The sequence below is a fragment of the Leuresthes tenuis genome, unplaced genomic scaffold, assembly GCF_036924035.1.
Source record: "Leuresthes tenuis unplaced genomic scaffold, fLeuTen1.0.hap1 SCAF_7, whole genome shotgun sequence".
In the NCBI taxonomy this organism is placed as follows: Eukaryota; Metazoa; Chordata; class Actinopteri; order Atheriniformes; family Atherinopsidae; genus Leuresthes; species Leuresthes tenuis.
In genome coordinates this window covers 18,729,094-18,790,041 of record NW_027325361.1, presented here as the reverse complement: position 1 = coordinate 18,790,041, position 60,948 = coordinate 18,729,094, and the positions used below count along the sequence as shown (strand labels likewise).

Genomic DNA, 60,948 nt, shown 5'->3' with positions numbered 1-60,948 from the left:
TTTCAAACCTCTGAAATCTCTCTCTGATTTAAAGTAACCGGGGTTAGATGTCATGTTACGAAAAAAAAAAAAGAATAAATAGATGACAAAGCACGTAACGTCTTGATTGTCCGTATTTATATCTGCATTTTTCATGAGGGTAAAAGAAATAGAAAATTCAGAAAAGTATAATTTTTTCCAACCCATTTCTGAATGAATTTAGCAGAAATAAAGAGATATTCACAGAATATTTCCATCCTTGTTTGTAATCCAGTACTTGTAGTGATCGCAAAGTGATTTATTTATTTATTTTTAACATGTAAAAGTGACCTGATCCCACCCTCAGCACCTCTCAGGGTGGATCACTCTCACTGCTGGGTCCAAAATACTTGAGCAGCTCAGGTCCGGCAGTGATTGGTGAGTTGGTGGGGCACTCCTCAGCAAGATGGCTGCATTGCTGCGCGCAATAGTGGCATCCTGGTGAAATGACGCAAGCCACAGTTTACGTTCAGTCCTCGCGGCTCTGAGCTCTCCAGTCTCCATAGCTCAGATCCCGCCCGGCGCACAGTCCGGAAGACCGACCGGCTATCCTTCAGTGGACCGAGCGGAACCGGCTCATCTGAGTAAGTGTTCGCGTTAATTACTTTCCTATTGTCTCCCAAAGGTGTCGTTTATCCTCCAGCGAGAGCCACGCTCCTGTTTGTGTGTTCTTTCTCGCTTTCGTCGGTGTTTCCTCAGTGGTTACCCGGCGATCTGCTTCCTGCACACTGTGCTTCTCATCTGTCGGTGGTTTGTTGTAGTCGCCGAGACCCGAAACGCATCTTTTCATAGACGGGCTTTTAAGCACGGGAGCAGTAGAAAGTGAGACCGTGTTCGCGTCTGCTTTTGGACTGTGTCTCGCCGTGTGTGTGAGTGTGTGTGTGTGTGTATGTATGTGTGTATGGGTGCTCGCTCGGCTCGTCTAGTCTCGGACAGCTTTGGCACAGCGAATTTCAATTTTTTTTCCACACATCCTGGTTGGCTGTGCCTCTCTGTCCCGCTGCTCCTTCTCCTATCTGAGGCCGCTTTTTTTTTTTGTTTTGGCGAAACACCCCGCAGAGGGAGAACAGACCGTTAACCTTTGTGGAAATCAAACTATATGTCCACACACGGAGACCGTTTGCGGTCCCACTGATCTACCTTCCCCCCTGTGGGGAACAAAGCGCCCAGTGTCTCCTTGTAGCGCAGCTGGACACAGCTGTTGGGCGGTGGTGCGGTTCGAGACCCTGGACAGGACAGAGCTCTGTGGCCGGGCCGGTGGGCTTCTTGCTGCTGCTGAACGCACAGACTGCGTGTCTACAACTTCTCTGCAGGCTTTTTGGCGTGTTGTTAGAAACTAGTGCCTGTCTTTGTGGCTGCTGTTGCATATGTCTGCCTCAGAGGGAAGACGGGAGCTGCTGGATGATATTAACAGAGTCACAGCAGCCAGAATTAGATTTGATGTACAGGCTCATTTACAGGTCATTAGCAAAATGTCTAATCCAGACATATCCTTCTCCTCTTCCTGTTGTACACTACACGACTCCGTGAGTTCTGCAACTGCCTTCCCAGCAGCTGCCTTTGAATGTGCAATATGCTCATTAACTACTCTAGATTTCGGCATGTGATGAACTTTGCCCGACTGCTGCATTAATTTGTTGTTTGTGCAGCACTGTGGTGTGAAACGAGGCTGGTATGGACAGCGCCTTAGGTTGCAAAGCCTCCTGTCACCGGCTGCTTACATTAGGTTTAGAAAGGTTTGCAGCAATGCTGTGAGTGGATGTTGCAAGCCCTCGACTCTCCTCTTGATTTAGCCCTCATCCATCTGCCGTCCTCTCCCAGCCGACATCACCAGGCTATAATGCAGAGTGGTGTGTGTTTTCATTGCTCACACTTTGCTGAAAAGAGTGACACACAAGTCTCAGTCGTCCTCACTCCTTCCCCTCTGTTTCCGAGGCAGGGCTGTCTATTCTTAGTCCTCCTCCCTCTTCATCATCCCCTCAATCATCCCCATCATCTGCCCTGTGGCCTCCTAACCCTCAGCTGATGAAGCACAGTTTAGATGAGCATGCGGTCTCTGTCAGGATCATCACGCAGCACCTGTGATGTCACTGTGTGAAGAGGTGGAGGGGTTTCCATGGTTACCAGAATCTCTTCTCCGTCTGTGCTCGTGGGAAGGAGTTCCCAGGGCTGTCTCATACATCCAGTTTGTGTTTGCTTTGCAGGCATTGTGCTCTCTGCAAGGCAGAGCTCAGTGCTGTCAGGTGGGATGAGGTAGTCTGTGTTGCAGTGCAGAGAGCAACACGATCCCTCCGGCTTCTGTTTGTCTCTCCGTTTGACTGAGGGCATCGCTGGGCGATGGGGTCGTCTGGCAGGCCGAACAACAAACGAAGCTCTAGCAGCAGAGGCTGTAGCATCAAACGTGAAAAGTGTTTTTGTGTTGCAAAGTGTCTGTGTGCAGTGCAGTCGACGTGCTGATCAGTGGATGTGGGGGCTGTTTCTGTGCTGGCTCTGAATTCTGACTGCTCGCCTTTCGTGTCAGCAGGGACTGGCTGTGAAGCCCTGCTCTGCTTGTGTCCATCACATGATGAAGCAGCGTCTCTGTGTCCCTGGCTGTGTTTACAGCTCAGTTCATGGTCAGAGTCCAGTTGGAACGAGACCTGGAGACTGAGTGCAGCACTGATATGACTTTTTTTTTCCTTATGGCTTATGCTTATTCCTCATTCCTGCTCTGCCCGTGACGAGACATATTGCATCTGTTTTCCACCTCCACTAAAGATAAAATGGTTTCTGATAGGATCACTGCGGGCCTTTGCCTTGATAGCGACAGCGCTGTGGGAGAGTTCAGCCTTCAGTGAAAGCTTTTCGCATTTATTCCAAAGACATGTGACCTCATAGGTGTGTTACGTGTGTGAAACTAGGATGACTAAAACGCTCGACTTCGCTTGTATCTTTATGAGTAAAGCGTCAGCTCGGTAAGGGGGTGGTTTCAGCTTTCAACTTGTTCCTGCTTCCCACACCTTAGTCTGCTGTTAGTGTGCACAACAGGAACATAATTAATGTCATGTGAAGATGAACGATTTCTCTCATAACAATTGATCAAATACAGCAATATTTCCTCTACCATAAAGCATGATATGACATTTCAGGAGATAATTTGTGTCATTATGTATTTTTTTGTTTTTTCCACATTAAATTTTGTTACCATAAAGGGGTGGGAAATCAGTTTTATTGACCTGCACTGAATCATTTAAGGGCAATTATCTCTTTTAGGGCTGCAATGATATTTACTTGGATGAATGATTAATCGGTTGATTTTGTTTCCTTCTAACTTGTTAAGAATATTGATGCGCTGTTGTCCAATCGCGCGCTTTGGCTCCTCTTATGATGGAAAAGCATCGAATTCTCAGATTGAAGAAGATGGAACCGGCTAACGTTGTAACGCTTCGGCCTTAAAATACAGACGTCCGGCGTGTGCTCCTCATGTGCAGTGAGACTGTTCTCTTATAGGAAGAAATGTTTGGGTCCATGTTTGTGAAATCAAGAGAAAGTCCAGAAGGACGAATCCATGACGGCTTCATATCCTGCCACAAAACTGTTTTATATCAACATGGATATTAAGAGGGACCCAAATGCTGTATACTCTGTTTATTCTGTGTTGTCAGTACAATTCATCTAAAAAATAATAATAATAATAGATGTGTATTGATCTTTGTGGGAGGTGATTTTTAAAAAAACAGAAAAATAAAGTTTTTTCCCTTCTTCTTCTTCTTGCATACGCATGCCTTACTGAGGATCAGCTTCTATCCATAGCCCCCAAAGAATATTAGAAATGCTTTGTGGTCCGAGAAGGATTTCAACCACGTCTCTTTGCCGTTCACGAGCAACAACGGCTTCGCGTTCGGTGCCGTTTGGACCTTTTGTTTGTTTGCTAATTTACGTGGAAGCTCTCCAGTTTGCATGTGAAAAGAATTACAATGTGGACATCACACCAGCCGTGTTCAGATGTGAGAGGTTGGCTCATTCGCAGCTGCTTGGTGAAGGGCCAGATCAGGCAAACATTTCAGTGTGTTTCCCTTCACACACAGACTCTCATCTGAAATGCCTTTGCCAATTATCATGCTGCATGATGCTTGTCCGTTACGCATAAACTGATATTTATTTGCTTCAGTTGTGGTAATTACTAATGAATATTAATGGGGGTGTTCTCCTTTTTTCTTTCCTTTTTTTTTGCAGCGTGTGGGTTGGTTTGATAGCAATTCAGATGGATCTGGACGGGAAAACGTAAACAAGTCTGACCTTGCGTGGCTGCTGTGTTGGAGCGGGGCCACACTGTCGGCCGTGCAGCCATCTCATGATGTGCAGGCGCACTCGCGCAAAAGTTAAATATTTATAAAAGCTGCGATAGTAAAAAGATCAACCACAGATCTGAACACTCGGACATGGACTTCCTGCTTTACAGTGAATGCTGACCTCAGCGACTCACCTGATACAACTTTTATGTTGCGTGTTTTTTTGTTTTTTTCCAACCTTCTTCTTAATCCTGCTATTCACCCTGACATCACCCCGTTCAACCACCTCTCGCTCCGACCTTTTTCTTTTCTTTTTTTTTTTTTACTTCTGTCACAAGTGTAATCAGCAGAACAAAATGCTAGCAGAAGGAGTAAAAACAGCCATGACTGCATGCCTTTTTGCGCTTTTAGGGAGCCTGTCTCGCTCTTGAGGACTCGGTGGTGGAAATGGCAGCCATTAATCGGCCTCTGAGGACACATTTTATCCTCCTAGTCTTGCCTGCATTAGTTGGAACAATCCATTTTTGTATGGCTCGGTTCTACCTGCACCAAGACGTGGCCCATTACAGCTCAGGTTACAATTGGGCTGCTGTACTGGCCTCTGGGGGTTAGGCTGCTAATGATGATCTAGGAAGGTCTGTCTCCCCACTTTCTGCGTTCATTCTCGTTTTGTACGCCTCTCACTTTTTGTCTCTTCAAGCTGTCTTTAAGCTGCAGTCGTGTAAGGATACGGTAACCGCCACGCAGACCTCGCAAATTCAGCTGATCTGGCTTTTACGTCCCTGGAGTAAAAAGCACTGGCCCATTACTAAACTATGCAACAGCTTGTCTAAAGTCTGCTGCTGTTTCTTTACCAGAACCCACGGTAGCTATGTGCAGCGTGTCTCTCATTGTCAGTCGCAAGGCCAGGCTGAGGTTTCACACAGCAGAACAGAGGCGCTCCTGTACAAGATCTGTTCCCTGTCTTTCGCCTCTGTTTTCACATTACAGTGTCCCTCCATGACCACTAATCATCTCATTACAACGTTGGGAAAGTGGAAAGAGACGCTTAACACCAAAAGCGAGACTGGAGATGCACTCTTTAAGGAACTGCGCACTATTCAAGGAAAAGATCTTAGCTGTCCACCGGTCCTGTGTGTGTTGGCGTGGCTTCTCTGGCTTGTCAAGCTGATGGAGTGGTTAAACTGGGATAAGGGTAGAGGTGAAGCGTTTGCTGCCTGGCTAGAGTAAATATTATGTTGAGCTGGTCCAGGAGTTCGCCTGCAACTCTTCGGTCAGAGAGAGCGACAAAATGACACGCAGCAGCACGCAGCCATACTTCTCCATCAGAGGGTGTTCAGGTATATTTGCTGTTGCAACAGGGCTGTGCAACACGACACACCGTGTATGTGCAGAGCACGAACGCCATGGGATCATATGAACTTGTCAGACGTCAGAGATTCGACAGTGTAGTTTCTCATGTGGCTACAGCAGGGAGAGTGGCAGAGTTTCCTCAATCATTTTTCTCGAATCTAAAGCCTACGCACAGACTCATTCGAACAATTAATTTTCTTTTTTTTTAAGTAAACAAGTATAGAGGAATGCTGTCTACACGAAGCAATACGGAGAAGATTTATTACGCCTCTTTACTAATTCATAATGTTACTTTAGGGGTCAACTAGAATATGTTTTACATGCTTCAATGTTAACACTACTTTTATCATACTCTATGTCTGCAGGTTGTACATCTGGTTGTACAACACGTCTTGAGTGACCACTTGTGATATGTCCTTTTCCTACTTCCTGTAAGAACGTCCCTTTGTGCATCCCAGAGCATTTCAAAACGTGGTCCAAAGCACATTTTTATCTGTCTGCTCGTGATCAGATCTGTCAGGATGCATGTTGACACCAATCTCGTTAAGCAAATATTAATGTAGACAAGTTAAAGTCTACAATCGAGAGATTTCGTGCTGCTCAGGAGCGATGTCTTTGGAGGAAGAGAATAACTTCCTCCTTAAAAGACCATCATGAAGCATATGCATCAGGGTATGGCTTGTTAATGACTTTTCTCCACCTTGAAACATCTTTCTGGGGTAGACTTTGCGCGTTGTGAGGATTTGGCAAAATTCCCTCGCTGTGCTCAGCAAGCCACCAGTCCATTGTAATGCACTGACCCACTCGGTGCACTTCAGTTTATTACAGAGCAGTGCAGACGGAGCATGGCTCAGCGCTCTTATTTTGCAGCATGATGAAGCAGAGACTTAATCTGTGCTCTGTCACAGGTCGGATCGCTGAGGCACGAATCTCCCTCACGGCTGAAGTCACCACTTCCCCGTCACAGTGAGGCCCTGCTCTTAAAGGAGCCTTGACGGGAAATCAAATGAGAAGAAAGGAGAAAAAAAAAAAAGAAGCTATTTCGCAGAACTTCCATCGATGACTCTTCGCTCTTTCACTTCTGTTGAGCCAGTTTTTCAGGCTCTGTGGTCGCTCGCTCTGCCTCTGGCACAAGCCAGTGTTTGAGAAACCTTCACACTGCTCCGCCTGTGAGCTCAGTGCATGTTTATGCAAGCATGTGCACACACATATCTCCCTACACAGTGATTTTTTTTTTTTTTTCCTTCAAGTTCCTCCTTTGACAAACTGACTTGTAAAGACGGCTTATTCACAGAAACGAGAGCAGGTCATGTTCCACCTCTTAGTACGCAGGCATGGACAAGCATCTGTGTATGCCAAGTCGTGTTCATTTTAGGAGTTTGGGTATTGGCTATGTGTTAAGGATGTCACTAGGGCTTAATGTGTATTTTAGAAGTTGGAGTACCTTGTGTTTAAGAGTCCTGAGTTAATGTCCTGACATGCTCAAGATCACTTGCAGTACAAGGTGAAACACAGACAAGTGACTCTGTGCCAATTCTGGTCAAGTTTAGCCAGAAATGATGCAAGTCTGCAGTCTGACATCACAGTATACGAATATGATCGCGATGAATGCGAAGCATCTGGATGCATGGATCCTGACATGGTCGTGTGCCAGTTAAGACCCTCTATTTCTGTCACGTATTGCCCGTGTATCAGACCATATGGGCTCAGCTTGTGCATTTGAGGAGCCTGGGAGTGTGCTTCTGTGAGCGTCTTCACCGATATGCCAACCTAAGCGTTTCCCAGTCGACATACTTTGGCTCAAAAGAGTAGGTGAGCTCTGAGCGGCACAGTCCAGCTGTCCTGTGGGTTAAATCAACACCGAGCAACGCCCCACTGTGGTCTCGCTTGTGGCAAAGAGTCGCTTGTTTGGTGGAGTGCAGACTGATTCCAACTGGAGTCGCCAAGTCTAAAAGTGTTTGCACTGAACTCATTGTGCAGTGAAACGCATGCAAGACGAGTAGGAAGATGCAAACAAGTGTTCAGCACTCCTGATCCTTTTAATCTCTTTATTTTTTTTGCAGTTTTTCCTCTACACCTTTTTTTATCCTTTGACATCAAACTATCTGCTTGTTTTATGGCTTTGAACATGCAAACTTGCTCCTCCTTTTGGAGCCTGAAGCCGTAACATCAGGCTGAGTTTGACGGTTGGAACAAGCCAAGAGAAGTTTGTTTTTTACTGGAAGAAAACTGTGATTATTAAAGCCAGATGTACTTGTTTTTGTGGACATGATTTGTTGGTCTTGAAAACTCAACAGTTCACCAAATCAGATAGAAATGCCTCACAAAAAAAAGTAACTCAACAAAAGCAGTTGAGCTAACGGAGTTGAAATCATAACAAGAGTTATTTCAGGGCACTGCATTGCTGTGGCAATGGAAATGACAGAAAAGGGAGCCAAAAAAAGGAAAGACTAACAGTGATGCAGCTCAAAGAGATGGCCAGTTAGGGGGGGAAAGGGAGAGAACGAATTACTTCATTGTATATAGTTGAGAGAAAGCGTGAAGTTGGAGGAAAGCAGTCAATAATCTAAGGTGAGTGGGTGAGGGGGGAGAATCCCACCATTTCTGAAAAATGATTTTCAGGCCTCGCTCCATGACCTGGTGCCTTTTTTTTTATTTTTTTTATACAGGCTTCACTGGTGTGTATCTGGCTTTGTAATAGTCCACCTAGTAGCTGTAACCCAAGTAATAGCAGCCTACAGATCCACATAGCCTAGCATTATCCCTGCACACAACAACAGCTCTGGGTCTGCTGGGTCTATCTTTATCTCACTCCTATTCATGATTTGATGTTTCAATACACCCGGATCAGAGCTTGTCAAACAGATGTTGCCCACACACTGGAGACCCTTTTGAAACTTCAAATCTGTCAAAGCTGTGAGCAGCCTTTCTCAGCCAGCCTCCTCCAGTGGTTTACAGGAGGGAGTTTCTTTGCTTTATTTAATCTAATATTCACTTCGGTGCTACACTTAAAGCTGCTCCCTCACTTCAGCCCCCCTCTCTCTCTCTCTCTCTTGTTGGGTGTATTTACTTTCTATCCAATCCTCCTTTTTCTGCCGCTGTAGTTCAGTCTGGCTTTCGACTCTGCTTCACTACACTGAAGTTGTCTGACGGGTTAAATGCACCAATGGGTGACTGGGCGTTAATGGGAGCACACGGGGTGCTTGGCACAGGATTCTCATTTGTGTGACTTGTTCAAGAGAGGCAGATTATACTTGATGAGATTTCTTTCTGTCTTCACGGGCCTCAGACTGCAGTAAGATCCTGCAGCTGTGTGTGTGGTTTACAAGTGTGAGCGTGAGACGTAATTGAGCGGTTCCAGAGTTGTAGTCATAGTAAGAGGTGTCCCAGGCTGCCTGGAATAGGCTGATAGGCTGCTCTCCAGACTAGGACTCGCCCTCATTGCTACAGGTGACACCACACACAGCTACTGTATCAGCTTGTGTGTGTGTGTGTGAGTGTCTTGATTCTTGCTCCCTCGGTACAGCTCTGACAGATTTGCAGACCCCGTAAGAAATTCATGTGTAAGCTCTGTTCAGGCTCCAGGGATTAACGTCTTTTCACCAGGAGACCTCTGAAAGATCCATGTACGAATTCCCTCATCTGCACATAAACACCTCACAGACCTACAGCTGCCTTAAAAAAGATAATGAATTCAAACTTGCCTCTTTATCAAAACAAATTCGGGCTCATTTTATTGTGTGGTGTTGATGTGTTCGGCACTCCCTGCACCATGTACACCTGGTGCTTTGTGCCGTGTCCAGAGAGATGGAGGCCGGTTGGCCACAATCTCAACACAAGGGAAAACACCGGCCTCCTGTCAACTTCAAACACTCTGAAGGGGGGAGGGAGGGGCAGGCGGCGCTCTTTTGAAGACCTGCACTCATCTGTCTCTGTTGCTTCTCTCTGTCCCACCTATTGTCCATTCTTTCTTGACCCCTGTCTCCCCCTTTGTCTCAGGCTACCTTCAAAAAGCCCTCGTCCTCCTCCCCCTCTCACTTATCTTCCAGCACCACAGATTTAATTTAGGTGATGGTTAATCATCATCTGCCACTGTGCGTCTGTGTGTGCGGGTACTTTTTTTATATCTGGCAGCAGTCAGATGGGCTCTGTCAATGACAGCATAATGGCATGTGTCACCGACATGGGGACCATCTATGATGTAATGTGTCTGACTGTGTGTGTAAGTGTGAGATTGTCTGACAGTGATGTTCACAGCTTTGTGTCAGTTGTCCTGCTGGTTGGGAGGGTTTTACCGTCGTCCTCTCTGAATGATAATGATGTGTTGAGTTTTTTTTTTTTTATAGGGGATCAAGAGTTTTCAATTCAATTCTGCAGTTCCCCTCATCTTTGTATCTTTGTTTTTCAGCTTTACTCTTTAGGTTCTCGCTTTGGTTTTCAGCTGTTTTGTCTCTCGAGTGTGGACGTTAAAAGAAATGATAAATGGAAACATTTGGAGTCTTCTTTTGTTGTTTATTGCTGTATTTCATGCTGAACATTTACCCACTCGGACCCCTGCTACTCCTTCTCACCATATACAGTCAAGTTTAGCTCCGAAAGAAACCCATTTAAGGCTGAAGTGATAATCTGCAACATTCTCTATAAATGTTAACCTCCACTTCCTTTTAAACCACTGTGTGGCTGTTAGCATCTGGTGGAAAGTGACAGTTTTGTGAAATGAAATATTTTGCTCAGGTGTCCTGCTCCAAGGCCTGGCTTAAGCGTCCTGCAGTGCATTTTATCATTTTAGCCGAATGCCATCAAACACTGTGCTGCTGAGGGTCAGTTCCACTAGATCTGCATGTGTGGGAGTCCACTTTGTAGGAAAAGCAGTTGTGAAGTTGTGAGAAAATACCTCACTCTACTTTCTTGTTTCTACATTTAATTCTGGAGTTAAGTTTTGCACTCGTGAACCTCTATCTTATTTTAAGAAATCTGGATGAGTAACCTGGTATACTCGCATAAGAGGCTTTGTCCAGGTTACAGAAAGTTCACTGCTCGTAAAGATTATCAACTCAAATACTGAGAGATAAGACACGATCGTACAGATTGATACGCCCCGCTTAAACGTGACATCCAGAACATGAGTAAAACCAGAATACGGAAACTAACGTGCGCACTAATGGATTACTTTGGAGTCAGCGGTGCGTGTTTTATTGTGTTTGTCCTGAATGTAAAAGGTCTCCTCTGTCCCTGCCCAGGTGCGAGTGCGATGAGGAGAAGCTTCAGAGTGTGAGGCCATGGGCTGCACCTCGGCCAAGCAGGTGTCGGCCGTGCCCAACGATGAGGAGGGACGCGGCAAGGCCTACAGCAACGGAGACCTCTTCACCGGTCAGTTCACACACGGCTGTCGATAACCTGCTCCATTACACACAGTTAACTGCAATGCCATGGCCCCCGTCTGCCCCCACGGTATTTTCTCCTCATTAAAACTCTCGAGTCCTCTGGCTGAGTGTTAAGTTCTCCATTTCTCCAATAAAACAACTGTCAATAATTGCGGTTTTATTGGAGTCATCTGTTTTTACAGTTCACATAAGTGAGGAAGTCACCTGTTGGTCATAACAGGGATGCTGGGGGTATTAATATTTTAGTTTAATGTGAGATGAAGAGAAACAAAAGACTGGAAACATTAAGGATGATGGGTAAAGAAGGCATGGACGATGAGGCACAATAAACAAGAGCATTATATTTTTTACTGTGAGTTATTTTAAATTCTGAAAGTAAAAGCGTATGTTTGGTCTCTATGATATCGTTCTGCTGAGATAAACAAGGACTAATACATTCCCAAACCATAAACTGTGCTGACAATAAGCATCGTCCATTATTCCCAGAAAGAATCTCAAATATTGATGTCTTAGACCACAGGAGAGTTTTCCTTTTAACCTCAGTTCACCTTAAACCACCAAAATCCCATGAAAAATATGAACTCATCGTCTTCTCACGCAGCATTTGTCTGTTCTGACACATAAAGCCTGATGCACTGTGAGCGTCACATCAGGTCACAGTACGTCTGAAGCTCGCGTTTTTCCTATCTTTGTTTCGGATAGTTTTAACTTGCACCTTTCTTGAGTTCACGAGTGATCTCCACCACAGAACCGTCTGCTTTAAACACAGTGCTGCTCAGGGTCATGTTGATCACTGCCACTTCTTCTTGGTTTTTGGCCTCCATGTGGCATCGGTTTCTCCTCGGTCTTTCATTTTCATGAGTTTACGTGATGCAGATGATGAAATCCCCCAAATTCTTTGCAGCAAGAAGCATTATTCTTAAAGAGTTGAGTCATTTGCCTGCTGAGTGCTGAATTCCTCTCCATCTTGAGCTCTTACAGTCTCAACATATTCTGGATTCTGTCTATATATCCAATCATGTAACTGCTTTTTTCCCCCCTTTTTTCTTTTCTTTATTTGTCCAGTTAAACATTGTTTTTGTTGGGCTTTTAAAATAAATAAATTCTCATTTGTCATCGTTTCCCCATTGGCAATTTAGAAAAAGAAGTATATTAGAGAAATATAGCTTTTAAATGATTTGCAAACCATTGTATGTCATTTTAAGCCGGTTATCAAACAAACCAATAATTTACCTCCCTTTTCAGTTTTATAGTGTAATGTAAATGTGTGCATGTGTCTATCAAGAGCTAAGAAAGTGAATCCCCATTTGCTACTGTAAATGTGAAAACCTTGGCATGAGCGAAGTTGCTGGCTGAACAGTACTTAATTTTATAGATTTAGCTAAAGGATAAAACAGCCAACAGATTAATTGGTGATTCATATAATCGTTGGTTGCAGCCCTAGTTTTAATTGTATGTAGCAGGCTGCTCTATAATGTGGGACAGGAGTGAAAGCCAGAGAAAGAGAGATGATGATGGCTAAGGGATTAACAGCGATTAAGAATTAGGAGCAACACTCTGCTGTAACAACACATGGCTGGGTGGGTGGATGTGGCAGATGACGAACCACAGGAGGTCCCCCCCTCTCCACTTCCATGCTCTCTCCATCCGAACCCTTTTCCCTCTCTTCAGCCTCACACCTTTTTTTCTGCCACCTCCCTTTGACTTTCTGCTCTTTTCTCACCCCTTCTGCCCCTCTCTCTGATGCGCTCTCCTCCTCTTCCTCCACCCTGCCCTACCTCAGCTTTTAAGGAGCAACAGAACGAGGCAGCGGATGAGGGGGAGAGACATTGGGAGGAGTGCAGCGTTTTCCTTGAGAGAGGCAGAGTGACGTCCGTTGACACTGCTGCTCATCTCTTCCTTTTTTCCTCTCATCTCAACTTCTCCGTCTCGCTTGGGTCGCCTCTTCCCTTCCCCTGCTTGAGGCCTCGTTGTTCCCTTCCTCTTTCTCTCTGTCACTCTATTTTGGGTCTCAACACCCCCCTTCATCCCTCCCTCCCACTCTTCCTGCCTTCATCTCCCTGTGTTACTTCTCTTCAGCTCTTTTCCTCTAGTCTCTTGCACAACATTAGGTCAAAACCTTGTGTCCTTTCACATCCATTCCTCCACTTACTCCCAGCCTGTCCCATCCTCTTGCAGTCTGTTGATTAAAGTGGGATCCAGAGTGGCTGTGGATGGGATAGACTATATATTTATTTTTTTGTTTGTAGGGAGGTAGAAGATGGAAGTGACCTGGATTTTGTGGATTAGGGCTTTCCAAAGCTGCAACCCCTGTGACGTGTCTTTTCTTAAGCTCCTTCTTTTCTTTTCTTTTCATCTTATCTTTTCTTTGGTTTGTCTTTCACATTTTACTGTGACTGTACAGTGTTTCTGTTTTTGTCTCTTACTGTGTTCTGTTTTACCATTCAATGTGCTGCCCTTTGCAGCTCCAGTTCAGCTCGCTCTCTGCATCCGGTTTACTTCTCATGACTGATGTGGAAAAGATTGGTTGCCTCTGGTCCGTCAACCTCGCGTACGCACATAAATTCACCCCCAGTAGACTCTCTGTGTGTGTGTGTGTGTGTGTGTGTGTGTTGTATGTATGTGTATTTAGTTACACTGAGTGCCCTCACTCTGATCCGCCTCCATTAGATTTCAGCATCCGCGCTTTATACACATGTATCTGTTTATGTATGTCCCAGATATTTGGGCTGCCCATTCTGTCGATCTCTGACCACTAACCTTAACCCCCCCCCACACACACTCCCATCCCCAACCCTCTTTGAGTCGCTCTCACACAATAACCGGAAAAGGCTGAGCTCCATTACACAAACACTGAGGGACGACAAGGAAAAATAGCAACACTCATTCTCCACAACACCATGTCTGTAATAATCACAGTAAGAGGAGATTGGAGGGGAGATAGCATACGAGTTGCTGCATGTGTTTGTGATTTCACGAAATGGCCCGACAAATCGTACAAAGCAAAGGTGTCGTACAGGTTTCACTGTTATTTTAAGCATGTTTGTTGTGTCGAGGGGGAGAAGGAGCTGAGCCGTCTGTCCTTCTGATTTCTGAGAGTTTTTTTTTTTTTTTTACCCTCTGCATCAGAACCAGGGTTAGTTGTAACAGGAAGCAGACATTTAGTTTGGCTTGATGAGTTCCCTTTCATTTAAACTGAGCTTCCAGAGAACTTTCAGGAGTGGAAGAGGATTGCTGAAAAATAGTGTATCGCTTCAGTTATATTGCACTCTCTTTATACGACTGGAATACAAAGTCAGACCCTGATGATATTATCATATACTGTCATCACTCAAGAAAGCAGTTGCATCCTTGGATGAACCTTTTTCTGTGCCATTGCATTTTAGATCTGTCCCTTCTCAACTGAGGAATAGGTAACAAAGACGTGACATCTCACAGTCACGAAACATCCAGTCTATATGTACATTCTTAGTCCAATGACAATCATTTCTCTGTAGGCAGTGCTCAGAAGTAGAAAAGAGCACAGGTGACCTGAAGGTCAGCGGTTCAATCCCTGCTCTGGCAGGATAAATATGGCACCATAAGATGAGGGCAGCACTTGCACATCCCTCATTATCACTGCTGAAATGCCCTTTCACAAGGTGGCTCAGCTTAGTGCTTAACTGAGGTGGCCTGTGGTTGTGATGGGAAGCTGTCTGGTGTGACGACGGAGCGGGACATTCCTTGAAAGGAATACTCAGATACAGAATACTGACACAGTGTCCACAGAAGCAGCAGCAGGCGTGATGGGTAATGAGCAAACATGCACTCACCCTGCTACTGATAAAGTGTGACATATTTTTATGCCACAAGAGTAAAACCACAAACACACAAAGTATTTACATTTATCCTCCTCACTCTGCATGTTCAAGGCAGTGCTGTTCTGTTTCTAAAGTGTGGCGCTTGAACAGGGCGCCAAAATAGATGTGCAGCAGTCACGCATCTGCATTGACGTGTGTGTCGGGGAGAGTTGAACAAGCTATTCAAAAGCAAACAGCTCTGTTCTGCCTCTATTTGGTTACAGCAACAAAACGAGGGTGCTTTGCGGGGTTCTTTGCACCCTACCTGTCAAAGGGTGGAAGATTTTAGTCGGCTTTTGAGCAGTTGTTTTTGCTGGAAGCAGAAAAAAAATCAGCATGTGGATCACTTTGACAAGGGCCAAATTGTGAGGGCTGGACAGCTGGGGTCAGAGAATCTTCAAAACACTAGTCTTGGGAGTTGCTCACAGTGAGCATTGGATGGTCCTGCACAAGGACCATGGACGAAGCTCTCAGATTAATTTTTGGAGCAAAGGTTGGCTGTTGTGATCCAGGCCCAGGAGCTTAACATGATCCGATCTGCTGTATGCTCTGACCCTGCAATGCCAGTTCACTGGTCTCTGATAAATTCAATTCAAGGTCCTCCTTCTCATTTTTGAGACCTTATTATCACCTTATATCGCAGCTGGCTGAGGTAGACTCGCTAATTACGCCTCCCTCAAGACTGAGAACATATGGGGACTATTTGTTTGCTGCCTAAGGTTCCAGACTGGAACAATCTCCCCCTTGAGAGTCGGGTCAGCAAACTCTCTTAGGTATTTTAAGTCAAAGCTTAAGATATTTTATTTTTTTTCAAGGACACCTTTTTCTCGGGTTGTTGGCTAATGCATTGCTTTTTGTAACGTGTCTTTTTACTATGCCGGTGCTGATTTTGTAATGCTGTTTTTCCTCCTCTTTTTCTTCTTTACGGTCTCGTAAAGCACTTTGTAATCTTAGTTTTAAAGTGTGATTTGAATAGGATTTTACTCAAGTTTCCTCATTTGCTTCACAGACATTGGTCATTAAGAAAATGTCCCCGTGTCTGCGTTAGATATTTTTAAGAAACCATTCCAGCAGGCCCCAAATGTCTTAATGTTCCCGTCCATTTCTTTTTCATTTTGTTGTGACAGTCTCATTATATGTGGCTGTTGCCATACATGTTAATTATTATTGTGTTTCCTCAGATTTATGGCCTCTGGTGGAGTTTTGATGACACACAGACATGCAGTAATTATCTCTATAAAGCTTTAACACAAACAAAAAAGAATGCGGATGAAATGATTAGTGGAAACTAGAAAGGAGTCATTGTTTCATGTTTGTCTCATTTTTCCTTGTTAAAGCCTCCCTAGTTACGCTTTACGTGTTTTATCACAGCAAACGTCTTACTCACTCAAGACAAGTTGGTGCTGATGAACTGCACCTCTCCTGCTTTTGTTGCTTAAAGCTTCCCACAAGCTCATCACTGGGATGCTTTTATTGTGAAGTTTGGGCAATCCAATGTCTTGGTTGGTAGTCGGATTGATGCCACGCTGGTTTTCAAAATCTTTCTGGCATGTCCTTGTAAAAAGAAGGTGAAGAAGAGTTCATGCGCTGCCACCCCCCCACCCCACACTTGCTCAGCAATATTATTGAAGTAGTCACCTATCAAAAAGCATCTGAGGGGAGTTTTAGTAAAATAAAAGCCAGCACGATAGCATCAGAGTGTTTATTTTCCCGTCACAAATCATTTTAATTCAACTTACTTTCCCTCCACATTTTTCTTCGTTCGTTGTCTATGCCCCCCCTGCAGTGGCTTTATCCCCTCCAGCAGGGCCTCCCCCGAGTTTGAGAGCTGCTACACAGGGCTAATGACGGCTGCTGCTGCGTAGCCAATTGATTTTGCATGCGAATACATAACGCATCATTTAATTCTATATGACCTTTTATGTGACTATGTGAAATGTTTAGTGGTATTTAGTCATAGTAAGTCCGTGGCAAGAGGTAAATTCAGATTATCAGTTGCTGATGGATTAACATAAAATCTTTACATTATTTGGTTACATTCAAGTGTCATCTGTGGATCCACAAAAACTCCCAGATGCTTTCATTAATGGTAAGTAACTCACTTCTGGTGTTTTCTAATGGACTTTTAGCTTGCACTGCGACAATAAAGGTAATATTTATAGCTTTTCACCTTTTCATCCTCACCGGGAAAATAAGGTATAGCTTTGGTATCTATTCAAAATGTTCCACGCAGTACAAGTTTCTTTCATATCAGGTTCCCACGGGATGGGTATGGTTGAGTGCGTGTATCTGTGTTAGAGAGGAGACTTTGTGTTCAGGTGTAAATGTCACGGCCAGGCTGGTGATGGCCCACAGCCAGACTGACAGAGGGGGGGGGGGGGGGACACGCAGCAAGAAGGACAGAGTGACATAGCCACAGGACAGGCAGGCCAACTAGAGCTGTGAGAGAACACGAACATGCATATGAAAAGCACACACAATATCCGAGCAATGCTATTTGAAAGACTGGCACACATACCGACACCGCAGTTGGATATAATGGCAAACGTTATGGCACACGCATTCGTGCACGCACCCTCGTGCACTCGCAGACACTGTCGGATCATTAAGGTCAGCGCAGAGCCTCGGCCTCTAATCGGAGACAAGAAAGATGTCCACATCACTTGCTTCTCAAAATAGTTGTTTCCTTCCATCTTTCCTCTCTGATGGTTTCCCTGCCTCCAACCCAAAGGGAGCCTGGCAACGCCGTGACGAAACCCCGATGTCATTTCTTATGACAATGACTGCCACACACACACTACGCACTAGTGTTTTGCTGCTATCTAAACTGAAGCAATGTCTGTGATGTGATTAGACGTGATTGCTGTAAGCTGCATCACTTTGATCTGTCTATAAGCGTCACATTAGGCTCAGTAACTACCCTGTCACGGTAGCAGAGCATTCAGACAATTCTTAGGTTCTATAATGGCATTTTTTTTTCACAATTCCTGCATTGAAAATGTCCATTTATATTAATTTCTGTAGCTTGCAGCAGCTACTTTGACCCCATCTGTATCCACCTTTTTAATGAAAGATTACATTACTACACACTGATGTGGATCGTCCCCATGCCAAGCAGCAGAGCAGAGGAAATGGCTCTTAATTCTGTTTCCTTCTGTATGTGTTTTATCGCCACCGAACACATCTAAGCTCCGCGAGTCTGTGTTGTGTTCTAAAACTGTTTGTCTGTGTGGCGGCTTGTTCAGACAGGAGCAGCCCTGCTCCAACTCGTTTACATTCCTGGAATAAACAGCAGAAAAGTAGTTGGCATTTGTTTCTTGTCTCTTTCTCTTGATCCCTGCCAGCTTCCCTCCTTTTGTCTCCAGCAAATTATTTCAACCAAATGGCATTCGTCCAAAGGACGTGCGGACTGTGTTTGGGTCTGCACGTGTTGGGACGAACAAACGCAGGTGATCACAATCAAACGCAGACACACAAGGTGATGGAGGTGTGGGCAGATTGTGAGCAGAGGGAGGGGTGACCCCATAAGCCAGGTACAAAGGGGCACAGACAGGCACACGGATATAAACGGACGAACAGAGATACTACTGATAAAGTGAGGGCAAAATACAAGGTGTGTAACAGATAAACCAGGTGTTGTGATTTTTTTTTTTATGTGCGCATTTATCACCGTTGCTGCTGCTTTATCAGTCAAATATAGAACAACCACATGGTCAGCAGAAACGCGCCTTTACTTGCATCGCTCAGCTCGTGGTCAGGGGCTTTGGTTTTGCTGATGTGAAAAAGAAAGTACACCCTCTTTCATGTTAAAGGTCAAATGTATCAGGACGTTGAAAAGAATTATTCGGTCCTTTTAAAATCTAGTGATTAAAAGCTCAGAGGGACATCAGCACATGACATATTACACTAAACCCAGTCCACCCCATGAGTCAGCCGCCCACCTTTAGCAGTAATAATATGAGGAAATGGCTTTTTTTTGTTTGACATTATCAGTCTCTCACATCACTTTCAGATTTGCAGGCCTTCATTTATGCACAGCTCTCTTAAGGTCCCACCGCAGCATTTCAGTCGGGTTGAGGTCTGGACTTTGACTGGAAACATTGCGACACTATTATTCTTGGAGTCTTAGTAGATTTTCTTCTGTGTCTGGGTCGTTGTCCTGTTGCACAGCCCACTGTCAACCAAGCATTAGCTGTCAGAGAAATGGCCTATTTAGAGGAGCTCTTGGTCTACTTAATCCCAAATCATCAGCCCTCCACCACTGTGCTGATATACCGTGTTATTATGACCAAACATCTCTGCTTTGGTCCCTTCTGTCCCAAGAACATTGTTCCAGAAGTCACGTGGTTTGTTCCAATGAAACATTTCGAAACCTAAACCGTGCTGCCGTTTTCTTTTTAGAGGGAAGAGCAACCTGTCAAACAAATCCTACTTGTTCAGTGTTGCTGTACGCACTGTCATTAACTTTCACATTTGTTATGCTAAATGAGGCCTGTAGAGTCTTAGATTTAGCTCTTGGATTTTTTGTTTTTTTAAACATCTTTTAGCATTTTACAGTCTGAGCCTTGGGAAACCTTGCTGGGAAGATTAGCAACTGTTTTCCATTTGTGAATAATCTTTCTCACCGTAGAATGACGGATCCTGAATGATTTGTAAAAAGTCTTATAAAGTCTTATAAAAAGACTTATATAAAAAAAAGTCTTGATGGGCGGCAACATCCACTTCTCTAAGTACATTGCTGATATCTTTCCATGTACAACTGAACGTTTCAGCAAAAAAATGCCCAGACGTGGACGTGCGTCGTGCTCTCACTTCCTCGTGATCAGTTATTCAAGTTCAGCACCTGGCTTCTACTTAAACTTTTCATTTCTATGAAAGCTGTCAGGGTGTACCAGGGCTGGGCAATATATCAAATTTCAGTTTCAGTTTAGATTTGGACTTTCTGTAATTATGAAAACGGCATAATCAACCAAAAGGGACTGTTGTGCGGTATGCCAAGTTTCTGTCGCTCGCGTTGCAAATGCAGCACATCTTTCCTTACCACCAGCATGCTTTCAGCTGCCCGTGTTCCTATATGTAAAGTTAAAAGTCAGGTTGTTGTTAAGGAACACTGGTTTTAAAGCTCAATAAAGACGCATTTTATCATGCAATAAACGAGTCATCGTGTTTGATAATTGTGACAATGTCACACCAGAATAATCATGTTTTTTCTTTTTTGTTTTTTTTTGCCATAATCATGCAATGCTAGGGTGTACTTAGTTTTTCACACATTACTTCTGCATTCTGGACTTTTTTCTTGTTCAATACATAATAACAAGGTGCAATAAGTCATGTGTTGTTGTTCATCTGAGGTTATATATACATTAGTTTAATCATTGCCCAGATACATCAAACCTTTTTCACATTGCTTTATGAAAATGTGCTTTATGTAAAGTTGTTAGATTTGATATCAATTAGCTTCTTGGTGAGATTTGTTATCGTCCAGAGCTATGAGCACCACTGATGGTTCTTTAGGTCTTGTGCCAGTTTTTGTACATGTTAAACATATGGTGTTCCCTAAGTGTTCTCCAGTGTGCCATATTTCACAGAGATGATGTGATGGCCCAAAGGGACACCGATTAAATTTTTGCTCCCCAATTCTAAACCATCAAGTGTTTATCATATATAATGGTGAAACAGGGTCTTAATGCAATCGGACAGACACTGTAGATTCTCATTGTTACACCTGTGCAGTTGATTACAGGGCAGCTATCAGCCACGGATCACACGTTGTTTCTCTTCTGTCTTTGCCACTGATCAGTTATTTTGCATGTTAATATGGTTGACATCACAGCCCAGCTGTTGTCTCTAACTTGTGTTTTTGGTGATTTTGACAGACAATGCTGACGCAGTGAAATCTGGATTTCAGAGCTGATCTGTGACTATAAAAGTGACTTGAGTGACTGACAACAAGACAGACAAAAAGAATATGTTAAAGAGAAATTTATAACCAATTTGGCTGCATCAAAATGAAGTATATTTGAGTTTGAGAGGAGCAGATGATTTACAACAACTATGTCGACAGTCTGAGTGAATTTTTTATACGTTTTTAATTATTAGCATAACCACAGGCACACAAGTGCAGTTAATGTGATCTTAGCTCAATGAGACATGCGTAATTCTAAGTTCGTTGTCCTAGTTCCAAGCTGTAGCAGAGAGTGGGGACAGATCGTCGGCGCCGGGCATGGTGGCTACCATCGAGCTTGTCTTAACTGTCTAAACTGTTTCAGCATAGAAGATGTTCAACTGATCTCTAATCCTCTCTTATCAGTGCCTTTTTTTCCCCCTTTTTTTCTCTCCTTGTGGTCTGTATACACGAATTTATTTCCTCTTGCTGTCTCTCTGTTGCCTTTTCAGACGTGTTTCTGTTGCTAAATTTGGAGAGAAGATGTCTCGTGTCGCCCTGCTTATGCCTCAGCCGTCATGTCCACTTTCTGAAATGAAGTATCAGGTCTTAGTCATCAGATTGCTGTGGCAAATTATAGCTAGGATCAATGGAATAGTAACCAGTCATGTCGATGTAATGCTGTGACAGTGCAGTAAAGCTGATGTGACGTGGCTGAACTATTTTAGCCTTTCGTTTAATACAGATCAAGTCGGATGAAAAGATAATTTGCTCAGTGTTTCTTCTCTGTTAGTTGCCTGATGAATATGTGATATTGTTAATTCCCCTCCTTTAATCATGCCCCTTCTCTCTCCTCAGATGAATACAAGATGAAGGGGGTGGAGGAGGTGAAGTACATGAGAGGGGATGAAAACCGAGTGAATGCACGCAACCAGGAGAACCTGGTGAGAGACACACATGCACACACACACACACACCCTAACAGACACGTACACCAGCCAGTCCACTGAAAGCCCGTCACCAGCAAACGGACTCGGACTTCTTTCTGACAGTTCATCAGCTCAAGTGAACAGGCCTGTGTTTGTAGCCAAAGGCAGCTCCATCAGCTTGCACATGAACACTCGGTGCTAAAATGCACACAAACGCACAGAAAAGTGCTTTAACCCAGGTGCAGACAACTGACTGGAGTGTGTGGAATGTGTGGGCTGTTGCTTGGATGGTTTGACCCCCCCCCACACAAACACACACACACACAAAACCTTTGCAGAGCAAGGAAGTTTTATATTTTCACTGGTTACCGCCGAATACTTGATACACAGCAGTGTAAATAATTAATAAGCTGAAGCACATTGTCCCTCAGAATAGATTTTCATCCTCATCGGCTCACTAAACGCCTGAATATTGTGCTTGTGAGTGAGGGTTCTGTAAATCAACCACCTGGCGTCTTGGCAAGTCGTGAAACAATGAGCGGTACAATAAATCCTGATTATAAAACAGAAGCAGGATCACATTGCCACAAATTATATTACTGTAGCTGAACAGACAGTTTTATCAAAGTAACTGGCTACAACCGGTAGAGAACCTCTGAAACTTGCTGTGAACAGCCGCTGCAGCAGCACGACGCTCTGATGAATGCTTCCCGCTGGAGGGCTACTAGATTGTCGTCTTTGATTATTAACCCCAAATAAATGTTTTCATGTCCTATGTTGATATTTCTTGGATTCAACAAACTTATCTTGTTGGCAAATGTCCTAGTGACAGTTTTTATCCTTTCTTGATCAGTGCAGAAATGGATGTCATGTTCCAAAATGGGTGCCCGTGTACAGTGTGGCGTTTTGTTGAATGCTTGTCACAAGAGTCAAAACCGCACATTTACATAACCGTGTGACACACACAATACAGCCGCTTTATGTCGTCAAACCAGTATTTCTTTCTTCTTCTGTTTCATTAATGTAGGTTTTTCTTGTTGGTCAGGAATCGACACATGCAAAGACACACACAAAAAGAGTAAGAGGTGAAGGATCTTTATTGTAGCACTTTCGGTTGGTCAGAATCACTGCCTGCTTTGCTACAGCAGGAAGCTGCACACAGTGCCTGCAGAAACAAAGAAGAGCTTTTGTCACATGACCAACCTTCTCCAGAGCTGATAAACAGTTTTATTAGACTTACATGCATAATATCTGTGACCCATGCCCCACTGGTTCTGTGCAGAGCCAGCTGGGTGAGGGCGTAATTTGATAATTCAGACTCGATGTGTCATTCGCTTGCAGTGGCGTGGCTGTTTTGCTGACATGAGTTGTTTGTTTTTAACCTGTTCTGTCCGTTGGTAATGAAAACTAATGGTATGTGTTTTCAGGAGAAGAGTAATGCGCAGTACAGAGGCAAACAGCAGAAAGAGGTGGCTGCATCGAACATAAAGTCTAAGTAAGTAGACAGCAGCAGCCCCTAAAGTGGCTTTAAAAACACAGATGTAACCGGTAATGTGGTATTACACATTCATATGATGGATCATATATGCAAGAGGTGGAAAGTTAAAGGAAAAAAAAACCCAACATGCAGTGCCTCCGCTTACCCTCACTGTGGGGGTACAGTGTGAGCAACAGTCGATCACAAATATCGTTATAGCATTGATTCCCAATTACAAAAAAAGAAACGTCCTCTTTTCTTGTGGAGGTGAGCAGTCTGACTGTTTCAGTTTTAACCGAGAAGGTTTTTTTTTTTTTGGTCCCTCGAACACTTGACAATGATCCTTTAAAGAAGCTCTGCCAAAAGTAAACCTTTTTTAAACAATTTTAGAGTAAAACTGAATGACAGCTGGGTAGACCTCACCCTCTGAGGAAGAACATGGGACCAGGTTGAAAGCTCCCGAGCAGCTGTTATCAGACCTTGTATGGAGATGTTATTGTTTTTTTTTTGCCAAGCCACTGTTAACAGACTTCATAAGAATGCGATAAAAAGCTTAAACTGTAGCAATGAGAACTGAGTGAGATTTCACGTTATTTCATTGCGTTGTAATTTGACCAAGCGTAACCTTTAATACTCTTTAACATCCATGAGACTGTGACTCCTGTAAGTAAATATTATGATGTGTTAAGTGATATTTTGAGTCTGCCTTTTGTAACGCGGCGTCCTGGCCAACCTCAGACCCTGTACGTGCTGAAGGGTTTTTGTGTAAACGACAGTAGTTGAAGGTTGCAGATTCTGACCTTTCAATGAGAGTTGGAGTTAATACTTTAAAGTGATTATTTAAAAAAAAAAAAATCCTCTGTGGCCTCCCAAACCAATGAATTCTCACACTGTAGCGAGGATTGCATGTGTGTGTGTGTTTATGCTGTGCGGGGGGTGTAATGGAAAATTCTCATGATGTATTTGTTGCCTCCCTTCTCCTCATCTCCAATCTCCCCGTCCCTCTCCCCCTCTCGCTTACTTTTCCGTTCGTGTCTCCCTCCCCGTCTCTCTCAGCATTCACACGTCAGAGAGCCAGCAGGAATTTTTTAGGATGCTGGATGAGAAGATTGAGAAGGTAAGGGGGTGTTTGTGTGTGTGAGTGAGTGTGTTTGCATGCTCTTAATGATGTGGGAGAGGGGGTGGGCTTTGGGGTGGAGGGAGGGGGGCTTGGGGGGGGGATAGGTCTCAGAGCGTTTAAAGAAACAGCTGGGTCTCAAAGATTTAAAGTGACAGGCTCCACTAATGCAACAACATGCATTAGTCCACATTGTCATTCTGCTCACAGGCTCTAAATGTGTGAGGGGGAGGAACAGGTGATCGCTGCAGTTGATGAGCACTTGCTACTCTTTGTCTGCCACTTGAATTACACTGGAAGCTAATGCTCGGTCAGAGGCAGCCACTGTGAAATGAATGATGATGATGATGATCCATTTAGTTTTTCCACTTTTCTTTCTTTTTTTCTTTTTTTTTTTTTAACACGTCCGCATAGTTTCAGCAGAGGTTAGAGAAGGATTCGTATCCCTTTATGGATAGATATGTTGTTGTGATGATACTGCGGTCATAAGAATCAGGTTTTTATTGAAGCAGAGGAACTGGAAAGGCTTGAAGCAACCCGGAGTTGACACAAAATCTTGATGGGCTGCTTTCAATCACAATTGATCCGCCTGGCAAATGAAACAGAAATATACGCGAATGACAGCAGCTTTATTGAGAGTTCGGCTGTATGGAAACCCATTAAGTACATATGCTTTACTATTTTTTACATGATACTTTCGATATAGGTACATTTGAGCCTGATTTGATCCTCCACTGCATTATCTCGGTTCGTTAGATTCATTCAGAGAAGTCTTATTATTATTTTTATTTTTTATTAAATTAGGCTTCTCAGGCTAACATTATAATTGGGTTTTGTTTTTTTCTATTGCTATCAAACTACCTAAAATTATTCTGCCCGACACACCTCCATTGTTTTTATTTCCCAGCCTCTGTTGATCACCCTAAATTGTCTCAGCCTGAAGCAAAGCGTGTCAGATTTTCTATCGATGGCTACAGGAGCAACAAGGTGTCTTCACGCTTTCATGGGAAACTGAAAACCCAGAGCGTTACGCTTATCTTTGATGACAACAGCAAAAGGGAAATTCCTAGTGTTGGTGCAGTGTGTGGCTAATGTGGTTGAAGCTACCGCTAGTTTTTATCCTATAGACAAAAGCCAGCTGTCTGCTGAAATATTAAGACCCCCTCTGAAACGATGGAAAATTCCGCAGCTTAAGACTGAAAGATGCATCTATGTGATGGCAAAACACAACTGTTAAGTGACAATGTTGCACAAATGTAAAGTAAATCAATTTCTGTCAATTGCTGTGAAGTCAAACCGTGCAGCATTTTGTATTTGATGTGCAACGGTGCTTTCAAGTAGTTTAAAATGGAAACAATGTTCTTCACAGTGCTGTGGAGGGTACAGGATTTATGTAAATGTACTAATTTGTTTTTTCCATCACTGCTTACTGAAGCAACCGGTGGGTTAAAACCTATTTTGAGGAGTCGGATTGTCGAGTCAGACGCTCTTTGAAGAGGAAAGCAAAGCAGTCGGTTCCTCATCCTCATAGAGGAAACAAAACAACATAACTGCCCACCTGTCAGCACTTTACCATCTCGTATACTCTGTTCCTGCACCTGCCAATAGATGGTTGGCTTAAATGCGACAGCGGTAACAGGTGCATGGGGGTTGGTTGCGTGTAGGCAGTTCAGAGTGATTTAAAATAGGTCATAACTGAAGCAAATCACAGTCAAACAAACTAAATTTTGCACCACATCATCTCTCTTCTGCCTAATCCTGTTTTTGCAGGGGCGAGACTACTGTTCAGAGGAGGAGGAGGAAGATGGGACATAGCACAGAGGCCCCCGAAAGTCATCCCCACAGAGAGCCTCACTGTGTGTGTGTGTGTGTGTGTGTGTAAGTGTATAAATGTGCATATGCGTGCAAGAGAAAGCTAAATATGTCTTTTACCAATGAGATGATTGGTGTGTGTGAGTGTTTGAACGTGTGGCAATGAGAGTACTCAAGAGAAAGAGTGGGGGAAGCTGAGAGACGGACAGAGAATGGGATAAAGACAACTTTCTTCAGAGACTACAACCCTCCTCTCTTAGCACCTCACCCCTTCAGGCCCCTGAGCAGACAGATGGAGGTGGCGAAGCGATGAAGGGTCAGAGAGATGAAAGAAGGAAGAGATGGCGGAGAGGCACCGGCTGCACACACTTCGTGGTGAACAGAGTGAAGGCCCCTGCACTGTGGGGTCAAAGGTTTCCTTCAGTGGGACAGCGGTAGCTTCGTGACCCTCCATCTGTCCGTCTCTTCCTCTGTGGCCTGATCCTGTATATTTAATCCCTGCAGTTGGACAAAGGAACTCAGAAATGCAGAGGCCCTGTAAGGATGAGCATCTCTGTAGCTGTGTGGAGGACTGAGAAACACAGGAGGAGAAAATAAGGAAGCAAGAGGAGGTGAACATGCTGAAAGCAGGGAAATCATGTACCTCTGCTAGGATCCACACTGAACATTTTGGCTTATCTACCTACAATCAGGCGAGCTTGGGGCATGATGGACTGAGAAAATGGGTGAGGGAGGGTGGAGAAAGAGGGGAAATATGTGGGATATTTTAATAAGAGAGAATAGGGAGCGAGATGGTGATTTAGAAACTTTAAACTACTCCTGCCTTCAGAAATCAAGGACCTTTTTTTTTTTGTTTGTCTGTTTGTTTTATTCAGTGCTGCCACCACTCATTCAGTTATGTTTTCCCTTTATGATCTTCTTTTTCAGTTTGCTTTAGTCTTGACTTCCAAAGTAGTGTATCCATCATCATCATCATCATCATCATCATCATTTTCGAAGTCATTATCGACATCCTCATCACAACAGCGGGCAGACTGAAGCCTCATGATTCAGAGCATCTGTGTCTCAACCCGATCCATCCTCCCACACAACTTCCTAGCTTACACACACATATGCGGAGTCTTATTGTACGAACAGTAACGAACTCTCTCATTCCGACACACCTCTGCACGTAAGTACGAGACACACAAACACTCGCACACTGTATAATATCCCTTTTGTGTCACCAGCAGGCTGTCGTGTGCAGTAGTAAGAAGTATTCCATGAAGCTCAACATATCTGCTTTGATTCTGCTTTGAACACACACACACGCACACATCCATAAACACTGAAGCAGCGAATTGAGCTTAGCTCGAGGGGAGGATGGTTGCCGTGGAGACACAGTCCTGGTCACGTTTTTTTTTTTTTTTTTTTTTTTTTTTTTTTTTTTTTGTCTTCTTTACTGGATATGTCCTGTTGTATTATTTTGAATACTTTTTTCTATTAAAAATAAAAATGAAGAAGCTCTTAAAGTGCATGGTATCTCAATATATAAATGTGTGCGTGTGTTGCGAGCTGAGTAATGGAGCGCTGTCATGCTCGCAGTATACTGAGGAGTGTGAAGTCGGTTCGTTTTCCTTTGGTCATGCTGCCCAAAGCCGTCGAGTTGATTCAATCAGATCTGCGAGGCTGTGTTCTGCCACCTGCAGGCACATCATCAGTACTGCAGTCCAGTAGATTCAATCTTCTCATAAAAAGAGGAAAGAAAAGAGACAGGGTGGGGTTGTTTTGGGAATTAAGCATCAAGATGTGAAAAAGCAAAAGAATATTTCTTTACATGACCAAATCAAGGGGTGGACGTAGCATCTTTCACACAATTTAAGCAGTTTGACGTTTGCGTTGTATGAGGCGATGCTTTAGAACAATCTTGGCTGGGATAACATAACATCTCAGGAACGAGATCAAAATTAAACTAAATGCATGGACAATAGAACAGAACTTTGCACAGATTAATTTAACCAGGGTCGTGTGTTCCCCAAATGTTAAATGAAACATTAAAGGGAAAATGACTAATGAGCTTTCTTGTGGGTGGGTTCCCTGGGAACTTAATGAAACACAACTGTTGCGCTTCTATTCCCTGGTCTGGTGTGGCGGCTTATCTTTGCACATTTTTGCAACTATGTCCATTAATTAGTAAGTGACCTTTCTGATCGTTATCATGTTTTAATATCATAGCATGCCTACTACAATAAATCAAAAAGTAAAATCGGTGAAAGCAGCACTAAACCTTTTATTTTTTAACCAAAAAAAGTGCATCTAATTTGTCATAAACCTAACATAAAAAGGTAATCTCTAGAGAAGACAGTAGATTAATTACCCGAATGTTCAACTCGCTGCAGTCCTATAAACTCTAACAGCATCTTTTAGCTGTTTTTCTGACCTCCATGAGCTATTCAACATTAAACAACACAGACTCAGTTATCAACTAACTGGAAACCAAAGTGGATTACTTAGCTGCTTAAGAGACAGATGTTCCAGCCTTTAAATCTGATGCATGCATAAAACGGTGGGTATTTGCTCACATACTCACTCCATCATGGTGATAAGGTGCCTGTTTCTCTGACCGAAAGAAAGAACTATCAAAACATCTGGTATTTTGGTTAGAGAAATTTGTGTTGCTCCTCATAGGGATGTGAGGAACTCAGTAATGAGATGGTAAATGTCCCACACTTGTTCAACACCTTTTTTTTAACCCTGGCGGGGTTCTAAAAGAAGCTTCTCATTTGTTTCTCATTCACATATAAACACCCACACAGTGCTTCTTATTGTATGGATGTACTCTACATGCAGTATTTTACCTCTACAATAACCCACCCAGGAACACATCTAGGTTAATGTGGGGTTCAGTGTCTTACCCAAGGACACTTTGACATATAGACCCGCTGGGAATCGAACTGCTGACCGTTGAGAGATGACCATTTCCCCAGCTGAGACATGGCCATCCCAAAAACAGAGTTCAAAATCCAACTGATAAAACTATCATCAGTTGGTTTTAAAATCAAGAGTCATGTTATATTTATAGCTTTGAACCCATCCAGGCTTTTTCTTATAAATAGCTACATGATGCGGTGATGTAGAAAAACTGAATCGATATCTGCTCCTGTGCTTGGCCTAACGTGCACTCTGTGGAACTGGGTGCCAAAATGCTTTGAGTGAGTAACAGTGGAAGAGCTGATCTTTGCTCGTCTGTTTCTGTAATAGCTGCGCCCTGCTGTGTCCTGTGACACACAACACACACTAGCTCCTGACTCACCGGCAGGGGCACATCAGGTTACAATCAGCAGCCACTGTAAGGGTCCCTGCGGGCCAGCGCTCGCAGCAATGCTCTCCCACATAGAGAAATTAAAGTGTTGGAGGCAGACACGGAGAGGTAGGCAAGAGAGAGAGAGAGATTAAGATGAGGGAGTTGGGAAAGAGAGAGTGAGGAAGAGACGGATGTTGCCCGTTAACCTCAGACAGGAATATGGGCAAGAAAATGTTCTTTCCACCCTGACGCAAGCACCAATAAAAAGCTCTCTCCTCCCTGCTTTGTGAGTGAGCGTATTACTTTGTGTGTGTGTGCAGAGCCAAAAGAGTGAGAGGCTTTGTCGAGGTACAACATGTTCTTGGCTGCTATGTGATCCCATCTAAGAAATACATGGATTAATACTCACATCCATCAATGAAAAGTTAGAAAATCAGTAGTTTGTCATACGAGACATGTTGATATTACTGCAGTGTTTTCAGACTGATGCAAGCACACAGCAGCCTGGATGAAGTTGTTGACTGGCGTTGATCTATGTATGAACACACATTTTTTTTATTTTTAAACCAAGTCTACATCTTAGTTATTTCTGGTATTGTTTTCAGCTTAAATGCAGCTATATGAGTTTCAATAAATGATCCTAAACCTGTGCTTTCCAACCTCTGTTGCCTCAATATTCTGGACTTACGAAATACATCGGTTTGAAAAAGGACACTCGCTTATCAACGATATTGAAAAACGCAAACAAATGGAGAGTCATTAAACGTCAGAATCATCTAACTGGCCGTCAGATACGTCCTTAAGAAGATGGTTTCAAGTTTAACCTTTAATACCATTCAAACGTTTTTCTAACCAGAAAGTAAGATTCTTGAAATGTGAAATCTTTCTTTCACACACTGCTCCAAGTAAAATCCAAAATAATGTATTATTGATTTTTCATTTTATAGAGAGAGACTTTTGGAACTGAATATTTGCAGGACACAACGTTTGTACATACATTCATTTTTAGAAGATGCTTGTGCAGGATGAAGGAGGCTGCACACATCATTTGTACATGCAGACATTGCCCACATTGACAGTATGAGTCAACTGTGAGAGGCAAAGGGATGGCTTACTGCCTGGATGCCCAGCAGGTTTTTGCACAGTGTCTCAACTCTCTCCAGCAGTTTCTGGCTGACTAATACCCACTGTGGAGCTAAGCACCTCTACCAGCTCTGAACAGATCCACATGCACCGTCAGCCTCTTCACCACCTTGATCTGTTTTACTGTGGAGAATCTATCTACAGTGTAAACTAACAATACCCCTATATTGGGACCATGCTCTGTTCTCTCCCCCCTTGATTAATTTGTATGTAAAACCTCTCTATGCAGATCAATACTCCGGATTACACTGGCAAAGACACAAGTCACACGGGGGGGGGGGGGCTTTACTAAGGTAGAATTAGATGCATTTGGATTCATGCTGCACACCCACAAGAAGTGACCTACTTAAATCCCAGGAAGCTAAATGTTGACTATATACACACCCATGAACAATTATGCAACCATCTTTATGCATCTACTCAATGTCAACATCACAAGTTGAGTGCTCAGCTGTGATGAAAAGGCATTTTTGTGAATTCCCTGCATCACTGCTTCAAGTGACCAACAGGGTGGAAAAGATTGAAATAGGAGAGCCTGATTGATTTGTGGCCCTGCACTTGTATTGTATTTTGCTGCAGTCTGCCAAATTCACATTAGCTGAGTAAGCAGTAAGTGCCTGGAGCGAGACTTCTGACTTGAGTCTGGTGATACAGAGGTAACTGTGTGTCAGGAGCAGGAGCTCTTTTGAAATGACACGTAGGAAAATTCTCAACAATCTCTGACCACAGCCGGCAGTCGTGTTTCGACCGGGTTTCATCAAGACATTACAGTCTTTATGAGTGCATCTACGTGTATGTGTGTGCATCGATATGTGTGTGAGGGAAATCCTCAAGATTAACACAAGAGCACCATCTGCTGGCCTCAGCTTTCCCATCGACGCACACAAGCCTGCACACACACCCTCTGAAAAACTCTCTGCAAGATCAGGCACTATCTGTAAGGGCTGTACATCAGCCTGACAGCAAGGTGAGGACGTGTGAAGTCCTAAACCACCCACCTACCGTTACAAACACACACACACACACACACACACACACACACACACACACATAAATCAGCTCAATGGAGAGCTTCTGCAAGCCTTCTATCCTCTGAATCACTTGCTTCCTCTGAGCTGTAATTCCCATGTTGTATTATAGCAAAGTATGAAGAAAGCATGATCCTGTTTTCACTTTTGCTCCATGGAATCTCTCTGACTACATTTTTAAGCCTCCTAATACAAAAAAAGAGAGAAAAAGTGGCACATATTTATCCTTCAGTTTTCTCTGTGACATTTTTTTCTATTTATTGACCTTGTGTAGGAAATGATATACCCTGCTACTATAAGCGTGAGCAGAAAAAGCTCAGTTATTCAAGCTGCCCTTTCTGTCCAGCCTCAGTTTAACAGACCAAAACCTTGGCAACTCTTAAAACGTACACTTATCCCAAGCAAAACTCTAAGACAAAAAAAAAAAATGAAAGAGTTCTGCTGTCTGTCATGCAGGGATCAGTTTCAGGCAGACAAATGGCTGCGTGTCAAGAACACAACCAAAATTACAAAGCAGATGTTTTGCTGTAACAGAAGAGGGAGGTTCCAACCATTTGAAAAATGAAAAAGCAGCCCCGGTGCCGAAGCCTGAGTCTCGTCCAGTAGGGTGAGGTCGTTTTCACCAGACAGACACTGCTGGAAAATGTATCTTTTATTCAGTAATTTATTTGGATGTATTCTCCTATTATTTTGTAATAATACTAATAACAATAAAACCCTGAATGTTCTAAGCCCAGTTTCTCCAGTGTTTGAGCCTTAAAGATGCTGCTGTTTTTGTGCTCCTGAACAAGTCACAACATGGGCAGCCTCCATCAGTCAGTGCTGCCTGATCCTGATCTCAGACACTGTGTTTTAAGAAACTTGTGTGAGGAAGTAAAACTCTAATTTATATACAGTATAGGTTTAAAGCATACAAAAAGTCCAAGGGAGTTTGTTTGAAGGTTTAATCTGGGACAAGCGTCTGTGCAGGAGGCTGTGATTTTGTGGTATCTTCTTGTGTGTTTATTTTTCATTGTTAAGCACACCTTAGATGTTTTTTTGGGAAAGCACTAGAGGGAGCTAAGCGATTACTCAGACAGGGTGCATCCAACAACAAAGCCCATGGCAGAATACTCTCATTACCTCACTGGAGGGAAAACATTACCGGGTGGCAGAGTTCCCAGCTTATATAAACACAACCAAGTCAAGACAGCGACTAAAGTAAGCTGGCTTTGCCCGTCTGTCTGTCTGTTGTCAGTGTGCTATAATTAAAAGAGGTTGCTGGAGAGTTACTGTAATCATATAAGAGCATATGGTATAATATTATAATAGTTTGTAGAGCGTGGATGCCAAGTTTTGGATTGGGAGCACCATGTTTTCGGACAGATGTTTGGAGACTCCACATAGTTTCTGATTTCCAGTTAGTTTGGAATGTGTTTTGGGTCCATTATGGCTGAGTATTTGTGTTGTGGTCAGACTGGGTTTTTTCTTCTTCTTTTGTTACAAACCCATTAGTAATTGTTTATTGTTTTAAGACTCTTGACAGTTTTTGTGGTATAGATATTCACATTTGATTACCTTTAATACTATCTATTCAGTTATTTCAGCTTTATTCCTGTTTGTTTACATTGTGTCATCTAAGATTTTTGTAATGTGTAAGAAATTATTTTGTGTGTTTTTACCAAAGCTAGCTTTGTGTGAAAACTTTGTATCTCCAAAACATCACCACGGACAGATTTGTTTTCAGCTTTGCAACAAGTGTCTGCAAGTGTCTTGAATATTAATCCACATACTGTTTTGGAGAGCAGAATAGTTTTATACACATCGATCATGGAGAAAAACTTCTGCTTTAACAAAATACCTTTAGAGATGTGAATATAACAGCCAGAATGGTTTAATTATGCTTTAATAAAACAGAGAACTTTCTTATTTATCTTTTAAAATAAAAACTATTTTCTAAGAGATAAAATGCTGTTTTTACACGAACCACTTATAGTCTGATGAATGGTCCAGTCAGAATAAAAGTGCCTTATGAAAAACAACTCAATCAGATCAGACTGGTCCAATATGGCTTAACCAGAATAAGTGTTTAATCAGACCGAGAGGGGTGTTTTAAACCTTTTTGTAATCTGATCAACAGCAAATGTAACCATGCAGACACATAATCTGACTGTTTGTCTATGGATGAAATACATATGTTATTTACATGCTTGAAACATGCAGAGGCAAGGGACATGACGAGTTTCTGAGGAGCGGAAACAAACAAAAAACAGGTTAGTATGAGACCTTTTTTCTTTTTTTTTACAGTACTTAGTAAGGACTATCAGGACGTTTTATTCAGTGAGGACCACATGCTTCTGGTCTGATCCTGAAAGGGGGACAAGGTGTGTTAAAGGTTCACTTGAACATATATTGGGTAGACCTACTTTACACAAATCAAGAGTTTCACTCTGATTAAGTTCTTTGCAGCATGTAAACACACAGCTTATCAGAACTCTTCACTGTAAGGAATTATGGCTGAATCTGTAATCAGAGTGATTTCACTCTTTGACAGTTATGTTTTGCTTTCATCAGCCAAATGACAATGTTTGAGTGTATTTTTGCAACACTGTAGGTCATGATTGTGTTTGAATTGTTAGCTCTCCAGAAAAACATGTACACAGCTTCAAATGTCCCTAAAATCACAGTAATCCTTGATTTGTTCCCCACTGGTGGACCTAAAACCCATTCCAAAGACTGTGCCTGGTCAAATTTGCCATCACCTACTACTGGTGTGACTAATTTCCACTTCAGTTTTAAATGTCAGGCACACCCTTGCTCAAGGATTAACACGTTGTGTAAGAGTAAATCCAGCCTAATTCCCATGTAATAAGAATGCAGCATCCGTGGTCGCAGTTATCGTCTCTCCGTGTCTCCAACCAAACCCGCTCACACATTTAAGGCTACTGTACACTTTAATGTGCAATAAAAACTTTATCATGGGTTTATTTGTTGCTTACAATGGCGAGGTTAGGTTGAAGTTTTACCACTTTTTAACTATCATGTGAGGTAATACGCTTATTTTGATGTTATGAATTACATTCGCTCACGTATAAGGGGGAATTAATTTTTTTAAAAGTGCATTAGCCTGGAAGGCTGATGTCAGAGCTGATGACTTCATGGTCTCAAGTTTTGCAGCATCCTAAAGGCTACCCAGAGCCAGGGTGTGGAGAGGGAAAGAAACACGTGCAGGAAGGTGGCGAGTTGAGGAAAAGTAGACAACAAACATGCTGCAGACAGACAACGGAGATATTTCACTGTAGTACCAAACGAGTGCAGTTAATGTGTTTTGATATTTCATGTTAGTTAATGATCATAATGAGCGTTTCAAGGGGAAAGGGTGAGGAAAACAGCGCCGCACAGGCTCCACACCAGCAGCAGCAGCAGGAGGAGGAGGGGTAAAAGAGGTAGAGATCCCTCCACCCAACATGTCCTCCTCTCCCACCTTTCCCCCCTCTCTTTCCCTCCTGGCAGTGTGCCTCACTCACTCACTCACTCACTCTCTCACTCACTCACTCACTCACTCCACTCCCTCTTCCACAGTCTGCCTCTCTCAGTCTGAAGGGCTCCGGGTGCAGGTCCGGAGAATCACGACGGAATCTGGAAGCGAAGATGTGGGCTGTCGGGGCCGCGGGAGTCGGTGTGCTGTGGGCGCTGCTGGTCGCTCTGGTGCCCGGCGGCGTGTCGGAGTTGGTGACGCTGGTGCAGGAGCAGGTCAAGCACGAGTCCCCCCTGCTGAAACCAAAGGTTATGATCGCCATTCTGGCTCGAAATGCAGCGCATAGCCTGCCATACTACCTGGGCTGCATCGAGGGGCTGGAGTACCCGAAGGAGCGCATAGCGATCTGGTGAGAGTTAAACCCACATTGATGCTGTGGTTGCACGTTGTTTGTGGGTTGGGGTTCACCTACTTTACTTACTTACTTTTAGACGTAGTTTCGGGACAATTTCTCCAAGGATGAGTTTCAGAAGGCGATGTGCTGTAAACGATGGTCTGTTGCCAAGCATGTTATGATGAAAAGCAGCGTGTGTCCGCCTTAATTACAGCAACACACTGTCAGTGTTGGCTCGGACCTGTTGCTGCGTTTTACGATGCACTTACCTCGCGTGTCTCCCCGGCATCCAAATTGCACACGCTGGGAGAAGATGAAAGAACTGTTGCACATGTTAGGGATAGGCTTTACCTTTAATCACGGTCCCCTTCGCCTGATTCAGCACAAACTTGCGGAAACGGGCCTTTAAAACAGCAGGACTGGCAGGTAGGGACGGGGTGGGGTGGGTGTTAAGGGGTCCTGGAGACTGTTTGCTTTCATACAAGATAGACCAGACAAAGAAGGACCCCGCAGGTGAAAGGATGAAAGGAGACATTGAGTTGGTCTGACAGCAACAGGACAGGGTGTGAGAGAGAGTTCTGGGAAGGCATGCGTAAAATGTGTGCGTGTGCGTATGTGTCCTTGTGTAGTCTGAAAGGAGGTTATGCTGGCTCATAGATCAGATTAAAGATCCAACAGAGTCACATAGCAACAAGCAGGGTGATTATGAAAGTGTAGATTAAACATGAAAAAAGGACATGGTAGACGTAACAGCAGCAGCACCGGTGGCGAATGTTTGCAGGCTCTCGAAAGGCCCTGAGTTATATTCCGGCTGGCAGGCTTTTGTTTTGTTTCTCACCCTTCCCTTGCCTAATGTCTCGCTCTTGTTTGCATGGGGTCTGTTTCTAATTCAAAGACCCTCACAAAATACACCCAAAGCACACACACGCTCAGTCATTAGAGAGACGCCACACAGAGGGGGCCTTCACTCTACAGCAAAGTGCCGAAGGGACTGGGCTTACTGGGCTTTGTGAGAGGTTTAACTGACAGAAGAAGGGCCCCATAGTTGTGAGTGGCCTCTCTTTGCTGTGCAGTCTGTGCAGAAAGAAAAAAATCTCAGCAGTCTCTTGTATTTGGATGGAAGGTACCACTAAACTTATTATAAAAGAAAACGGTCACTTAATTACACATACAGTTTTGTTATGGATGTAGATTTTATTGTTATCTCAGGAGTCACAGTGGAGAATTTTCACTGATATGGTACTACATTCTCCTGTCGAAAAGTATTCTGATATTCACGTACGAACAAATACATGTTGACACAGGCCTATTCAGCTCATGGAAGATATAGATTTATGTGTGCGAATAAAGGGCTGTCAAAGAGGTCATTAAATAATCAGATAATAACAGTCAGTAAAGGGTACTGAGCCTGTAATATACGGTTCTACTTGGTTTATGTAAATAAAAACAGAAAGAGTCACGCTTGTGACACTGTGGAAATATTTCAAACCTTTTAAATGGTGTCTCTGACGTGTTTTTTTTTTCTACTATGAAAAACATAAATTTACTTTTGTAGTTATATTGCTTTTGGGAATTACATGTTTTACAGAATATAACTCAAGGCAACTCTGTGCTTCTCAGTCCTCATCATCATTGTTGCTCACTATAACTGCCCTGTAAATGCTGGATAGTAGTGCAGCTCCCCCTAAGGGCATTCTGTGGCATTTAATGATGTGTTACAGAGAGCTAATGCACAGTAATAAGAAATATTAAATCTAAAACCTCAATGTGAACCTGTGTCAGATCATCAAAAGTGTGATAGGTGATGCTTTTCAGAAAAATCCAGGTCCCTTTGATTTGGTACTTTCAGATTACCTTCGACATTACTTGAACTGGAATATTATTTAATCCACTTTAGAGTTTATTTGATGGTACAGATGGACTAACATAGCCTGAGGGTTTCATGAATGAACAGCCTAGATAGTTCCCTTTACTTTTCCACCTATTCTCATTTCAAAGGCATATCAGTGGAGATAGAGCAGGAAGATACAGAAAGATAGAGAGAAAGACACAGATGATTAAATGACATAATGGGGTTGCGACCAAAAAGGGAGACACGTTGGAAAGATGGAAAGATAAGAACAGTGTTTCACAATTGCAGTCCACAATACATGACTAGTTTCTTGAAAGCAGCGTCACAAAAAGAAATGAAGGGTGACATTTGCACAATACTGTATGTGATTTATAGTGACAACAACATACACGTTGCACACAAATGAAAAGATTAAATAAAAGAAGATTAAATCAAATCAACAGGCCACAGTGATCTGTGGAAGTTTTGTAGGATCAAAATTTTTAGGTGGAAGGTGTTAACAGGATAATAAGACTATCCGGGTCAGATCTCCTCCACTCTTTCTTAAGCTCAGATGTGTGCCGACAGATGGTCAGTGACTTCTTCCTGACTTTTAGAAGCTTCCCTTCTTGCAAGTGGGCACAGTTCTTACTGCGGAGTGACGGAACAACCAGAAAACCTCTCACTCTGCTGTTTGAAAATGAAAGAATGTGAGGAATTAGAGAGAGATGGGGGATGGACAGGTGGTGAGAAGGTGGTCAACAATGTTGGGAAACTACCCAGAAGGTATAGCAGGTTGGTTAATCCAGATTCCCAGGCTTGTTCGACTAAGTCTTCCCTCTTTTTCACCTGCATTGAGTTTCTCCAGTTTTTTCTATCTGCATGCATCCAAGGTAACATAGGTAAAAGAGACCATTCTTACTCAAATTTAGAGGGCTTATTTATCTGGTTCTTCTCCTATGTGGAGATGTACTGTCTGGGGCTTATGGGAAATAGTTTAAAGGCAGGTAAAAACCTAAATACAGCTTTGTCCTGAAATTTCAGGCACAAGTAGGGCGAAACACTCAACACATGTTTTGACTGATCTGCTGAACGTTAACTCTTTGCTGAGCTTGTTACTGACTGCCTGCCGGCTGTGTCCTTGTGGTAGGGGAGTGCTCTTTCCAGGTGCTGAGCTCGGGGTTGAGATGATTTGTTGACTTGTCAGAGATGGACTTAAACTGGAAATAAGAGTGCTGACATCGCTGGCCTTTCCCTGAGGACTGCTTTCTCACTTTTATAATTTCATGTTGTCTCTTTACTCATTCATTTTAAAACCACTCATCCCACATTCATGGCTGTCACTGAACAGACAGCGAGGTACAAGCATTGTGCTATGACTTTTGTTTGTATTTGTCAAATGATGAGTGACAAAGCAGCTGGGGAACTCTCCAGCGAACAAGTGGCTGTTATTATTTTCTTTTCCTTGAATAGAAAATAATGGGGATTTATCCGAGGCCTCCGGCATGAAATGACAGCATACATTGAGAATTTTCCACAGTTGCTTTAAATACAAGCTTAAGTTGTCTCTGACAGATGTGCCATATATACAGTAGGTGCTGTCAGGTAAGGAGAGAAGTTTTAAGTGCTTGCATCCTGGATCTACCATCACTAAACCCAAAGGGATGTGACATGATGTAACAGAACATATTTTAAGTCATTTTGACAAGTGCACTAATGCAGTTATGCAGTTGTAAATGGACCATCACAAATTTCTCTTGAATGCAAAGTAAAAGTCTGTCTGACTGGATGATTCATACTGACTGTACAGTCGCGCTTCGCAGTGGTCTGGTTTTGACAAAAAGGCAGCCTTCAGTTTGGAAATGTTTTCCGACATCGGCAGCTCGCGTGGCATCACCTCAAGACTCATTTCTTCTTTCTTTTTTTTTTTTAGAGGAACCAAAGAGACTCTCCACAGCTTCCGTGAAGAAGGCGCTAAAGTGTGTGTATGTTTCCGTATGCATGTGTCTGTCCACTGAACACTGAGTGATCAAACTGATATCAGCTTGATAAGAACTCTGACTGCAGAATTGTAGATGTGATCCCTGGATCCCTGCCACTGTTTCCAACTGGTATTCTAATTGGGTAGTTTAATTTTCTTTGGACCAAAGAGAGAAGGAGAAAGTGTTTATGGCCTTGTCATGACAGGACTAAAGCCATTTTGGGAGAGCGCTTGATCCAAGTGTACGGAATACATTATTAGGCTGTGGTGGGCTGTTTTGTGTTATCTGTTACCAACAGCATGGGCATTTGTGAACAATTAGTGGCAAATGTTTTTCATATGTATCAGCTTGTGTTAGAGCACGTCATTGGCATTCAATACTAAAAAGAGCTTGTTTAATTATCTATAACTATGGCTATGAATTTGTACATTTCTTTGCACGCGTACTGTGTGTTTTCAGATGCGTATGTTCTAGCACACATGTGCTCTGCTCTGCTTTCCTGGCTCAGGCACTTTTTTCCATTTACTCTTACATCGACCCATAGGATCCACAGTGAGTCAGAATTGTATAGAGTAACAAACCACAGTCATCTCTGACCTCCCGATCAGTATCACCCGAGGAGCCGTATTCTGCTGTCACATGCAATCTGTGGGAAATGTTGAAGGTCTTTTAACATCTCTGATTTTTTTTTTTTTTTTTTACACAAATTCCAGAAACACATGGGGACATTTTCCAGATAAGCAGCTCAAATTGAAACAAACATTTTGGAGAAGAGGATGATGCTTTTATCTTTGTTTCTTTTTTCTTAGCTGTAACTCTATGGGGTTTAAGAAAGTATTCACTCATATCTTCATATTTTCATGAAACTCTGTACTTTAAATTCATCATTTACATATGCAGTTAATTAAAGTTTAGTCTCAGATTTCTTAAAATTGAATATGATATCTTAAGGTAAGGTTTTGTCTCTGTCAGAGCCAGCCTCCACCTATCAGAAGCGATGTCTTTTATAATAGATTCCCAGTATGAAATATGGACAAGAAGTGATGCAATGGCACTTCACTGTCTCAGACTGTGGGCTGTTGATCTCAAAAGATTGGAAGTTAAAGAACCCAGCACTGCCAAGCAGCCCCTTACCCTAAACCCTAACCCTGCTTGGTACTTGGTCCACAGGCACTGCTGCCTGGCTGACCCTGCGCTCTGACCCTGGCTTCCTAACAAGCTGGGATATGCAAAATAATAATTTCCCTCAGGGATCAATGAGTCATTTTCAAAAAATAAACCAAAAATAAAAAAATTGATGTTGTGTTTTCATTACTGTCTGCAGATCTCAAGGAGCTGCAACACTCATCTATGATGACTTAGTTTCTCTCTCTGACTTTATAACGCCGCTCCAATGTGTTGTGTCTGTGACCTTCACAAAAAGCACATTTGTTATCAACAGAGAGCTTCTGGGAAACTGTCCTCAAATTTGGATGAATGCATTTTGGTAGTCTTTGCATCTTCAGCACACTAAAGCTGTGACTGTGTTCATTGCAGTGACAGACTTAAGTCATATGGACTTCGTGGTTCGCAATGAGTCGCTTTGAAATGGACGTTCGGTCTCACTCGAGATGCAGTCTTTTTTTTTTTTATTGTATTACTCAGGTAGTTGCAGAGCATCTGTTGGAGCAGGAACCTTCTCTTATACCTGATGATGAAGTGTCATTATTAGAAGATTACTAAGTGACTCAGGTGGCCACTTTCAAAACACATTGACTTAAGGGCCTACTCTTCACCAGCTTCCCACTCAACCAGGAAACTCTCTGTGAAGCTGAGGGGCTACAGCTGATGACTAACCGGCCAACAGACCAACCCTTTCCTCTTTGCCCTGTGGCAAACATGTTTTCATGGGAAAGTCTTCTCTGCAGTCTTGGTATATATCCGTGAAATCAGATGCGGTGAAAAAAAAAAGAATTTACTTTCCAATCCCCTTACTTTTTTAAGCCCCCTCATTTTCTCTCCCCTGAAGTGGAAATGGTTGTGCATGTATTTGGCTCCAGACTGTGAATTCTTGCTTAGATGCCCCATGTGTTCCCACACACACCAGGATTATTGTCAGATCTTGGCAGCTCAGATCGGCAAACACTGAATCGGAATGGCATCTTGGTATCTCATCAGTGCTCTCATCTGGAGAGAAGGGAGGCCTGGAAATGTAACCAGATTAGGTGACGTGAAGACAAAAAAAGAAAAAGAAAGAGATTCTTTGCTGATCAGTCAGGGGAAATGTTTAAAGAGAACATTTTTACAAATAGTGGCATATTCATCATAGTATTCAGAGGACCATTAATCTGTCTGAGTCAGTTTAATTGCCTAACTCCCATGTTACCCTCTCCTTCTTTCCCACCTTTCCTTCTCTCATTTCTTGCCTTCTCTTGACAGCCCTGTGTACTTTCATGTCTCCCTCCATCTTTTTCACTCTTTCCATTTTTTCTCCATCTCTGTTGTTCTTACTTTTGCTTTTTACTTGCCCTGTACCTTCACATCGAGTACAAAGTTTAATGTGCTAATTCGATACCGTACCAGTTAATGATGTGAAAATCAACAGAGCAGGAAAATTTGATTCTTCCAGAACAAATACAGACAGCTTCTTTGCCACAAAATGACAAACTCTCCTCTTCACCTGCCTGCTTAAGATCAGTGACAGAAGTTAACTTTGAGCAACTTCCTCTTGTAAAGACTGAAACTGTATTCTGTGATCATGTGAATGTTAAAACAGTTTGCAGAAACCAGAGAGGATAAAATCCTGTCTGCATGTCTTATAGTACACTAGGGAAAGTAACTGATTTGGACTGCAGCATCTCCATATTGTATTTTTCCCCTAAAACTGGCATAAAACAGATGCAAATATCTGGTGAACAGTAACAAAAGTAGAGGTCGGAATGGCAAATAGCCATATAACAAGGAGAGCAGTCTTCATATCCAGCCTTCTAAATGAATCAGTGCTTTCTTTCCTTAATGTCCAACCATGATACATTTTTCTGGTCTTTGTATATGAATGCTGAACATCACACTTCAGTGCAAGTCTACCAGCCTCGGCCGCTTTTGTTGACCCTCAGGACTGTGAGGAATTTCAACCAGGAGGTTCTGTCTCACCAAACCCCTCCTCCCTCCTCTTCTCCTTCCTTTCTCCCCTTCATCTCTCTACCCATCAACCCCCTCCTCTTTCTCCTTTGCCCTTTCGGGCCATCAAGAAGCCAACAGCCACGTCAGCCTCGAGCCTCTACGGCAAAGTCAGCTTAGAGACGCCTTCACACTAGCATAGTTATTATGTTTTAAAGGCAGCTATGGTCAGGTCTGAGAGAGGCATTCTTGTCCCTTAATTACATGCAGCACACAGTCATTATTGGCAGTGATATTAGATAGTTTATTGAAACAACAGTCAGGTGACACTTGCCTGCAGGACCTTTTGCAACCTGTGTTTATCTAAAAGGGGCCACTTTCAGAGACGAGCCTCTGCGTTTAAGGTCAGGTTATATGACACGCTTTTCTGTAGAGGGTTGTTATCAGAGGTGATGAAGAAGAGCGCCAGAGAGAGTGGTGAAGAAAGGTTAGTAATCAGGTTTGGTGCGTGTGCAACGCATCAAATGTATTTAAAGTTTCTGCACTGCAGTTTGACCCAGACTTTAGACTAAAAGCTACATTTTGTGGCTTTATATGCAGGAATACATATGTTAAACAGCTGTATCATTTTTTTATTAGTCCTGTTTGGATGGACTGTAGCCAATCAACCACTACATCCAAAATTACCACCAAGAAAAGGCAGTAACATTGATCACCTTCTTGTAATGTGAAGTTTAATAATTAGCTGGGTGGTAGGCCTTGATCCCAGCATCAATACCCCCCAGATTCTAATCCAACTGACCATCCATGAGTTCTGCTGTAACAAGCCTAATCCCCAGATCACAGAGTATAAGGACACACAGGATCTGCTGCTTAGAGCTTTTTTTGGCGGCACAAGGAAGACCTAGAGAACATTACGCTGGTGGTTCTAAAGTGGTGAGTGTTGATGTACAAATCTGCTACCTTTATACAGACAGAACTATTTCACAACTGTGGGCTGGTGTAAGATGTGAATCTTGTGACACAGATACACACAGAGACCGATTCATGCAGGCTACCAAGGGGAGAATAAATGCACATCTCTGGAGTGATACAGAGAGGGAGTGGTGGGGTGTGTAGGTAAGGGCTCAAGACTCATGTGTTGTCCAGATGCTGATCATAAATTCAGAGGAGCGAGTAAGCCTAGACCCAAAGCTGCAGGCAACTGAATAATGAGGCTGCAGCTCACAGTAAACTTCAGAAAAGGATCGAGAGGCACAGCAAAGGCAAGAGCAAGAGACATAGAGGTATCGGCAGATAAAGAGAGGGATTTTAGGCCAATAACATAGATTATTATATATTTTTATTATGTGCAGACTTGTATAACAATTGATCTCTTTGGACTGCATGGAAGAGGGGCACATCCATTTGATTTCACTTTCCATCGAGAGACGGACAAAATACTCCAAAGGATTTGAAAAGAGCTGCAGAGTCTCTTTGACTCAACTCTGGAGTCACAGAAAAGAGCAGTTCAGCTGCTGGTTGGTAGCAGCTGGTCTTGCCTGAAGGAAGAGGAAATGAAGGAGAAGGAGCACATACCAGAAGTTGCCTGCAGAAGAAGAATGAATCTGTTAAAATGCAATGAGATGGAGGAGAGGATGACCCTTAAAAGTGAAAGAGAGCGGAAAAGGAGGTCCATTACAGTACAAGCAGCTGTATGCGTTGTGTGTTCTCCTTATTAAGCATTTGGAGACAAATAAACAAAAGCTGTTCTTTGTTACACCCTATTTGTTTCACATGTGTGCATACGCTGCTTTGGTTGATGCATCACTTAGTTTCACACAACCAGAAATGAGGGGGCTCACTAGAATATAAAGGTCGCAATGGAAAATCACACAATGTACACAATTCTTGGTACTTAAAGTCTTGGCAGTAGGAGGGTCGGACTTCCAACTTTTGAACTGAAAACAAATCAGAAAGTCAGAAATACAGTGCTGTGCAAAATGAGTTCCTCAAGATACCCAGTTTTTTTTTTTGTTTTGCTTCCAAGGACACAGTCTTTCTTGTAATCCTTTAAATTGAGCTTGAGCAACAGCTCATCAGGCTTACTGAAGGTGTTTCAGTGTTTTTCTTTGGATTTTGATCTGCTTTTTTGTCTCATTTACAGTCCAGTTCTTGTACCTGACTATTTTTACAGGAATTTTTTTTTTGTTTGCTTGTTTGTTTGCTAAGCTGCTTAATGCTGATGCTTAATGCAAAATAGCAAATAAGCTATTTCAAACTGTATCTTTTGGCACCTTGTCACTAGCAGCCTATCACAGAGACACATCATTTGTTCACATTTCTTTAGTCGCATCTATGAAAATACCCAAGATAACCCAGTATGACAGGCACAGCATTTTCTCACCAACAATGTGATTTCCTCATAACTATTAGCCGGAACCTTGCAATATCTCAGCATGGATTGCAGTGCATCCTTAAAAATATTGGGGAAAATGAACTAGTGGGAAGACTACATAAGAAGTGTCAGGACTAAAATCTGTCTACAGCAGATGAGAAGACCTGATGCTTGTCCTGAGAGATGCATCTGGACCCTCAGCCGATCCATCTACTGTTCACTGAAGCCTCATCAGAAATGGTCTCCATGGAAGGGTGGCTGTCAAGAAGCCATTCTTAAGGAAGAGAAACGGGGAAAAAAGGCTGAGGTATGCCAAATGACACAAGAAGTGGACTGAAAATCAGTGGCAACAGGATGAATCCTCCCCAGAGCACGGATCTCACCATTATTGAAGCAGTGTGGGATCATCTTGACGGAGAATGAAACAAAAACCAGCCGGCATCCAAAAAAGAGCTGTGAAATGAAGACTATTTAAAGAAATGACAAGAAAGCTTGTCTAAGAGGGTTCAGGCTAAGTTGAAGAGTAAAGGTGCTCATGTTAAATTCTGACTTTAAAACCAATTAGAATTAGAACCAATACAAACTCATCATATGTTGTATTTACATTTATGCTTGCACATATGTCAATAAACCACAACACCTGTTTCCCATTTTCCAAGCAATATATAAAGAAATGAGGGGTGGCTCAAAGGACTCTACAAAGTCAGCCCTATTATTTATACATTTTGAGGGGTTTTTGAGATTTTAATGAGCTTTGTGATGAGATCAGTTAAGCTGTGAACATCAAATATTTTCATTTTGTACTTAAAATCACACAAACACCTGATTATTATTATTTTTTTACCTCATCTTACTCCACTCATCCTTGTTTCCTAGTACAACCTCTTACATACACACACACTCTGTAATGTACTGTATGTTCCCATACCACCTATTTTCTCAGAGGTTCTCACATGTTAAATCAGTGCCTGGAGCCGAGTCTGTCATTCATGGACTGCATGTAGGAGCACATTTATTTCCTCTAGCAATTAGCAGTTTAAAAAATATGTAGCTGTGTGTGTGTGTGCACATCTACTCATTACCAGCCAGTCAGGTGTTTGAGAGTGTTCCTAACCTGTGATTTTAAAAGTAGCTTGTCATGGAAGACTGTTTTTCTTTTCTTCCGTGCGGTTATGAACTCATACAAACATATGTGCACTTGTTGTATGCAGTTTTTCTTCTGACACACCGGGCCCTTTACGGTCTCATTTAGAATTTTAAACTAGCACTGGTGAAGCTCATAAATAACAGGTCACTGTGCTGTAAAAAACATTCCAAGGACAAGAAAATGATCATCCTCATGCCTGGTCGCACATCTGCTTGTACAGGCTCACACACAAACTATTAGAATTATTGACCATGTGGTTAGTCGTCCCTCTCCAGCTGTTGGATAAAGGATTCATTTGTCTGACCGAGAAGGATTTCAATTCCAAACACAAGAGACAGACCTCTGGTGAATTCTTTAATGTGGGTCATGTGTATGGCCATATATTTGTCTGTTTATCACATGGAAAACAGGTGTTGTATGTGTTATTACTGAAAATCTGAGCCCACGCTTTAGTGTGCAAGTGTGTGTGTGAGTTTCTATCTCTATCCATCTAGTCTAAAACTGGTGTGATTTTGGAGACAGTACAGAAAGGAATATTACAGCAAGCAGTGGAAAACTCCGACACACTCAATTCGTGTGTGTATGTTTGCATACACACACTCGAGCGCAGCTTTTTGCCCCACATCCTGTTGACACTTCTTCTTTAAATTACTTTTTAAATGCAACACGAGGAAAGGACAGGTGATATTTGTTTTCGCGATACTCCCAAACGTGAACTGATAAAGTGCAAAAAAAAAAGGGCTTGTTTATATTTTTAATTCGACTTGCATAAATTTATCGCCTGCACACTCACACACACTCTTAAAGCACACATACAGTGGCCACAGTGTCTTTTTCTGAGTCAGCTATGTTAGCTGAGGTGAAGTCTCAGCAAAGAAACAGAGACGCAGAGTACAAACCACAGGGATGACAAACTGGCAGCCACACCTATGCTAACTTAATTTCTTTCTTTTTTTTTATAAGTCAGAGTTTGTGTTTGTATAAATTGGTGATTGGTCAATTTAACAAGGCTTACAGTTCATATTCAAATGAAGTGCAAGGTAATTTAATTCATTTCTTTGTTTTTCTTTATTCTACCGAGGCTTTGTGCACATCTTTATGGAAGACCATTCCAGCACTGTATGAGTCAAAATGTTGATTATACTGTCTCTAAAATTATGACTTAGTGCCACATAATTATGACACAGTATCTTATTATTAAATGGGCTAATATAACCTGGAGGTCTGTTAGAATCACCAAAATGCAAGCATTTCACACTCTCGCTCCACTATCTTCACAAACGGGGTCTATTTCTGCCAGAACAACTTGTGCCTAAGAGATGAAATTAAGTAAACATGACATTAATGAGCCTATGTTGTTAGCAACAGGGAGGCCTGTGGGAGATAGGCTTGTTTCAGCATTCACAGCATCCACCCATCCAACATCTACAAGAGTTGCAAACTTTATTATTTCAATAAACAAAATTAGGTCAGCAAAACTTCATATGGTTACCATTAATGGGATCAGATATAACAGCTCAAATTGGACATTTTCGCGCATGATCGAGAGAGATTTTTCATTGGCATGATTCACACTGTACTAACTTAGATCCACATGTCATGTGCCAACCAGAAGACACACAATGGATTCAAGAAGATTTCAGTCTTTCTTGGTGTCAAAAGCTCAGTTATATCTACTGCTTATATGCCCAAAAATAGCTCGTCCATGTGAACTCATTATAGGAGGGCAAGTTATATGAGAGGCTTCGATTTATAATTATGACTTAGTATCTCATAATTATGAGATTGCAAATCAAAATTATGTTACACTAAGTCATAATTATGAGATAGTGTCTATGATCTACAGGATCCCCCCCAACAATGCCATAAACTGTCTTCCATAAATCTCTTGCAACTGACGTCCTTGTCAACAATTAGAAAGCAGCTTCCGTTTTGCTAAGGAGGGTTACAGTGTGCCTGCACCTGTCTGATTAGTTTTTAACCAGAGTGGCTTCCAAAAACATCAGTGTGCATCCTGGCTCCTCAGAGCCTGTCTGTGCTTCAGCAGTGCAGATAATTACGCGTCACGGAGGCTTTGCAACACTGAGGCTGCCTGTTGTAACATCAGACAGTTTACAGGCAAAATATTTTCTTCCCTGACATATTCTCTACATGTCCTGACTAACTCTGTCACAGCCTCTTTGCTGTTAAATCAAGCTCAGCTCTCTACATAATGCTGCATTCTCCTTCACTTTCTGGTATTTAATGTTGCTGACAGTCCTGGCATGGAGTGTTTGTACTCAAGTGTTCAGCAGATGCGCCCAAACAGGCTATTTCGTACATACTTGAATTAAAACTGTGGCTTTTCAGTGCAATGACTGCGTGTGATGTCTGTGTTACAGGGCAGCGACAGACCACAATATTGACAACACCACTGCCATGTTAAGAGAATGGCTGAAAAGAGCCCAGCATATGTATCACTACGTGGAGTGGAGACCATTGGAGGAGCCAAGGTGAGTTCTTAATACTGAGATGTATTCCAAGTGAGTGTGTTCTTGTTTCTTTTTTGCTACTTTTTGTTCATTGTAATAATGCTGAAGTCATTGTAATAATGCCTGCCCATCATCTTTGCTGAAGTCCAGTTTGACCACATTTTCTTCATCAGGTCCTACACAGACGAGTGGGGTCCAAAGCACTGGCCTCCTTCCAGATTCAACCATTTAATGAAGCTGAGACAGGCAGCACTGAAGGCTGCTCGGGAACGATGGGCCGACTACATACTGGTAACCCCTCTGATTAAAGATTAAAGTTCAAAAGTAATATAGATCCGGATCATCTTGTGTTTAAATTAGGTTTTGCAGCAGCAGCGTGGACTCTGTAGGGAAGACTTGCCCCCTCCTGATTGGACATATTAAATCTTAGCTTGATGGCTTTTGGTTTGTAATGGAAAAATATATTTATCCTTTTGCTTGTGTCCCATCATGCTTAAATCACTTGTAAGACTTGATCTTCTTTCCCAGGCATTAGATGCACAAGATTTAAGCATGATGAGATACAAGCATAAGGCTAAATAAATTTGACCATTACAGGTTCCTGAGTTATTGCAGCTAATGGTGTTGGCATAAGAGATTAGTTATGAGAAGTGTGTCACAGTACAATAGTTGTGTTGTCCTCTTTGTGCATAAGCTGATTCGTGGCTGGCGAAGGACAAATTGATTGAGCCAAACAGCTGATGCCAGTGTGCTCGAACTACACAAATGCTTGTAAATGAAAGTTTTAGAACTGAGAGCTTTTATCTATTTGTGCATATTTGTAATTGATGGTCATTATATGGTTGGGTGGTGTTTTTTTTTAGAATTTGACTGTTTGTTTTTTTTCACTAGAACCTCATTTATGATTAAAAACATAGATCTAATAGTTGAAAAGCTTTAGTTATACTTTTAATTGAGGATAGCTAACATTACATCTTGTGATTTGAATTACTAACTCACAATGCTCCCTGCTTTAATGTCAAATCTGTGTTCCTTTGGAATTTCTGCACTTGCTTCTCTTTAGTTTGTAGACAGTGACAACTTGTTGACCAACCCTCAAGTGCTGAACCTGCTGATGGCTGAAAACTTAACCTTGGTGGCTCCTATGTTAGAGTCTCGCTCCCTCTACTCCAACTTCTGGTGTGGCATCACCCCGCAGGTGCGGCTTGGACTTAAATCTATCCATCTGTCCATCCACTCACTCAGATTTATTATCTCAGCCTGGTGTTCTTTATCTCCCTCTCCCCTGCCAGGGTTACTATAAGCGGACCCCAGACTACCAGCCAATCAGAGAGTGGAAGAGGCTCGGCTGTTTCCCTGTTCCCATGGTGCACAGCACCTTTCTATTGGACCTGCGTCGGGAGTCCAGCAGGGATCTGGTTTTCTACCCGCCTCACCCTGACTACAGCTGGGCATTTGATGACATCATGGTGTTTGCTTTTTCAGCACGCCAAGCAGGTCAGTTTGAATCCATCAGTTGCATTTTCTTTCATCATGCATATCAGTGTATTTCTAACAATGCATGTGTATTGCAGCGTAATATGGAGGGTCTTTTGATGATTCTATGCCCAATTAAGGTATAGTAAGAGCACAGATACGTCTTAACTGGGCATGTCAGTGTTTTTAGATTACAGTGTTCATTGTTAATTTGTGTGCTTGATGGGAGTGATTACTTAACGGGGAACAAACAAGGCCATTAAGCTTTCCCGTCAGTGAGCACATGGCACAGCGAAAAGGAAATAAACACATAAAAACCTTCATATAAACATGAACAGATGGAAACTCAAAGACACTCGCAGTATCGCTGAATTTCTTCAATCTCACAAATAAGTTTCAGCACCTCCAAGAGTGCATAAAAGCACACGTAACTTTGCAGGCTTTAAGTCAGACTGTTTACAGCAATAGAACACATTGTTCTTTTGCAACACCAGAGCACCCTGTGGGCACAACACCTGTTGACCCCCCTTTAACCACTAAAACTTTTGCCCCTGCATCCACCCTATTGCCTCATCTTCTGCCAATTGTCCTCACAACGGAGAAGTCTGTTTGTTTCCATCAATAATGTTTTATGTGCTTTCAAAGTTTTGCATTAGAGGTTTATATGAATGGAAAAAATTGGGAAAATCTTTCCCAAAAGGCTGTCATGCTTATCAAATTTCTCCACAACAGTGAGATCTTTCGGCCTCTACTCTGCCCCATCAACGTCTACAGCTGTCTTGCACATGCAGAGCAGAGCCTTGACACTGCTCCACATATTGTACCTTGACACTCAATCCACATATTATGTCTGGACACTGTCAGAATGAACCCTGTCTAGATAATGACGAAGATCCAGTAGCATCCTCAGACAGCAGGTGCCGAATAGAGATTAGTTTTGGGACATGTGTATGCTTCAGTGTATGCTGAAATGTACGTCTCTGTGACGGTCTGTTCAATAAATTCCCCATAAAAGGCTGACCATGACGAGTCCGACCACTCTTTTCTCCTCAACATTAGGAGACTGTGGTCTATGCAAGGAAGGACATTTCGCTGCTTCTGACTCAGTTTCTGGGTGAACATCTCAAACGTAGATATAGATGAAAACATTTAACTTGGAGTTATGCGAATGGTGATTGTTTTCTGTTGACTGTTTCTTTCACTAACCAGTCCTATTACTGGCCAGCCATTTGTCACACAGTATCACACCCTGCTCATCACTGCCAAATGCAGGCTTGCTTCTATCAGCCCTGACAGCACTGCAGACCCTTCATTTCCAAACCAAGCAGTAGAATCCTGCCACATTTGCATTTTCCATTTTGTGGCATTTCACAAGTTTGCTTCCAGTTTTCTTGGTATTTATTAAAAAACATGGCAGGCATTGTAAAAAAGACTGCATTTTTACAAAAATGTTAACAGGCTACTTATTGAAATCAAAAGTGACACAAAAATGAATTACATAGATTTTAGTATATTACCAGTTTGTCCTGATCTTCAGGAATTATGATTCATTAGTGCCATTGTCTTGTACAACAGAAAGTATATATATATGAGTTGAAATGTTTGGGTTAAGAGGTCACATATTTACAGAATGTGTGTATGTGTGTGTGCGTGTGTGCGTGTGTGTGTGCATATTAGGTGTGCAGATGTATGTGTGTAACAGAGAACACTACGGTTTCCTGCCTGTCCCTCTGAAGGCACAACAAAACGTGGACGATGAAAGAGAGAGTTTCATACACACCATCACTGAAGCTTTGAGTGAGTATACACACACGCAGCCACACTGTCACACACTGCACACATGGTGTGACTTGATCACTTCACCTCTCAGGCTTGTTTCTTCTCCTTCTTGACCTCTATGACCCTCTGTGATTGCATCATGTCAACCCTTTTCTGCTCCTTGTAGTTGTCTCTTTCTCCTCCACCCATCCGCCCCAACTCAGTTTCCTCCTTCATCGCTCCCCTCTCTGCTCAGTTTAACCACTTATTCTGTGGGAAATTAGCCATTTCTAATCCAGTCTTTGTTTTTTTTTTTAACCCTTCATCTCCTTCGTCTTTCTCCCAACAGTTGACCACGACATTGAGCCCTCTGAGCATGTGTACCCTCCACCCTCCCAGCCAAGCAAGATAGACTTTGATGAAGTGAGTTATGCAAGTGTTGGCTCTGATTGCTGAAAAAGGAACGCAACAACTTCTGTATATTTACACTTTCATCAGCAAGAACCACTTCCTGTTTTTGTCCCAGTTTCCTTTTTTTTTCTTTGTTCTTCCTTTGGCTTCACCCTCTCATCATATCATCAAATCTTTCTGACCCTCCCCAGCTGCTTTTTTTATTTTTTATTTTCTGCCGTTTCTTTCCTGGAACGGCATTTAAAGATGCAGAATCAGGCTTCAGAGTCTATGAAAGTGTTTCCCAGAAATGTTTAATTTCTGTCCATTGGAATCTTTAGGTTTACCTGATTAACCTGAAACGCCGGCTGGACAGAAGAACCAGGATGCTGAAAACAATGGCCTCTCTGGGCCTTCATGCCACACTGGTAGAAGCTGTCGATGGGAGGTAGGTCAAAAATGAACAGCCTTGCATGCTTATAATGAACCAACCTGACAGACAGTGCAGTGCTAAATTAAATTAATATTATCTGCATGCACAACAGCTGTTATTCTGAGCACAACCTGAGCTCCTGCCCAGGCTTCTTTCTCCAACTTGTCATTCATGCACATCATGTGTATTGACATTAAATATTGTCTCTGAACAGAGATTTGGAATTTGTCACAATATGCTTGATTTATTTTTCCACCTCTTGTTCCTACATGCTGAGAATGTCCTAGTCCTTCCCACAGCCTTTAGTGTCTGCCAATCTCTTTTGCAAGCCTAAGTGGATAATATGTGTGTAGATACATGTCCTCTCCTTATCATTCCTCATTTCTTTCACTTGCTCCTCCATCAGGGCTCTGAATACGTCCCAGCTGCAGGCGCTGGGGATTGAGATGATGCCGGACTACAAGGACCCGTACTCTGGTCGTGTCCTCACCAGAGGAGAGATCGGCTGCTTCCTTAGCCATCACTCTATATGGACAAAGGTGAAAGCAGGGGGATATGATGGATTGAGTCTGCAAGTAATGTTGTGTAATTAACAGGTTGAAGTTGCTTTTACCGGGACAGTGAATTCATTAACAACTCAGCATTTGCTTTTCTGCAGCTGATTCTGATATTTAAATCCTGAAACTGACATCACCTATTCCTCCAGTCATTAACTTTGGACACTTTAAGTCATTTGCTTCAGACACAATTTTAAGAGGTTTCAGGTCAACAGTAAAACTCAGTAACCTGCCAAATTATCAGAATTTTGAGTAACCTACGGAGGAAATACAGTGAAGACATGCAGCACAATTATCATAAAAAATAGTTTAAATATATGCCATTTTGAAGGTTAATGTAGCAGAAAACAGCTGTTGCTTTATGAATATATACAGATGAGTCTGGTCGAGTCCTTATGTGTTACGTGATAAATTATGGCAAAAACATTAAAATGTGCTTTCTTGAGGAACACAGATTGAACAAGGGGAAGAAAGGGATTGATAGTTGCTGGAGTGGGACTTTAAGACTACAGACAGTGACCAATGGTGACCAATGGTCACCTAAAATAAAACAAAGGAGGATGTAATGTGGGCATGTGACAAAACCAAAGCTGTTCCACTTTGATTTTAACCCGAGTGTTTTTGTTCTTTGACCACTAGGTGATCGAACAGGGTCTCCAGAAGGTTCTAGTTTTAGAAGATGATGTTAGGTTTGAGCCCAGGTTTATACGAAGGCTTCAGGCCATCATGGACGACATAGAACAAGCCCAGCTGGCCTGGGATCTCATGTAAGAAGTCACCATTCTTTTCCTGAATATTCAGATTATTGTGGTTCTGTGTCTGGATTAGTTTTTTTTTATGTGAATATGTTTACCTATGATACTAGAAGGCCATATTGTGTGCAATAACACACTATTTTCTATTGTCTCTTTTAGCTATGTGGGGCGGAAGCGTATGCAGGTGCAGCAGCCAGAACAATCGGTGGAGGGTGTGAACAACTTGGTAGAGGCCGACTATTCTTACTGGACGCTCGCCTACGCACTTTCGCAAAAAGGGGCCAGAAAGTTACTGGATGCTCAGCCTTTAAAGAAGATGCTGCCTGTCGACGAATTCCTGCCCATCATGTTTGACAAACACCCCAAGTCAGTCTTTACCTCAGCTTTGAACTAAAAGAGCGAGAAAATGAACTGTCACACACACATGCTATACAAAGCAATAGGAGTCTATTTCAAGCATGTTATGTAGAAAGCCACAATGCTAAAATGAGCAGTATTGCTGGATGATGTTCACAAACACCTTCTCAGACAGTCTGGTTTATTAACAGACTGGCAAATGTTTGCTGAAGACCACAGATAGGTGACTGCAGGTGCACTGCACTCTTGAATACATCAGGTGATCTGCATACAAAACAAAAATGAGGGTGCAAATGCCATATTTAAAGTGCATGTCATCCAGGGCTTCTGCCTTTCCTGAAAAAAAAAGAAAAAGAAGGAAAATTCAGAACCCAGGACTCAAAAGCAATAAACCAATGCAGAACTACTAAAGGATCTGCAGTACAGTAATTATCTATACATAGACACGAACACGCATGTTCGTATTCATTTTGTGACTTTTTTGACTGTGGGACAGCGAGTCGCTTACTGGTGTGTGCTCTGGTGGTAAACCACAGCCTCTGTCTTGCTCGGCTCCTTGTAATGTTCATTATAAGTCTCTACTTGCTTTCCTTCTATAGCTTCTCGTGTTCCTCTTTCTTTCCTTTTCTCTCCAGCACCACCTCCAGCTTCTTCGTCCCTCACATACAGAGCATAGATTGTTCTCGGGGCTCAGTGGGTACGGTGCCTCACACAGGACACATAATGCACAAATTTCATATTATTTTCTTTCCCTTTCAGTGTGTTTACAGTTGTTACCCGCTCTCCTCCATCACCCCCACCACCTTCAAATCCTCAGTGTCCCCCATCCCTTTTCCTGGCTCCCCTGCCTTTCATCATGCTTGTCAAGTGCTTTTTAACTCTTTATACGTTCTCACTCTTCCCTGCAGAATTTACTTTTCTGCACGCCTCCTCCGTCACCGTGTCACCCACTTCTCCTCCCCCTTCCTCCTCTCGCTTTGAGGAATGTAGACCAGCATGGCTCTTCCTGCTGGTCGGAGAAGGGGGACAGGATTCCCATTGATAGAGGTCTGAGCGTGGGGGTGGGTTTGAGATGAACACTGTGGATGTGTGTGTGGGGGGGTACTTTATAAATACATGGAGATGTGTGTCCAGTGTGCAGTGTATAGATTACTAAAAACACAGTGTGTATTCAGCATTAAGAAAAGGTGAGTGTGTTCAAAAGTCAGAGAAAAGAGAAGGTAGACAGAAATGTGGAGAGGTCTGTGAATGTTGCTGAAGTAAAAGTGTGCATTACTGTATCTGTAATAACTATTTTATATTTATTCACCTTCAATGACAAAGGAGCACATTAATCTAAAAAAAACAAATGGCACAAGCTACATGATAGCATAAACCTTGAAGTCATCTGTCAGGCAGATGTAACACATGCTCACTGGAACAATATATTTTAAAATGAGAGAAGAAATTCATTTAGCTGTTTATTATCATTGTACTGGTAATGGTTTTTGGTGTTGTCCTGTACAGACTAAAGACTAAAAGAATGAAGGCAAATGAGTACTTGCTGTTGTAATCAAATTGCACCTAGTATGCTTTTTAATATCTCTTTAACTCTTTTGTTTGTTTTGCCCTCTCCCCATCCCTCCCTGTCCTCCACAGTGTTCAGTATATGACTCATTTTGAGCCGCGGGACCTGAAGGCCTTCTCTGTGGAGCCGCTGCTCATCTATCCAACCCACTACACCGGAGAGCCAGGCTATATCAGTGACACAGAGACTTCCACCATTTGGGACGACGAAGCCGTGGCCACAGACTGGGACCGGCAACACGCCCGCAAAACAGCCCAGCAGGGTCGCATCAGGCCCGTGGCACAGAACAGCGTCAGCGGAGATTCGCCGCCACCTGCAGCTCGAGCGTCACGCGATGAACTCTGAAACAGAGACGTGACACTCAGGGAAAAGGGATGAGTTGACTTTGTACGCACAGTATTGTGTGTACACACACTTGAACAGACACTTGAACAATGATCTGACATTCCATATATGCATTCACACACACATTCACAGGCGGATGAAAGCGGGAATGAGATGTCCATATAATCTGCTGCCTGAGGAGGGGACACCGAGGAGAGAACAAAGAGGAAGACGAGCAGAATCTGGGACGAGGGCCAGCAAACCTTTAACAAAAGCTTTATTTATTCCCTGTGTGCCTCCTCTGGGCATGTGGACGCAGTTACGGCCTGAAACTTAACACGTGGAAGATGGCTAACATCATTTTAAAGATGTGAAAAAAAACCAGTCTCATCTGAATTCATTTTTGAAATTGTTGAAAAGGATTATTGTTATTTAAACAGATGTGTTTTTAACAGAAAGCTGAAGAATAAAAGAATATTCCTATTCTTTCATGAAACTGTGCAAACACTCCCGCTGCATTTAAGTGTTTTTGAGTGCCAGGGCATGCAAGGGAACATATGCATGTACTTAAGAGAACTGAAGAAATCCTTGAGGAGAGAGGCTGACATATCTTACCCAAGGGTGTCACTTCTTTAGATGATGTCATGAAAACATACACAAACAAGCGCTCAGAAAAAAATGAAAGTGCAGCCCGTTCTTGCCAAGCAGCAGGCCAGTAACAGATATCCAAGATTTTGTTACTGGGAATCTTTCACAGCAGGCTGGTCCTGCTAGTTAACATTTCAGAGTGTCAGTCACACAGTGCATGTAGCCATTAGGATGAGTGATACGCAGTTTACTACCTGATGCTTTTACAATTTATGTGTCGAGAATTTTGGGAAAAACTTTTGGATTCTTCTCATCTGCAACACAGACTTTTCTTTGTTTGGTTGTGCTGCTGCTGGGTTGAACCAATAAAACAACTTCTCTACTTCTGCGTTTTCACTCACTCTGCGGCACAAAGTGACACAGATGTTATCTGCCTTTTTGCAGTCATTTGGGTTATTATTGTAGGGCTGGCATGGTGGAGTGTTTGGAGATGGAAGCAAATGAAAAGATCCTTCAGACAGATTCAAGTTCATTAAAACAAAACAGAATATGCAACTGTTATTTTCATCTCTCTGGCAAAAAGATAACGCTTTCATTAAGTATTGTGTATTATTGTTTAGTCAGTTGAGTCACAAGCATAAATTTCCCCAAAGTGTTCCCATGACCTCCTGATGTCTCCTCGAATGGAAGTCAGACTCTTCCTCCTGAATATAAGGCTCATGGCATTACACAAACTGTGGTAAAAGATGAAAGAAGCTGCAGCCTCCCAGTAAATGTGGGGATTTTTAACAGTGATCATGTGAAGGACATTGCACTCCTGTGGTGTCTTGGCTCCTGTTGGTCACTGGCTGAGTGAAATTCTGCTCACAGTTTTATGCTTCCTGTCTGCTTTGGGAACTGACAGAGTGCAGCATGGAGGCAGAATGTTACAGGCAAGCAGGGACTGGGGTACAGGGGGAGGCGGAGGTAAAAAGACAATGTAAGCAAAATAGAATGAAAAGGACAAATTTGATTGATTTTAATAATAATGTTTTGCAATTGGGTTTCTAGATGAAAAAAAACAAACACACTTATCCCACTATTGTGAAGAATTTGATCATCATGTTTGGTAGTGTTTTTAATCCTAAGTGAGGCCTTACTAACCTGGCCTCACAAAATATTACCATCATGTCTTAAAGTGAGCTTTTGTCACAAACTCTCCTGTTGAAGGTATTTTCCTCAATATGTTGCTTTTAGGGCTCTCAATTAGGAGCACTGTGCTGCCGTCTGCTGGTCACAACTGAAGATGCAATTGCATTTTACACCGCTTTACGAGGCTTGTTACTCCTTATATATGATAAACTGCAGGCCAGTTGAAATAAATGCGCTTCAAAGGTTAATTTTCTCTCCGGCATCTTGCTGGTTAACACTTTGCAAGTTCTTTCTGTTGTATCGATGCTGCTCGCTCTTCCTCAGTTTGGGACCTAATCTACCACAGTTTCAAATACTACATTAATTTGACAGGGCAAGCCTCTCAGCGTCTGCACAGTGGCCTAATTTCTCCACTTTTTCCACTTCCCCCACCTCTACTAATCCTCTATGGAAAAATCCTGCATTCTGGTATGAGAGAAGCTACAATATGAAATACAGATTTCATTAGTTTAAACTTAACAGGCTGACAGACATCACTTATGTGTATATCACCCTTTAAGATTGTGCATGTAGTGCTGCAGAAGGTTTGCAACAATGTAATTTGAGATTAGATATTGCCATAGAGCACCTTTGACTTTGTTGATGTGCTTGCCTTTAGAGCAGATGACGAGCTCTGACTGTCTGGCCTATGGTGATATAATGCATGTGGATGCTCAGGGATGGAAGTGTTTCTATAAACTGCCTTGTGTGTGAGCATGAGTAGGTGTGTGTTAGTGTGTAGAATGAAAACATATCAGTGATAAAGACATCAGAGCTCTTTCACTTATGTTTATGCATTTGGCAGACGCTTTTATCCAAAGCAACTTACAGGTAGAGTAAGGGGGTCTTGCCTAAGGACCCCTACTGGAGGTAGTACCTTTCATGCAGGGGATTTGAAAACTGGTCTCCCACACAAAAGGCGGAAATCATACCACTACACTATCCAGTCTGACTTAATTGTAGTTTCACTGGTGTGTACGCACACACTCACTGAGCAACACATATGTATAATTTCTAAATCATGCCACTTTGTTACATATTATTGAATCCTTTATTCCAGGCAACTCATTTTCATACTGTATGAAAGCCAGTTGGCACAAGCATTGTTCATTTATGCAACCCGTCACACCGAACATCAGGTCTACCTTTATCATCTGAGCACCGTGTTCTTGCAGTGCCCTTCATTTTAGATCACTCTCAAAGTCCAGCATTATGTTGCAATAACGTGTTTTGGACAGGAATAATCAGTGGCAAGATGCTCTCTATTTAAGGTATGTTGCAACTGTCATGCTGGATGAAAAAGCAACTCTTCAAAACTATCTGCCAAACATAGCGTCCCTGTTTTCACACTGATAAGGACAGAGATCCCCTGCAGGATTTAAAAGGGTGCCATTACAGTTCACACCTGATGTCTTAGCCTTTGAGACAACATGCCAGGTCACATCATATTTTAAACATTAAAATGTTGCATAATTATGAGAAAAGCTGCTGTGATGCAGTGATGTTTGATAATGGTTAGTGACACTAAACACATTTCAAGATTTGATCTTTCTCTGAATTTGTCTTACTTTAGCATGTTGTCTGTGGGATTAGGTGATGTCACCACATCTCACTCAGAGGTTATTGAAAAGATCCTCAGATCTATCGGTTTTCCTAAAAAACCCAAACTGCCCCCAAGAACTGAGAATTTTCACATGTGGAGTCCAAACCGAGCCTATACCCCTCATAAAGATTTCAACCTGGTGCCCTTGTAGGATCATTCTGAAAGGACACAAACCAGTTGATCGCAGTCCTAAAATATAACTACTGAACTACTGTTTTGTTCACAGGGATTTATCTTAGAGATTCAGTTCAGTTATTTGATGCAAAAGTGTTCTTTCTTTCTTTAATCACACCAAAGCAAGCCATATAAGCTCTAACACACCTCTCGTCATGTATCCTGTTTTACCTAACATAAATTTACACACCTCTGTAACTTTGTGACTCTAAATCGACTCCAGCAGTCAGTGTGAGTGTGCCTGGTTGTTTGTCTCTGTGTGGCCCTGCGATGGACTGGCGACCTGTCCAGGGTGTACCCCACCTCTCGTCCAATGGCAGCTGGGAAAGGCTTCAGTCTCCCTGCACCGCTGCACTGGATTAGGGGGGCATAGAAAATGGATGGATGTAAATGTGTGATAATAAATCAGGGACATAAACTTTGGTAACCTTTCTCTAAATGCAACATTTTCTTTAAGCTACACTGAAAATTATTCATCCTTTTGGTGCTTGTTTTTGAAACAGCGACAGTTCAGATGAGCTCTTGATTCCTAAATGCTGTAGAGTATGTGGAACTGATTATTGAACTGTTTTAGCTTCTTAGCTCCAACACAAAGCAGCGTTTTCTTGTGATGCATGATCACTGGTTGCATATGTCATGATTGGTGGTTGAATCTTGAAGGAGGATGTGGACCCAAACACAGTGCTACCAGGTAAGCAGGCAAAGACAGATGGTAAGATGAACAGTGGTTTTATTTAAACAAAATTAAAAGCAACGCCAAGGCAGTATAAGCAAAACTATAAACAGAAAGTTCAAGAACAAACAAAGAAAAGAAACAATGAAAGGACTGGCAGACTGACTGACTACAGGAAACTAAATGAAAACCACTGGACAACAATGATCTGCTTGGCAGTCGAAAGTAAGAACCAAGGAACATATTTACTGGGAAGGGTGATGGGATAAGTGGATGCAAGTGAGTAATGAGCACAAGGAACATCTGGTGACAGTGGTAGAGCAACAAGGTAAAGGTAACTGAGGACATGTAGAGATAATGGCAGGAACAAAACTAACCAAAGAAAAGTAAAAAGAAAAAACGAAAGAAAAAAATATATCATGATAGATAGGTAGATAGATATCGATATCATGACAGCATATACTATAGCTTATGAGTTATCAGGGGATCAACAGGAACTGATTTTCAACTTGGTTTGTGATACAGTTTTGGAACCCTGAGGGCTTGAATAGAATGAATATACTATAGACTCATAATGACTAATGTAAGTTTTGTTGAATTAATATTTTTGTTCTCTGCTTTCCAAATGTAAACTGTAAAATCTCTACAAGTTATCCTGAGACCTTTAAGGCTGGGAGACATGGCAACAGAGCCGACATATACTCTAATTGATTAATTAACTGGAATCTAAGATATGGTCAATGTGAAGCACGGGCAATGAAAAAGAGCAGATCTTAGTTTTTGGCTGTGCATACATGAAAAGACAATTTATAGTTGTGGAAAAAGAA

The 60,948-nt window shown here is 42.5% G+C and overlaps 2 protein-coding genes across 2 annotated transcripts; both read left to right on the top strand.

The window, feature by feature from the left end:
- Positions 1-340: 340 nt before the first annotated feature.
- Positions 341-27,588, top strand: LOC140312040 (uncharacterized protein C1orf21 homolog). The gene is made up of 6 exons (XM_072389693.1): positions 341-602; positions 10,883-11,012; positions 21,608-21,693; positions 23,106-23,173; positions 24,212-24,272; positions 26,043-27,588. Exons 2-6 carry the CDS (start codon positions 10,922-10,924, stop codon positions 26,085-26,087), a joined length of 351 nt encoding a protein of 116 aa, XP_072245794.1. The 5' UTR covers positions 341-602; positions 10,883-10,921; the 3' UTR covers positions 26,088-27,588.
- A 7,477-nt stretch (positions 27,589-35,065) lies between these two features.
- colgalt2b (collagen beta(1-O)galactosyltransferase 2b) lies at positions 35,066-56,883 on the top strand. Its single transcript, XM_072389692.1, has 12 exons — positions 35,066-35,404; positions 48,207-48,317; positions 48,470-48,587; positions 49,360-49,494; positions 49,589-49,793; positions 51,450-51,569; positions 51,880-51,953; positions 52,262-52,368; positions 52,760-52,892; positions 53,550-53,677; positions 53,825-54,031; positions 55,661-56,883. The coding sequence occupies exons 1-12, from the start codon at positions 35,169-35,171 to the stop codon at positions 55,932-55,934; spliced, it is 1,848 nt and encodes a 615-aa protein (XP_072245793.1). The 5' UTR covers positions 35,066-35,168; the 3' UTR covers positions 55,935-56,883.
- The last annotated feature ends 4,065 nt before the right edge of the window (positions 56,884-60,948 follow it).

What these genes read in the sequence shown, in the direction of transcription:
- LOC140312040 (XM_072389693.1), top strand. Translation starts at nt 10,922, where the DNA reads ATGGGCTGCACCTCGGCCAAGCAGGTGTCGGCCGTGCCCAACGATGAG. An exon ending in CAACGGAGACCTCTTCACCG is followed by an intron (nt 11,013 to 21,607) that starts GTCAGTTCACAC and finishes CTCTCTCCTCAG; the next exon opens with ATGAATACAAGATGAAGGGG. An exon ending in TGGATGAGAAGATTGAGAAG is followed by an intron (nt 24,273 to 26,042) that starts GTAAGGGGGTGT and finishes CTGTTTTTGCAG; the next exon opens with GGGCGAGACTACTGTTCAGA.
- colgalt2b (XM_072389692.1), top strand. Translation starts at nt 35,169, where the DNA reads ATGTGGGCTGTCGGGGCCGCGGGAGTCGGTGTGCTGTGGGCGCTGCTG. An exon ending in AAGGAGCGCATAGCGATCTG is followed by an intron (nt 35,405 to 48,206) that starts GTGAGAGTTAAA and finishes TCTGTGTTACAG; the next exon opens with GGCAGCGACAGACCACAATA. An exon ending in TTTTTCAGCACGCCAAGCAG is followed by an intron (nt 49,794 to 51,449) that starts GTCAGTTTGAAT and finishes TGTGCATATTAG; the next exon opens with GTGTGCAGATGTATGTGTGT.